The 72089-nt window shown below is 39.1% G+C and overlaps 2 protein-coding genes across 2 annotated transcripts; one reads left to right on the forward strand and one right to left on the reverse strand.

Moving 5' to 3' along the window:
* The first annotated feature begins 34081 nt into the window (after positions 1-34081).
* LOC111876872 (uncharacterized) lies at positions 34082-35541 on the forward strand. The gene is made up of 5 exons (XM_023873437.3): positions 34082-34240; positions 34515-34665; positions 34843-34950; positions 35030-35104; positions 35193-35541. Exons 2-5 carry the CDS (start codon positions 34532-34534, stop codon positions 35422-35424), a joined length of 549 nt encoding a protein of 182 aa, XP_023729205.1. The 5' UTR covers positions 34082-34240; positions 34515-34531; the 3' UTR covers positions 35425-35541.
* Positions 35542-36241: 700 nt separating this feature from the next.
* Positions 36242-40078, reverse strand: LOC111876871 (AUGMIN subunit 5). Its single transcript, XM_023873436.3, has 8 exons — positions 39273-40078; positions 38506-39190; positions 38246-38422; positions 37960-38169; positions 37546-37885; positions 37267-37462; positions 36634-36766; positions 36242-36560 (listed from the first exon to the last, which is right to left on the reverse strand). The coding sequence occupies exons 1-8, from the start codon at positions 39815-39817 to the stop codon at positions 36432-36434; spliced, it is 2415 nt and encodes an 804-aa protein (XP_023729204.1). The 5' UTR covers positions 39818-40078; the 3' UTR covers positions 36242-36431.
* Between the last annotated feature and the right edge of the window lie 32011 nt (positions 40079-72089).

The raw sequence follows: 72089 nt of genomic DNA on the forward strand, positions 1-72089 counted from the left end.
GTTATGAGATATTTTATTACAACTGCATGCTAGAAAGTAGGCTAGGTATTTCATATTCTAGGGCTACAGTTGCCCGATTTGTGATGCCTTAGCCTAGGAGATGCTTTTGATCAGTGTTATCTGTTATTTGCTTGAGTATGTGCTGAGTTCTGAGTTGGGATATAATCTAGGAAGAGATACTTAGATAAGCTTGAGAGGGGTCTACTGAGAGAGTAATTTGTGATTCATGAGATATAGAGTATTTGTGAATTAGAATCCTAGGAGGAGGGCTTGGGGAGACTACAGGTGGGGTGTAGAAGGTAGTATTGGGCCCGTACTACTGAAAGCACCCGATCTGTATGCAATCTAAGTAAGAATCCTTAGGATGCTAAGGAGAAAGAAGGGATGAGTAGTCGAGTGTGAGTAAGCTCAAGCGAGTTTTTCATGATTTTGTGTTGTCTTTCAGAGACATCATGGTAGGTACACGCCACACCCCAGAGAGCAGTGGAGTTAGCGATGATGAGATTCGTAGGATGATTCACGACGAGGTGGCCGCAGCCATATGAAAGGCTATTCCAAAGATGTTTGGGTCTATTAAGACCACTTTGATCGAGATGTTTGACAACCGATATGCTGTACGGTTCGCACTGAACCAGCTTCGCTTGATGGCCAGTTTTACTCCTGCAGAGCACGCTACAGTGTCTTGGGAGAGGTTTACCGTGATGTTCCGAGATGAGTATGTTCCCTCGGTGGAGAGGGAACAGTTGGCCCAGGAGTTTCTATCTCTCAAGCAGAAGACAGAGTCTGTGACTAAGATTACACGGATGTTTCACGAGAGGGCACTGTTCTGCCCTGAGCATGTGTTAACTGAGCAGGCGCGCATGAATTGGTATTTGAGCATTATGAGGAGAGATATTCGAGACTTTGTAGAGAACTCATCTTATCGGACATTTTCTGAGCTTCAGGCAAATGCCACGAGGAGGGAGATCGAGCTGGAGACTCGGGCCAGGGAGGATGCGGAGTCTCAGGGGAGAGAGTGGAGGTTGGTGCAGTCGCAACCAGCAGCGAAGCGGGCTAAGCCCGCTGATTCGAGGACTGGGGGGCCAGAAGGGCCGCACTTGTGGAAAGTGCGGCAAGAGTCACGAGGGGTCATGCCGAGTGGGGATTTGATACAAATGTGGCAAGGAGGGGCATATGGTGAAGGATTGCCCCACAAGGTTTGCAGTTTTCTTCCACTACAACCAGACCGTCCACCGGAAGGCAGTGTGCCCCCAGCTTCGTCAGGGATCAGCACAGGGATTTGCACATGCTGCTTTTGCTTATTTATTTAATTATTTTGAGATTTATTGTGCTTATTTTGTGCTATTTTTAGGTACATTTCTTGTGAGTTATGTACCTGCTTTAGTGTTATTTGACTCGGGTGCGAGTCGATCCTTCATGTCCTTAGCTTTTAGTCATCACATCAGTATCCGTCGTGAGGAATTGAGTCGGACTTTAAGGGTTTCTATAGCTAACAAGCATGCAATTTTCGCTACTGATGTGTTCCGAGGATGTGTGCTGGAGATTTTTGGTGCAGAGTTTCTGATTGATCTGGTACCGAATGCAATGGGGGATGTTTGTGTCATCGTGGGCATGGATTGGTTGAGCCGTTTTGGAGCCGTAATCGACTTCCGAGGATCGACGATTTGTTCGATCAGTTGCAGGGGGCGTCTTGGTCATTTTCAACTCGACGAGTCCATGGCTTGACTTCCATTTTCTGTTGTGGTTCAAAGGAACCCAGTGAGTGTTAGAGTGGTCTTAGAGGGGTTCAGGGGAGTGACCCAACGCATTAGACTTAACCATAGACTTGGAAATCATAGAACTCGACATGTTCTTCATACAACTCCGCAAGTCAAGGGCATACTTGTACATATGATGGGGATGAACTTGACGAATTGTTCATATAACTCGGCGAGTCGGATGAAGGTTCATTCGAGGATGTTTTAGAAGGAGAACTCGTCGAGTCGTTGCTAAAATCGACGAGTAGGGGCGTGAAGAAGGACAAATGAAAGGATAGGGACTCGATGAGTTGGCGGCCCAACTCAACGAGTCAGGTCAACTGGAAGTTGACTTTGACTTTGACTTGGTCAGGGGTAAAATAGTCATTTTACCCTAAGAGTAGTCATCAGTGTCTGATTAAGTATTTTATAGATTTATAGCCAGAGGATCACCGGAGCAGCAGTCAGACATTTGCCTATCAGCTTTTCAGCAGTCAGCCTTACAAGGTGATTTACCTTCCAGTAGCAGTGGGTCTAAGGCACAAATGTCAGCCCACCAGTAGGAGTCGTATGTTAGATGATTGTATTTGTGATATTCATCTAGGTTTGCTACTACCTGATATGTTATGTGCTAGTATGATATGATGTTATATGCTAGTAGCAGTAGGGGAGATAGTCCCCAAGATTTCAAGTCGATAGGGCCGAAGGGGGTAGTTATACCCAGTCATGCTAGATAGAATATGATTATGTGTTACATGTTATGTGGTAGTAGTAGAGGGGTGAAATAGTCCCCTGTATCCGGTCAAGAGGACCGAAGGGGAGGCCAGCACCTAGGTATGCTAGGTAGTATCCGGTCTAGAGGACCGAAGGAGAGGCCAGCACCCATATATTCTAGGCAGTATCCGGTCAAGAGGACCGAAGGGGTAGGTCAGACACCCAGATATGCCTGGCAGTATATGTATGTTATGTGATTGTATGGTATGCGGTATGATGGGGGAACTCACTAAGCTTTGTGCTTACAGTTTTCAGTTTTGTTTCAGGTACCTCTTCAGTGAAGGGGAAGAAGCTGGAGCGGTAGCTGCACATTATACACACACACGTTGGATTTCCGCATTATGAGATTCTTGGGATTATACTCTGACATTGTTATATTTATGGTTTGGTTTTCATACATGAGATATTAGTTTTATGAAATGATATGTCTTCACTATGTTTTCTTATGGAAGTTTTATAAATCAGTCAATTAAAAATCAAATTTTTGGACTCGAAATTTGGGATGTTACAACAACCACCTTGACCAAATCGGAACCGATGATTTTTTTAATCATTATATATAGAACTTAACTAATCTAGAAATTAAGCCAAAATAGATAAGGTAACACCTGTTTGATTATGAACATGATCAAACTTTAGAAGCTCCTACATATGAAGTTACATAAAGAAATTACAGATGTGAGACATAATTGAATTTCAATTAATAAATTGTCACCATGGAATTGCAGGTATCCATTCTAATGTCCTTTATTTCTGGCCAAACACCACCCTCATTATTCCCCATTTCTGTTTTTCGAAGAGACCAAAAGTGATTGTCTTAAATGAATTTTAAAGTTATCTTCTAGACACCCCTTAATGTACTATCAATGTTGGTTATCAACCAAAATTAACAAAATCCCTAAAGCGTCAAATTACAACAAATCAACATAAGAAAAATTTAACAAAATGATATGATTTAAGAAAAAACAAATAAAGAAAATGAAATGCAGAGTAAACTCCTCAACGAATTCGTTCATCTCTTAAACCCTAACCACTGAAATTAAGCAAATGACAAACAAAATTAACAAAATAATGTCTAAATATTAGAAGAAACTTACATGAAGGGGTGCAGGTAAGAGCCATATCGTGGTAGAGATTTTAGAGATGGAGATAAGGTGAGGAGAAAACTATATTAAAGCCTTTAATTGTGGGTGTTCATCCTCTAAAAATCTAACGAAGTTGATGACATTTACTCTTTGGTGCTAGGGCTTAGAAACAGAAAAAAGAAACCACAAATTAATGATTGACTAAATGAACACATCTAGAAAATTTACCAGGGTTGGTATCGGTGGTCCATGTTTTTCTGACATAGAAATTTTTTCTAGGATGTGGCCGGTTGGAGGTTAATGACGAAGGAGAATCGGTGGATGACTAGAGAAGTGTAGAGCGGAAGAACGTGTCAATCCGGAGTATCTCAATCGGATACGATACATGGAAAGACGAGGCGGTCTGAATCGATGTTTCTATGCACGACGTCGTTCAAGAAGTAGGTTACGTGGCACGCATTAGACCGCCTAAAATTAGTGTAGACGGTATGACAATAAAAAGGTTTATATATATATTGTTGGATTATGTGCTTAAGCCCATAACTATTTTTGATATGTACTTGATTTGATTATGAGCATGGTCCTTTTTGGTTGCCTTCACTCATGCAACTTGATAGGATGACATAAGGAGAGAGAGTAGGATTTATTATATGAATTATAAATTGGTACTCAAAATGGTTTTATTAATATATTATAAGTTTAATATATTATTTGGAAATCATATTATTTAATTAGTATTGATCAGAAATTAATTTGGTGATTAAAAGAGATTGATTACATTAAGGGGACTGATATTGCAAATCACTGATAGTTGCAATTGGGCTGATGGATCACCTTGGATTAAGGTTGGATGAATTTTATGGGAAGCCCATAAAGAATTCGTCCAAGGGCTATTCTAGAAGGTGTCCATGGACTACTTAAGGCCAGCAGTCATATTAGGGTTTCCACCTAAAACCCTAGCAGCCACAAGTATAAATAGACCCCTTGCCTTGTGAAAATCGAATTTGTGCTTCAAGAAATCCTAGAGGGCCGATTTCATCCTCTCTCATAAGTCTTCCTTTGCAAGAGTGTTTGTGACTCCATTAGAGGTGCAACTTTTGGGGCACTAAGCTTTCAAGAGTTAAGGACTTTTTGGATTGTTCTTGTTATTGCTACATAACAAGTAAGGTAAGGTTTCTAACCCTAAGCATATGTGATTTTCGAAATTGTATATTAGACATTAGGGTTTATGCTTTGGATGATTATTTTCATGATAACTTGAGAAAAACCTAAATCCAAAGTATTAGGGTTGCATGTAAACCATAGGATTGATGTAATGCTCAAAACCCATCATATATATATATATATATATATATATATATATATATATATATATATATATATATATATATATATATATGGGAAAAGTGAATATATCCTTAAAGGTATCTAAGTTTAGTTACCCAAACACACCATAATATGTCATTTTGTTTGATATATTCAGTATAATGTTCTTAAACTTCAACCTCTAACTCGGTTTAATTTCATGATTTTCGAAATTTCATTATTATATTTCTCTTACATCACATCTTTTTGCCGAAAACCTAATAGGCTATATATATTGTAATTGAAAACGAAAAATATGTAAGAGGAAAATAAATGTGTAACCTATAAAAATCATGGAAGTAAATCAAGTTATAAGTTAAATTATAATAACATTGGACAATTAGAATGTATTATATGATACAAAACGACGTAATATGGTGAGTTTGGGTACCTAAACTTATATACCCTTAAGGGTATATTCATTTTTCCATATATATATATATATATATATATATATATATATATATATATATATATATATATATATATATATATATATATATATATATATGGGAAAAGTGAATATACCCTTAAGGATATATAAGCTTAGGTACCCAAACTCACCATAGTACATCGTTTTGTATCATATATAGACATTGTAATTGTCCAATGTTCTTATAATTCAACTTCTAACTTGAATTACGTCAAAGATTTTAATAAATTTCATATTTATCTTCCTCTTACATAATTGTCATTTTCAACAATAATATATATAGCCTAGTAAGTGTTCGACAAAAAGACGTGATGTAAGAGGAAGATAATAGTGAAAATTTAAAAATATTGAATATAAATCAATTTAAGAATTGAAGTTTAACAGTATTATAATGAATATATCAAACAAAACAACGTATTATTATGAGTTTGGGTACCTAAGCTTATATACCGTTAAGGGTATATTCACTTTTCCATATATATATATATATATATATATATATATATATATATATATATATATATATATATATATATATATATATATATATATATATATATATATATATATATATATATATATATAGGGTTAGGATCAAATATGAATCACAATTATTGTATTAATGTGTGACTAAATTCTGACCATTAGATGAATAGAATGAAATGATGTGATCTTATGGTACATGCTACTAACATGGACTAACATTTACTATATATATATATATATATATATATATATATATATATATATATATATATATATATATATATATATATATATATCACTCGAATTCCCTATTTCTCTAGAACTTCAAACATTCTCTTCGATTCCTTTAAATCACTCTTCAATTTTGCTCTTTCAAAAAAAACATTTACTATATAATTACACTTAATTAATTATAAAGGAAAGTATGATATTTTATTAAGCGAGACAAATGAAAAGCACCTATATTTTAGGCAACTAAATCAAAATTAATTAATAAATGTTAAATCAAATTTTATATTTTATTCAAGACATTCAAATAAAATCATTTTTTTTAATACGACGTCATGCAAACATATATGAACACATAATTTCATTCTTTCATTCTTACATAATACTATTTCATTTCAAGATTCTTTTTAGAATTTAAATTCTTTAAGAAAAATGTATTGCAATATTATCAATAATATATTATAAAAAAGAACCATTCTTATAACATAAAAGAAGAATACTTACAACATTTACAAGTCTATACACCACATTCTACATTATATTCTTTAAGAATAGGTCAACATTCTTAAACAATATGCACAAAGTTTATAATATATATTATATTCTTTAAGAATCTATCATCATTCTTAAAGAATTTGCATGTGCTTTTTGATGGTTTTTCCATACATATATCTTTACATCTTCACGTTTGAATATTAACCAATAAATCATTCAATTAAGACTTTTGTTTTTCCTCCTATATACAAAAAGGAGAAAAGTTAGAATATTTGGTATGAATATTATATATTTGTAATTAGAATGAGCATATATAATAAAAAAACAACTTTTCCCATGATACAATTCACAAATTCAGAATGATCATTTAAAAGAATGATAATTCTAAAAGAATGAGCATACTTGATCTCAACCCCTCCCCCATTATTTTGCAGGTATGAAAAAGGAATGTGCATTCTAAAAGAATTGTTCTCTCATTTTTTTTTTCATTTGTCCTTGTTCGTAAATAGAAGTACTATTAGAAATTGCAGTATCAACTTCATATAAATTAGAAAGGTACATAGTAAACAACCAAAGCCAAAACAAGTCAACACTTTGATGCAAAAACATTGCAAAAAAGTCAAGGATTAAGGAATAAACAACTAACGAATTAAACAAATTAAACAACTATTCAACATAACCATTAAGCCAAAGAATTCAAGAATCGAACAAATTAAGCAACTAAGCAACAAATCCATTAAGCCAAACAATTAAAGTATACAAGAAACTAAGTAAGCAAGAAACAAAGCCATTAATCCAATATATAAGTCAACAACTATGAAGTGTGATCAGAGCAAAATGAAATTAAATAATTAAATTATCGATATATTAACAACTATTAGTTACGTTGTAATCAACAATTATGAGTAACAATAATGAATAAACAACCAATTGGCCAACAAATCAACAATTGTGGACTGATTATTGAATATTTAGTATGTTAAAGAAAAAAAGATAAAAAAAACTAAGCAACAATGGTAAACTCCCTTAGAATGAGGCCTCACGCTTGGCAGTACGACCCAAAGGAAAATACCGAACATACTACCCAAAAATTATAAAAAATTGAAAAAAAAAAACACTTTAACTGATTCAGATAGTAGAGCGATGAGATTTGAGGTTTAACTCCATTGAAACAAATGATAACCTATTTGTATCTGTTAGCGGCTTGAATAGTTTGAGTTGAATTCATTTTAACAAAGGAATCGCTCCCACCTTCATATGAAATTTGGTTTTTGAAAGGGAGAAAATGCAAATTAGCCACCCCTGCCATCAGTTACCTCAAATCTAGGGATTTTATATTAGATAATAAGCAATTTAATTAACAAGTTTCCAAAATAGGGATTTTATATTAGATAATAAGTAATTTAATTAACAAGTTTCCAAAATTACTATTACCAAACGATTGGTCCAGAATCGGCCATACATTCACACAATAATTAGAAGTTATATATATATATATATATATATATATATATATATATATATATATATATATATATATATATATATAGGGAAATCTGCGAAAAAGTCCCAAAGTTTTGCCCTAGTTTATGATTTAGTTCTAAATTAAATTTCACTTATGAAAAAGGCCAGATTACCGGCTATTACACTCAGTTTAGCCCTAGGAACCGGTAATCCTTGTAATAGCCGGTTACCCCAGCTGGCTCATCCTTATCACCCTCCACTAACCTCCCTGTCACCCACTCCTCTGTAAAAAAAACCCTTTCTGTCCCTCCATGGAAGCAAAACTCTACCAAAATGGCATCTTCAAGCTCAATGGGAAGCAAGATCAATATCCGATCACGAAGGCAAGCATTAAGGGAAACATGCTTTTGTGAAGACCCCGTCGGTAAGTGGACATCATGGAGGCCAACAAACCCTGGTAGGAGGTTCATCGGCTGCCATAATTTTCGGGTAAGTATCCCTTAATCCTTTTTAATTACATCTAAAATCTCTTCCAATTAGGTTTTATTTCCTATATAACAGGATGAGGAAAAAGATTGCAAGTATTTTGCTTGGGTCGATCCCCCATTACCAAACAACTGGTACAGAAACATGTTGATGGATTTTCACAATAATGGCATTCAAGTAGACAATAAGTTCGTGGAAGAATTTGTGGAAGAAGCTGTGGATTTTCACAACAATGGCATTCAAGAGGTTCCTGTACAAGGTGAAGGTGAAAAATGGAAGATTGGGTTTTTTTGTGTTTGTTGGTGATTGTGTGGATTATGTTGAAGTAGTTTTAAGTTGTTGTAAAACTTTTAAATGACAGTTGGATGTAAGTTGTATGTTGTTGAATGAAAATTGGTTTATGGATACCTATTGTTTGAGCAATGTACAATTGTAAGTATATGATATGAGCAAATGAAGGATGTTTTTCAATATAACATAATGACCAAAATGGATGTAACTTATACATCAACAAAACATACCAAAATCAGCCATAGTGTTAACAATGCAGCCGTATTGTATATTTTTTACAAAAGAAAGGGCATATTAACAAATTTACCAAAAAGGGCTTCCTAACATATTTGCCCAAATAGCTCTATAACTGCTTAAATACTAACCAATCTAATCCAAAGTAAGAGGTTTTTCTGGAGGCATTCCTATTCCTTTCTTGTCAACCACAATTTTCTTCAACATGTTTTCAGTGATCCTTTCATAAGGTTTTCTTGTTCTAACCCTGACTTGAGTTCTAACCCTAACTTGAGTATCATCAACTCCCTCTTCATCATCCTCAACTCCATCTTCATCATTGTCCACCTGTGATTCTTCAACTCTATCTTCTTAGTCACTCTCCTCCTTGTTTTCATCATTGTCCTCCTGTGGTTCTGGTACATGTTCACTCACAAAAGGCACATCCTTGCATGGAAAAAAATACAAGTTAGTTATGTTATTGAAAAATAAAATTCACTCTCAATGTTATAAACTATACCTTTGCAGCTTGTTTGGATTGATGAAGCAAAGCATCAAATCCTTTAAGTTGTGATTGGGTGATATTAAGACACAAAAGGATCTCTGCTTCACTATATTTTGACTCTGTAAGGTAACTCAAATCATGCAGTATTTGATCCAGATCAGCCATATGAAGACCATTCCTGTAACGCCCCGTTCTTTAAATATCTATTTATGGGTTCTCGAGATCAAGAGTAAGGGCGTTTCGGTCTTTCATGAGCAATGGGTTATTATTCGGGAAGGTTTCGGATCGGAGTGTGTTTCTAGAAGTGTAGATCTTCTCGCCACTTTTCCGTGCATATAAAGTTCGTCGGAAACGGATCTAGAATGAAGGAGTTATGATACTTTAAAGATATTGACATTTATGGCCCATAATGGAAAAAGTGATGAAAAAGACCATGCATGCGTTTGGGGTCACGCGTGGGTACGCCCAACGTAAGTTGGGTTACGCCCAGTGTAGTAGGGTGAGTGATCGCGGGTACCAGGACGCGTACGCCCAACGTACTAGAGTTACCCCCAGCGTACGCCCAGAGTCATTAAACCCTAATTTTTGGGACATCCGCTATAAAAGGAACATTATGGTTCCAACCCTAGCCTCCGTAAACACTCTCTTACCCTCAGAAAACCCTAAAAAGCCGTCCCGCCTCCATTGTTGGGTGTGTTTGACCTTGGAAAGCTTGTTTTGGCAAAGGAGAGCCAAGAAGAAGAAAGAAAAAGTTGTCAAAGAAGGCGTGGCGTGGCTTGAGCTCGTAGATCTGGAAAGGTATCATCTTCTAGAGCCCTTTTGAGGTATAAAGTTCTGATCTTGATGTCTAATCTCTTAGATCTCCTCTAGTATAAGTTTATGGACCTTTTGGTCCCAAGAGTGGGTCTTGGTGAGTTAAGCTCGTTTCTAAGACCGGGGTTGCTTCCCTTAGGGTTATATGAGTCCCATAAGCAGTAAAGTTCCAACCTTTGGGGTTCTATTAAACCCATGCATGAGATCTAGTTCTCTTATTGGATGTAGAAGATCATTTTGGAAGTTTGAGTTGGTTTTAGCCATATTAAGTCACCAAGTCAGTGACTTTATGGTTTAAGTCGTGAAATAAGACCTGGATCTGAGTTTGTAGCCCTTGGAATGGAGTAGTAAGCACTTAATGAGGAAATGAATAAATAGAGCACTACGATGAGCGTACGTGCAGGTACGCCCAACGTACTCGTCATGGAGCTGGTACGCTAAGCGTACGTTGAGTTACGCCCCGCGTAACGTTGCCAGTTGGGCCTTGAGTATTTGGGCCTCGGTGTGGGCTGCGCTTTGGACTTTGGGTCTTTGGGCCTTAGTGGGCCATCAGGAGTCAGGGAAAATGGTCCAAGTATGGGTGTTGGGCCTAGGGTAAGGCCCAATAAGGAGAATGGGCCCAATGTAGCAAATTGGGCCATTAGTGGGCTCGAGAGCTTACCTAGTGTTGGTCCTTTCACATTTTGATTGTGGGCCTTAGTCATGGACCAGTTTGGGTTAAGGGTAAAATGGTCAATTTACCCTTGGAAGTATATTGTGCTTAGGCTAATGGTTATTTTGCTACTTTGGATAGTTCGGGATTGTTGGTGAGACGGTGGTTCGGGCATCTGCTTCTTCAGTTCAGAGTTTCGGCAGTTGTGAGGTGAGTTATCCTCACTATATTGACAGGGTCTACGACACCAAGGTCGGCCCTTTATCGGATGGAAATTCGGGTAGTTGTTTATTATGTTATTGCTGATGGGTTTTAGCCATAAGAACTTTCCTATGTGCGCATGCAAAACCCTAATCCTTGGATCTAGGCTTTCTAATTAAACATGCTTTGAATCCAAGACTTCAAATAACTAATTAGGAATAAGAACAACACTAAATCAGATCTAGAATCATACCTTTGAATCTCTTGTTTGATCTTGTTGTCTTGGAGCTCTAGAGTCACAATTGTCACTCCTCTAATGGCTTACAAACACCAAATAGCAAGGAGGATGATTTGGGAGAGAGGAGAGGGGAGGAAATCGGCCAGGGTTTTCTTACTTTAGATCAAGTGCCGATTTCCCTTTGCCATAGGGTCTATTTATACTTGTAGACTCCTTAAGGGTTACAGCTTAAACCCTAATTGGATAATCTTCTCTTAAAGCAATCCAAATCCATTCCTTAGATAGCCTTGGACGATTTTAAGCTATCCTTTAGCTTCTAGAATCTATCCACCCCTATCCAATATGGATTTACAGTCTAAAGTTTAACTATCAAACAATTGACAGTTTATACCCTCTTATTTAATTAATCTCTTTAAGTCACCAAATTAATTCTAATTAATTCTATGACTTATATTAATCAAATAACAATATTATTATTCTTTATATTATTCTCATAATATATTAATAATATTTATTCTCTCTCTTAATAAATCATCCTCTCAAGTTGCTATGGTGAAGGCAACCCAAAAGGACTATGCACAACCGGGTCAAATACTTGCCTAATATAGTTGCAGCCTTAGACACTATTCCAACAGTCTCCCACTTGGATAAGTCTAGTAACTATATGCACAAGTACAATTCGATTTGCAATCGTAGCTCTCAAAGACGCTGTCAAACTCTGATCTAATCAATCTTGTCCTTTAGATAAGGGATCGTACAGTCCTCTGTTAGATATCATGCTGACAATTCTATGGAATGATTAGTCAAGCATTTAGGTTTCTCGATCTCTGATTTATTTGACATAGAACTTAATCGAACACATCAATTCAGTTCTGACCGGGCCCGGCACATAAGTCAAATCAAATCATCGAGCGGCCGAGATATCGCTTTTACCTTCTTAGATAAAAGTTACAGATAAACTTCGACTTATATGCATTTACTTATTCATTAACCAATTATACACAACAATGCGTTTTATAACACCGAGTTACTGATGCATTTTTGCATTATCAATGTACAATCAATTAACAAATAACAAACCATATATCTAGGTTTTAAGACTATATGATATTATCGTCTTGCGATCACCCTTTTATATCATATTCCATAAGGTGATTCCAGCAAGCACGGGTTTGTTCCAATGCTCAAAACCAGTTCATAAGCACTCATGAACGTTGCAGCAACCCTTTGCTATGTCTAACACCATTTAGACAATCTACACACCAATTCACGACAATCTTCATTCATATCTACTTCCAACATATGAACGATTGTGGACAATTTGAACAATTCAATTATTCCTAATAAACTCAATTATTCTGGAAGTCAAAACATGCAAAGTGAAACAATAGCTAAACAATTAACATAAGATAGTAACATTACTCATAAATAAAACTCATTTATTTAATCATCAAATGTTAATTACATATATCTATTACACGTTTCTAATACTATCTAATCTATGCTAATATCAACCTTCAGCCCAATACTCCTAGCATGTTGCAAGTGTTTAACCATACTCAGTCCCTTCGTAAGCGGATCTGCTGGGTTATCTTCTGATGATATCCTCTTCACTACGAGTTGTTCTTCTTCTACACGATGTCTAATAAAGTGATATTTCTGTTGATATGTCGTGATCTACCATGATCCCTCGGTTCCTTGGTCAAGGCAACCGCTCCTTCGTTATCACAGAAAATCTCCATGGGCTCCTTTATGGCAGGTACAACTCCAAGATCACCGATGAAGTTCTTTAGCCATATTGCCTCTTTTGACGCTTCGCTCGCTGCAATGTACTCTGATTCGCACGTTGAATCAGCTACGGTTTCTTGCTTGGAACTCTTCCATGTCACTGCTCCTCCATTCAAGGTAAAGACCCAACCCGATTGCGAACGGTAGTTGTCCCTGTCGGTCTGAAAGCTGGCGTCACTATACCCCCGCACCTTCAAGTCATCACTCCCTCCGAGGACTAAGAACCATTCCTTCGTCCTCCGAAGGTACTTAAGGATATTCTTCACCGCAATCCAATGGGCTCTGCCAGGATTCCCTTGATATCTGCTAACCATGCTCAAAGCGAAGGCTACATCAGGGCGAGTACAAGTCATAGCGTACATGATTGAGCCAACTGCGGAAGCGTATGGTACTCGGCTCATTTCTGCTATTTCAGATTCGGTACTCGGACTTTGAGTCTTACTCAACTTGGCATTACTTTGTATCGGTAATTCTCCCTTCTTCGAGTTTTCCATACTAAAACGTTTTAGTACCTTCTCTAAGTAAGTGTTCTGACTAAGTCCAATTAGTCTCTTACTTCTTTCTCTTACTATCCTTATTCCCAAAATGTAAGAAGCCTCTCCGAGGTCCTTCATAGCGAAGCACTTCCCGAGCTAGGACTTAACCTCCTGCAGAGTCGGGATGTCGTTTCCTATGAGTAATATGTCATCGACATATAGAACGAGGAAGCTAACTATACTCCCACTGGCTTTGACATATACACATGATTCATCTTCGCTTCGTACAAATCCAAACTCTTTGACTTTCTCATCGAAGCAAAGATTCCATCTGCGAGACGCTTACTTAAGTCCATAAATTGACTTCTCAAGATTACACACTCTATTTGGATGCTTCGGATCCACAAACCCTTCTGGCTGAGTCATGTAAACATCCTCAGCCAATTTTCCGTTAAGGAAGGCGGTCTTGACATCCATTTGCCAAATCTCATAATCATGAAATGCGGCAATCGCTAGCATCACTCTAATAGATTTTATCTTCGCAACTGGTGAGAAGGTCTCATCATAGTCAACTCCAGGAGTTTGAGTAAAGCCCTACGCGACCAATCGCGCTTTATATGTGTGTACGTTCCCATCCATGTCGGTCTTCTTCTTGAAGATCCATTTGCACCCAACGGTCTTACGTCCGGGCACATTATCAACCAAATTCCAAACTTGGTTATCATACATGGATTGGATCTCACTATCCATTGCCTCTTTCCATTTTGCAGACTCCGGGCCTGCCATGGCTTCCTTATAGCTATTAGGTTCATCAAGGTTTATTAGTGTACCATCACTAATATACGTGTCCCCTTCGGTAGTAATATGAAAACCATAAAACTGGGGTAGAACTCTAACTCTATCGGAACGTCTAAGAGGTAAGGACTCGTCAATCGGTTCAACCGGAGTTTCCTCCTCGGGTTGAGTGCCAGCGGTAGAGGTTCCTTCATCTATCGACTCTTGAATTTCTTCAAGCTCGATTTGCCTCCCACTGTCTCCTTGGCCTATGAGTTCTCGTTCTCGGAAAACTCCTCTCCTCGCAACAAAGACAACATTGTCCTTCGGTCTATAGAAGAGATATCCAAAGGATTTCTGCGGGTAGCCGATGAAAATACATCGCTCACTTCGAGGTTCGAGCTTTTCGTGAGTATCTCGTCTTACGAAAGCCCGCAACCCCAAACCTTGATATGTGCTAACGAGGGAGCTTTCCCTGTCCACATCTCGTGAGGTGTTTTGGCAACCTTCTTAGTAGGGACTCGGTTAAGGATATGGGCGACAGTCTCTAAGGCATACCCCCAAAAAGAGATTGATAGTGAAGCACGACTCATCATAGAGCGAACCATATCCAATAAGGTTCGATTACGCCTTTCTGCCACACCATTCAATTGTGGTGTCCTAGGTGGCGTCAATTGTGAAACTATTCCACACTCCTTGAGATAATCGTGGAATTCAAGACTTAGGTACTCTCCTCCTCGATCGGATCGAAGCATCTTGATTTTCCTGCCCAATTGATTCTCCACTTCATTCTTGAACTCTTTAAACTTTTCAAAGGTTTCTGACTTTTGCTTGATTAAATAGATATAACCATATCTACTATAGTCATCGGTAAAGTCACGTAGAAGTGGTTCCCATCCTTCGTGGTTGATCTAAACGGTCCACATACATCGGTATGTATTAGGTCCAATAGACCCTCACCCCTTTCACACGTACTTGTGAAGGGTGACTTAGTCATCTTTCCAAGTAAACAAGACTCGCAGGTGTCATCTTCCCTAAGGTCGAATGACTCCAACACTCCATCCTTTTGGAGTTGGGCTATGCGTTTCTTGTTGACATGTCCAAGACGACAATGCCACAAGGATGCTTTATCCATACTAGTGGAAGAATCTATATTCAAAACATCATTTCCTAAGTTATCAACAATCATAACAGTTTCATAAATTCCATTACATGGTATAGCTTCAAAGTAAAAGGCACCATTTAGATAAGCCAAAATAGAACCATTCTCATTATTAAAAGAAAATCTAAAACCTTGTCTAAACAAACCATGAAATGAAATGATGTTTCTAGCCATTTTTGGCGAATAGCAACAATTGTTCAAATCTAAACACAAATTATTTCTAAGCACTAAAGAATACACTCCAATCTTGGTCACAGGCGACGATCTTCTGTTCCCCATGATTAGATTGATCCTTCCTTGCTCGACATCCCTACTTCTTCTTAGTCCCTGCACATTAGAACAAATGTGATAACCACAACCGGTATCAAGAACCCAAGAAATAGCATGATTAGAATCGTTAGATTTAATTGTATATATACCTGCGAAAGATGGCTTGATCTTTCCTTCCTTGATGGCTTGCAGGTACTCTGGGCAGCTTCTCTTCCAATGTCCTATCTTGTGGCAGTGGTGACACTCTGCCTCCTTAGGGTTAGGGCAAGGCTTAGCGGGATCAACTTTGGTCCCACTAGAAGAGGCACCATCTTGGGCTTTAACCTTGCGATAGTTCTTAGACGAAGCCTTCCTCTTCTTTCCCTTTCCTTGACCAATAGCCAATACAGGAGCAGCGGGTGGATTGGGAGTTGGTGCAACAGACTTGTCTTTGAAGTTGCTCTCAGCGTGTAACATCCCAAAATTCAAGACCAAAAATTTCTTTTTAATAAAACATTACTTTAAACAAAACATCATTCCAAAACATAGTCTGAGTATAAGTTTTCAAAACACATGTTTATTATCAGAGTAAACACTCCCAGGCTGACTACTCTATGGTGTGTGCCATGCGATCACCCCGAGCTCCTCCCTCCGCTACCGGAAGTACCTGAAAGCAAAACTGAAAACCGTAAGCACAAAGCTTAGTGAGTTCCCCACCCTACCACATACCACGCAAAATCACATACTGCACATACTGGGCCACGCCCGCTATCCTGGGCCTCGCCCTTCTACTTCGGGCCTCGCCCGCTATAACGGCCCCGCCGCTCCAGGCCCCGCCTGGCTTCGAGCCCCGCTCGGATACAGATCTGTTTCACTTAGGCCTCGCCTGTCACAGGGCCTCGCCCACTAACATATAATAGCACATAAACATATCACATAACATTACATAAGCTAAACATATACTAACAACTCTTGCTCTAAGGCCTCGCCTATCTCTGGGCCCCGCCCGAGTCCTGCTACTGATGAGTCATGGAACCTCGTCCATACTCCTGCTGATAGTGAGGTTCGGGCCCAGCCCACCCTCACTCCTTTCCTAAGTTGGGCCTCACCCCTGCTCTGCTGCTACTGAGATGTGGAACACCATCCACACTCTGCTATTGGTGAGATACGGGACCTCGCCCTCACCCACCTCCCTACCAGGCACATACAAGTATCACACAGACAACAAGTATAAACTATCACATAAACTGCTCCTTGGGCACCCGCCCTCTGTCATTGGACCTCGTCCAAATATCATACTAGCATACTGTGCCTAGGGCTAACCCCCGGGTCTTCTACTCATAACTGCATGGGCCGACATTGTGGCCGTAGACCCATTCATACAAATGGAAACTCACCTGATACTGTTGAACTGCTGCTGCTAACCCCTTTGACCGCTACCTGACCGCTAACTCCGATCTGCGGCTCCGCTAGCTCCCCGAGCTACCAATAACAACCCATCACTTAGTCTAACTGACCTCCAAAGGTCAACCAAGTCAACTCTGGTCAAAGTCAATGTCCTGGTCAAAGTCAACCTTCCAGGTCAACCCTACTCGCCGAGTCACCCTACTGACTCGCCGAGTTCATAAATCCAGAGTCCTTCCACTCGCGACTCTACTCGCCGAGTCAGCCCCTGACTCGCCGAGTTTACTGATTCCCGATTCCTGTCCTGTCCAACTCACTGAGTCCTGGCTCGACTCGTTGACTCGAGTCTTAACTCGAAGGGTTTGGGACCACTCGACCTGACTCGCCGAGTCTAAGAACAGACTCGCCGAGCACACGACAATCTTCATCCAACTCGCCGAGTTCATGCCTAACTTCATCCGACTCGACGAGCTGTTCATCCCACTCGTCGAGTTCCTCCTCATCTTCAAGCTACTCGCCGAGTCCACTCGAAGGACTCGTCGAGTCCACTAAGATCCACTTACATGCAGAGGACTTCCGAGTCATGCATGAGCTCCAAACTATAGATCTACCCTCCCCAAGCCTATTTCCCACGTAAAGTTGCAAACTTTACGTGTAGAGAGTGAGATCTAGGCAAAATACACCCAAAGCTAGGGTTTAGGACCAAGAGACTCCAATTTCCACCCAATGGATGATACTTTATGGGATTCCATACCAAAACAAGCATGGATCTGAGGTAGCAACCTCAGATCTGGACCTCAAGCTCAAGATTGGTCTTAAACATGGCTTAAAAGCCCCAAAACTCATAACCAAGGAAAATCTGGAGGAGAGAAACGACTAATACCTTCCAATGCTCTGAAATGCTCCCCAAACTTCGGATCCAAGACCACTCCTTGATGCTTCAAAGATTCCCACTCCTTGTTCTTCCTTAAAACCACTCAAAAATGGCTAAAAGCTTGAAAGAACACAATGGGGGCTTAAGGTGCGGCGTTCTGGGTGTGAGAGGCTGTAAAGGAGCCCTAGGAAGAAGATTGAGATGCTTAAATAGGCTCCAAGCCCCGGATTTAGGGTTTTCCTCGCACAGACCAGACTCGCCGAGTCCACTTGGCCGACTCGTCGAGTTGGTCACTTTCTTATCGACCCGGATCCCGCCCCGACTCGCCGAGTCCTTCCTTGGACTCGCCGAGTCCCTCTTAAATTTAGGGTTTCCTTCACTTTCTTGGCTTTCAAAATCCTGGGTGTTACACAGCGACCCTCAAGAGACCTTGGAGTTTGCTTAGGGTGACCTCCTCTTTGTTCATGTGGTAGGTCATCCTAAATTGATTGTACATCGGAGGCAAAGAGTGAAGCACCATGTCGATCGCCAAGTCTTCCCCAAAGTCAACATTTAACTTGCGAAGGCGGTCGACATACATTTGCATCTTTTGCAGGTGCACGGTAAGAGACTCTCCATGACCCATCTTAGCAGAAATCATGTTAGTGAAAATCTCATAACGCTCTTGTCTCGCGTTTTGGTGGTATCTCTCCAATAAGTCTTGATGCATCTCGTACGGGTACATGTCCTCGTAGGACTTTTGGGATTCGGAGTTCATGGTGGCTATCATGATGCAATGTACCTTCGTTGCATCTTGCTCATGAGTTTCAAAAGCGGTAATTTCGGCCGGAGTAGCGATTTCAGGGTTGATCTTCTCGAGCTTCTCATCGAGGACATACTCCTTATCCTCATAGCGAGCAATGGTGCGAATGTATCTTATCCATTCGCTAAAGTTCATTCCATCGAAGGTGACCTTTTGGCAAAGGCTCATCAACTTGAAAGAACTAGCAGCAGCGTTGTTAGCGTTCGACATCTACAAATAGAAAGGACAAAGATAGATTAGAATATGAATCCCTAATTATCACCCAATAAGAAAAATTAGGGCTAGGATCCAACAACAACATTTACATATTAGAAAAGGGATGCCGTAATCTAATATGCAAATAAATTGAAGGTAAGTGAATGACGATTCACTAATTCTCCACCATAAAAACATAACTTTAAGTACTAAATGTATTGAGAATTCCTAGGTTCAGATGAGATTCATTGAAACTATTCAATGGCATGTTTAAATCTCGATATGCCCCTCTTGTTTGTGACTGAGATACCGAGGATCACAAAGCGGGTGTGAATTACCATGCAAATTCACATGGTGTTCATTGTAATGATCACCTATTCGATGTGCCGGTAAACCACACACGCTTCATCGAACTATGATAAACAATGAATCACCCTTTGCCACCTTTTCTTAGAACCAATTAGTGTGCCGGTAAACCACACACGCTCCACTAACTTCTTAGCAAGGGTGCAAAGTGTAATTTCATGGGATTGCATCAATTCACTTTTCCTAAAGTAACTAAGATTGGGAAATTTTAAAATGTGTGTAGTTACTTTGTATTACTTATTATACTTTTAATGAGAGGATGAGGTTGCCCTATCCTACCTGTTCGGCTAACGACCCTCCACCGATCAAGAAAGCGGTGAGTGTGAGTGTACACCCATTAAGCGCCATTTTATAGGCCGCAACCTTATACCCACCTTATAGATCGGCTTCGTGAATGAGGCCTACTAACGGTAAGACTAGCATTTAGTTATACATATATATATATATATATATATATATATATATATATATATATATATATATATATATATATATATATATTAATCTTGTAATATTATATTAGTATAGGGTTGTATTTTAAACCTTTTAAAATCTAGGGTTTGAAATTTAAATTGTCTAAATTAAAACTTTTAATCACAAAATATAAATTTCAAAACTTGAGGACAAGTTTTAAACATTTAAAACATGGAGGATCAAATAACAAATAATATCAATTAACAATTAATTCCATAATTATCCATATTTGATTTATTTAATTATTTCTTGCAAGATAATTACCAATTTAATAAAAATAATTAATTAATTATCATATAAGGAAATTAAATATTTTATTAGTTGATAAATATCTTTAATTAGATCAAGATTATAGTCATATATATCAAAAAATCGGATTAAGATTGATCTAATATGATAAAGGTAAGTTTCCATAAGATAAGTATGGAAAAATCCCGAATCTGGCCTTTCCTGACGCTTGAACTCGTCGAGTTAGGCCAACTCGTCGAGTCCACCATGGGACTCGTCGAGTTTACGACTCAGAAACACAAAATTCGAATTTTGCACACAAGTTTCAAACAAACAAGCAACAATTTAATAGAAACGAAGCCAAGCTCTGATACCACTGATGGGTTTTAGCCATAAGAATTTTCCTATGTGCGCATGCAAAACCCTAATGCTTGGATCTAGGCTTTCTAATTAAGCATGCTTTGAATCCAAGACTTCAAATAACTAATTAGGAATAAGAACAATACTAAATCAGATCTAGAATCATACCTTTGAATCTCTTGTTTGATCTAGTTGTCTTGGAGCTCTAGAGTCACAATTGTCACTCCTCTAATGGCTTACAAACACCAAATAGCAAGGAGGATGATTTGGGAGAGAGGAGAGGGAGGGAAATCGGCCAGGGTTTTCTTACTTTAGATCAAGTGTCGATTTCCCTTTGCCATAGGGTCTATTTATACTTGTAGACTCCTTAAGGGTTACAGCTTAAACCCTAATTGGATAATCTTCTCTTAAAGCAATCCAAATCCATTCCTTAGATAGCCTTGGACGATATTAAGCTATCCTTTAGCTTCTAGAATCCGTCCACCCCTATCCAATATGGATTTACAGTCTAAAGTTTAACTATCAAACAATTGACAGTTTATACCCTCTTATTTAATTAATCTCTTTAAGTCACCAAATTAATTCTAATTAATTCTATGACTTATATTAATCAAATAACAATATTATTATTCTTTATATTATTCTCATAATATATTAATAATATTTATTCTCTCTCTTAATAAATCATCCTATCAAGTTGCTATGGTGAAGGCAACCCAAAAGGACTATGCACAACCGGGTCAAATACTTGCCTAATATAGTTGCAGCCTTAGACACTATTCCAACAATTGCTTTGTTATGCTTGCATCCTGGTAGTTAGGATAGTATGTGTTAGATACCTGGTTAGGGTCGGTATCCTGATTTATAGGATGATGTTATGCTAGTGACCGGTTAGGTCGGAATCCTAGTAAGGATGTGCTATGTATGTGATCTGCTAGATTGGTTGGTTTGTTGTGAATTGTTATATGATTATATGCTTATGTGCACATGGTTGTTTGACTGGGGTTGGGTTGAGGCGGGTCCTGCTTTATGCTGTAGGCCAACATACCCAGGGCGGACCGGTTATCCCGAAGGCCTAACGAGCGGTCCGGATAGGCTGTAGACCCCAAGAGGGAGGACCAGACGTGCCGAGGCTCGGAGAGTGGACCAGGCCGACTGAAGGCCCAGTGCGGGCGGACCAGTCATACTGTAGACTCAGAGAGTGGACCAGGTGGATTGAAGGCCCGGTGCGGGCAGACCAATCACACTGTAGACTCGAGGTATATGGTTAAACTCAGAGGATGGACCAAGTGGACTGTAGGCCCGGTGCGGCGGACCAGTCACACAGTAGACCCAAAGTGCATGGTTGTTCTGCGTTCTGTTGCGATATGGCATGTTATGTGTATGGTATATGTGGTTGGTATTTTGGGGGTATCTCACTAAGCTTTCGGGCTTACAGTTGTGGTTTAAATGTTTCAGGTACTTCAGGAGACCGTGGCAAGGCAAAGGCATGATCATAACGCTCCTCATGTTTTATGTGTTTATGATTTGGTTCTGAGGAAATACTCTGATAATAAATGTATTGAAAACCTTTTTGTAATAACTTTATGAAATTGGGTTGTTTTTGAAAAGTTTAAATTGGTTGGAATTTTTAGAGTGTTACAAGTTGGTATCAGAGCCTTGGTTTGAGTGAATTGGAGGAACATTCGTGTGAATCCAATCTCAAATCAAGGAGAGTTTTCAAAAGAGAATTTAAAAAGGGTTTTCAAAAATGAGTAAAGGAGGACGCGGAGGTACGATCAGCCGGAGCCAGTAAGTAACCCCAAAATACCATACAAGTTATTTGTTTATGAGATATGATAGAACAGCATGCTAGTACTAGGCTAGGGATCTTTAGGAATTGCATGATAGAGTTTCCTTATTTATGATGCCTGCTAGCCTAGGGTTTCTTTCTGTATGAGATTCCTAGTGTTCCTCTAGGAGTGAGGGTTAAGTGCTTGTTATGCCTGTTCTTCACTAGGGTGTTGTGGTGATACTTGATATAAATATGGGTAGGTGTGGAAGGTAGTATGGGCCCGTACTCCTGAAAGCACAGGACCCATACGCGTATCAAGGAAGTCACAATCCCTAGGGTTGGGTTGAGAGTCGGTTCTCGGTTTAATGAGAAGCGTCTGATGTTTTGCGGTAATTGCAGTATGGTGGTTACGAGGCATGCTGGGAGCAGATCCGGGTCAGGATCGAAAGCAGGATGAGGCGGTCAGGGTGGGTCAGCACCACCTGAGGTTATCGGTCAGATGAGCACAGACGAGTTGGATGCTAGGATTCGTGAGATCCTGCATGATGAGGTTGCTGCTATGTTCCGGGCCGAGTTGCCGGAACTGTTTGGGTCGATCAAGACCGCCATGGTCGAGTATTTTGATGAGCGCTATGCAGCTCTTACATAGACAGCTACCGCGGTGGCTACAGCGGTAGGGGAGGATCCGATAGAGGTTTTCAGTATCGGGACTTCGATAATACGAAGCCCCTACCTTCGATGGGGTTTAGGATCCGTTGTTGCTATGCGATGGTTGTCAGATGTGGAGGGATGTTTCTTCATATGTGCATGCCATGCTGATCAGATGGTGAGGTGTGCTCTGAACCTGTTGAGGCTCGGGGCGAAGGATTGGTGGAGGTTGACTACGGGGTCATATTCGGATGCACAGAGGGCTGCGGTTTCATGGGATCAGTTCCGGGAGATGTTCAGTACCCGTTATGTTCCACTGGTTGAGAGGGAGAGGTTGGCTCAGGAGTTCTTGGAACTGAAGCAGGATTCAGAGTCGGTGACGGAGATCACCAGGATGTTCACTGAGAGGGCGATGTTTTGCCTGGAGTTTGCTTTGGAGCAGGCTCAGATGTCCCGATATCTGAGTATGCTCAAAAGGGATATCAGGTAGTTTGTGTCTACGCAGAGGTGCGAGACCTTGCTGGAGTTGCAGGATGCCGCTCGGCGGCGTGAGTTGGAGATTGAGTTACAGTTGAGAGAGGAGAGGCAGGCCCCGACACAGTCGCAGCCGGCACCGAAACGGTCTAAGACCGTTGATGCTAGGTTGGGAGATCAGGGCAGCCGCACTTGTGGGAAGTGTGGGAAGGGTCACACTGGAGTTTGTAGGTCCGGTGGTGTGTGCCGCAAGTACGGAAGAGAGGGGAATTATGCGAGGGATTGCCGTCAGTCAGCCTTAGTTCAGTATATGAGGATTTGTTATCAGTGTCATCAAGTTGGTCACATGAGGGCCAGCTGTCCGCAACTTGCTGCAGGACCGGTGTAGGCTCCAGCACCGGCCACTTTGAGGATTACTGGTGGAGGTCAGGGTGGAGCAGAGCCCCCGAGGGCTCAGGGGCGTGTTTTTTAGCTTATAGCAGAGGAGGTCAGGGCAGAGCCGGATACAACTGCGGGTACGTTTCCTTCTTGATATCTTGTTATCTTATGGTTGTTAAGGAGTATTTTATATCTGCTAGTCTCGTTCGCATGATTTATGGTATTGTATTCGTATAATCGAGGGTTTTGGTATTGGGAGTGCTAGTAGCTAGGAGTTGTTGGCGGTTAGCACCCAAGGGATTGATAGTCAGAATTTGGTTGTATGGTCTTGTTGTCGAGTATAGCAATTGTGTTGTAAGAAGTGTTCAGCGAGGAGTCGAACTCCCTTAGAGTTCAAGATGCACGATGCCGGAACGTGGTTTGTGGAGGTTGCTCGTTTAGAATTAGTTCAAGTATAAGAGAATTTGTTGAGTAAGAATGTTTAAGTGATGTCGGTTGGGTCACCGGTGGCTGGAAGTCAGTGTTCTAAGTGGAGAGAATTGGAAAATTCTCAGGAGGTTCGACAAGCATTAGAGGTTGATTAGCCGTTGAGATTTGACAGTGTTTCAGTCAGTCAAGAGTGTGGGCTGGTATGAGTAAGTGACAGTCAAGTGGGGGCAGGGAGCAGACCATGGTTACAGGAAAGGTAGTGGTTGATGTGAGGCCTAGGTTTAGGCCATGGAAAGGATTATGGGATCGGAACAGGAGTTCGGAACCCCTAGAGGGCTAGAACAGTATGTGCAAGAGAAAGTCCCGGGAAGGATGGTTTAGGGTGACGGACGATAGTTTTTGGAGCGGTCCGGATAAACTAAAGGCCGGAAGGCGTACCAATCAGGCCGAAGGCTCAGGGAACGGTCCAGACAGGCTGAAGGCCGGGAGGGCGGTCCAGACATGCTGAAGGTTCCGAGAGTGGTCTAGATAGACTGAAGGTCGGGTAAGGCGGTCCAGTCATGCTGAAGACTATGTATGTGTTAGTGGATCGGTACGAGGAGAATGAGGAAAGAGCGTCACCAGGGGATGATAATTGATATGGTCTGGCCCCAAGTATTGAACATGTTAGTGGAAAGCAGTGCATGGACCTGAGAGTCCTTGCGAGCAGATTCAGGGTATATGGGAATTCGAGAATAGCAGTTGCTCTACAGGGATGATGTAGAGTGAAGTGTAGCTCTGTGGAACGTGCAGGTGCAGTAAGGGTTATTGGGTGGACTTCCTGGAAAGGAAGGGTATGTAGCTCCGGAAGGAGTGTGGGTCCTCTGAGAGGAAGGAAGCAGAGCAAAAGTATGATCGAAGATGCTTCGGTAGTAAGCTCTGGGATTGTACAAAATATATGGAGGCACATACGGGTTGAATGCCCGTTGAGGTTGTGGCAATCTTGGATGATGCGCATGCATGTTTTCAGTCTCCTTGGAAAAGGAGGAGGTCAGTGGCTCCGGTGCTGAGGATGGTATAGAAGATTTCGGTCGAAGGTCAAGGACCTAGAGACCGTGATAGAGAAGATGCAGTAGTAGGGTTGTAAGAACCTGAGTTGATTGAGAAATCGGAGTTTGCAGTGCAGGGGTTGTTCTGAAATGTATACTGCAGTAGGCTTCGAGGCCGAAGCCTAATTTAAGTGGGGGAGAATTGTAACGCCCCGTTCTTAAAATATCTATTTATGGGTTCCTGAGATCAAGAGTAAGGACGTTTCGGTCTTTCATGAGCAATGGGTTATTATTCGGGAAGGTTTTGGATTGAAGTGTGTTGCGCTAAGCGTACGTTGAGTTACGCCCAATGTACTCGTCATGGAGCTGGTACGCTAAGCGTACGTTGAGTTACGCCCCGCGTAACACTGCCAGTTGGGCCTTGAGTATTTGGGCCTCGGTGTGGGATGCACTTTGGACTTTGGGTCTTTGGGCCTTAGTGGGCCATCAGGAGTCAGGGAAGATGGTCCAAGTATGGGTGTTGGGCTTAGGGTAAGGCCCAATAAGGAGAATGGGCCCAATGTAGCAAATTGGGCCATTAGTGGGCTCGAGAGCTTACCTAGTGTTGGGCCTTTCATATTTTGATTATGGGCCTTAGTCTTGGACCATTTTGGGTTAAGGGTAAAATGGTCAATTTACCCTTGGAAGGATATTGTGTTTGGGCTAATGGTTATTTTGCTACTTTGGATAGTTCGGGATTCTTGGTGAGACGGTGGTTCGGGTATCTGCTTCTTCAGTTCAGAGTTTCGGCAGTTGCGAGGTGAGTTATCCTCACTATATCGACAGGGTCTACGACACCAAGGTCGGCCCTTTATCGGATGGAAATCCGGGTAGTTGTTTGTTATGTTATTGCTTTGTTATGTTTGCATCCTGGTAGTTAGGATAGTATGTGTTAGAGACCTAGTTAGGGTCAGTATCCTGATTTATAGGATGATGCTATGCTAGTGACCGGTTAGGTCGGAATCCTGGTAGGGATGTGCTACGTATGTGATCTGCTAGATTGGTTGATTTGTTGTGAATTGTTATATGATTATATGTTTATTTGAACATGGTTGTTTGACTAGGTTTGGGTTGAGGCCGGTCCTGCTTTGTGTTGTAGGCCAGCATACCCAGGGCGGACCGGTTATCCCGAAGGCCCAGCTAGCGGTCCGGATAGGCTGTAGGCACCAAGAGGGCGGACCAGACGTGCTGAGGCTCGGAGAGTGGACCAGGCCGACTGAAGGCCCGTTGCGGGCGGACCAGTCATACTATAGACTTAGAAAGTAGACCAGGTGGATTGAAGGCCCGGTGCAGGCAGACCAATCACACTGTAGACTCGAGGTATATGGTTAGACTCGGAGGGTGGACCAGGTGGATTGTAGGCCCAGTGCGGCGGACCAGTCACACAGTAGACCCAAAGTGCATGGTTGTTCTGTGTTCTGTTGCGATATGGCATGTTATGTGTATGGTATATGTGGTTGGTATTTTGGGGGTATCTCACTAAGCTTTCGGGCTTACAGTTGTGGTTTAAATGTTTCAGGTACTTCAGGAGACCGTGGCAAGGCAAAGGCATGATCGTACCGCTCCTCATGTTTTATGTGTTTATGATGTGCTTCTGGGGAAATACTCTGATAATAAATGTATTGAAAACATTTTTGTAACAACTTTATGAAATTGGGTTGTTTTTGAAAAGTTTAAATTGGTTGGAATTTTTAGAGCGTTACAATTACCTTCATCATCAATCTTAACATCTGCTTCCTGTGTTTCTGGTACATGTTCACTGTCAAACAGTAGGTGTTGTTGTTGGATTATTGTCTAAGCCTGTAACTATATTTGGTATGTATTTGACTCGATTGTGCATGGTCCTTTTAGGTTGCCTTCACTAAAACAACTTGATAGGATGATTTATGGAGAAAAAGGAATAATTATGATTTATTAATATATTATATGAATAATATATTAAAGGAGAAATCATATTGTTTAATTAATATTAGTCAATAATTAATTAAAAATTAATTTTGTGACTAAAAGAGATTAATTAAACTTAAGGGGACTGGAATTGTAATTATAAGATAATTGCAATTGGGCTATGGATTACCTTGGAATATAGGTTGGACGAAATCTATGGGAAGCCCATATGATTTTCGTCCAAGGCATGTTCTAGAAGGGGTCCATGGGCTGCTTAGGCTTAAGCAGTCAAATTAGGGTTTCCTTGTTAGATAACCTTAATTGTCTGCCTATTTAAAGGACCCTTGAGACCCAAAAACGTGGCTTATCTTTTCAAGAGGGTTTTTGGACATTTTTGGAGTTCTCATTCTCTTTCTTCTTCATCCTTATTGCTTATGGTGTTTGTGACTCCATTAGAGGTGCAACACTTGAGGTACTAAGCTTTCAGAAGCCAAGGAATAGATTGTTATTGCTACATAACAATCAAAGGTAATTTCTAAACCCTTAATTCAGTTCATATTATGATAGATCTAGGGTTATGGCTTTGGATGATTCAATTTCATATTCATTAGACAAACTAGATCCCAAGCTTTTAGGATTTGCATGTACACCATATGAATGATGTATTGCTCTAAACCCATCAGTTGTTTGGGTGACAAATTGACTCTCAACATTAGGTGTTGTTTGGGTGACAAATTGAGTCTCAATCCCAGTTTCTTTTTTCCCAAAACTTTCACCTTCTTCATAAACAATCGTAGACCCTCTTCCACCACTTCTACCCCCTCTTCTACCACCTCTTCCACCTCTTCTACCACTTCTTCCACCACCTCTCCCAAGTCTTGTGCAATTGGTTAATTATGGATTCAACCTTGGCCTTCCTATTTTCTTCTTAGGCTTTGGTGTTGGTTTGACTGAGGGATTCTTGCAAGACAATTTATTGTGCCCCATTTGCATACAATTATGACATTGGACAGTTCTACCCTTAGAGGAGACTTGGGAGAAACTGTCTTGATGCTCAGAGACATGCTTTTTCCTTTTTATACAAGGCCTTCCGGGCATCCTTCTTTTAACAGGTGGTAGTGGTTTGGTGTAAGGTTTGGTTCCCACATATTACTGCCATTAATAGGAAGGATGTTAGACTCATAAGTAGCTAAGAACTTGTCCTTACCAAACCATGTGCTGATGAATCTAGCTAGATCCTGTTGTGTGTAAATTATGGTTGCTTGGGCATAGACACATGGGATCCTAGACAACTCCCAAAGTCTGCATGTACAGTATTTCCCCTTTAAGTTCACTCCATATGAGTGGAAGCCATTTCTCACTTCAAAAGCATTCAAACCATTAGGATGAACATACCAACTCCTGCAAATACATTAACAATTTTAATTAGTATACATATTGAGTCTCAATACTAAACTCATACATTGTCTTAATTTTATAATACTTACTTAATATCAAAAGCAAACTCATCCATTTTTTTAATAGGTCCTGGACACACATTATTCACCCATTTACGTGCTTCTTGCTTCAAGTTAAATAACCTTTCCATCATATATAGTCTAATCTCCTCAAGCATGGCCAACAAAGGCTTCTTTCTGGCATCAAGTATGATGGCATTAAAACACTCTGTCGTTCCATTTCAACAGCCTCACATGCCATTCCACCTTTAAAAAATGCCCTGCACCAAGATTTAGGCTCCCATGCCATCAAATGATCATAAGCAGCAAGATTGACTTCTCTGATCTTCTCCATATTTAATTTGAAGTCTCCTTCAACAGTTGACTTGACAATTGTCCAAAACATATTCTTGAACTCTATACCACTAAAGACCTTTCTGAAATTTGCATACACATGTCTTGCACATTGTCTATGCTCCACATGTAGCAATACAACCTTTACAACTTCCAAAAGACCCTATCAATTACATTAAAAATTTTCATTAGTAACAGCTTGATACATGTATAAATGAAATAAAAAAAAGAGATAATTGAAAACATTACCTTGTGTTGATCATAAATAACACACAAATCCAAGCCTCCTTGTAATTCCAGGTCATCATGTAATAGTTCCAAGAACAACTGCCAGTTAGGCTTGTTCTTAATTTCAACTACTGCCCAAGCAATGGGATACACATGGTTATTTGCATCCCTCCCTATGGCAGTTAGCACCTCAGCTTTACATTGTCCCTTCAAAAAACTCCCATCAAGCCCTATAACTCTTTGACAACCAACTTTCCATCCTTCTTTGATAGCCTTAAAACATGTATACATTCTATGGAAAGTAGTAGTGTTATCAGGGTTTACAGTGACAAATATTTGAATTGTACTCCCTGGATTGGACCTCATCAACTAATGTCCAAAATCCTAAACTTTTGTATCGTGATCACTCAACTTTCCATCTATTAAAGATGTAGGGTTTCAAAGCACTCCATGGATGATGGCAATGGGCCCCTTGATGAAATGTAGGTTAAAAGCCCAAGACTTGTCTTTTCCCTATAAATAGTCATGTCTTATTCATTATTAGGGTTAAGAGTGAGGCAAAATGTAGCCGCCACGTGAGGTTTCTTATGTAGTGTTAGATTCTTTAGTCTATGCTGAAAGTGTAATTTATTCCTCCTGTTTTCAATAAATCGAGTGATCATTCGACCTAATCTTCATATTTGTGTTTGTTCTTATTTTCCGCATCTTGTTCATCAAATCTCAATTAGGGTTTTATTCCTAACAAGTGGTATCAGAGCGGGTCTTTGAAGATCTATTGATTTTTGAAGTATCGGTTCTTGATTTGATGATTTTCTGAACAAGTTATTGAAGATTATTAGTGTTTTGGCGCATTGGAATCAAAATTCTGTTCAAGCAACTTTTCATGGAGACTTATATATTTTGTTACTGTTCATCATGGTGATTTCGATCCTATTCTCTTTTTATTTATTATTTGTTTTTAGATGTGATTTGTTTTCGAACTCTAAGCCAAATCATCGTGTCTTATTTTTTTTATCACTATTGATTTTGCCGATGACATACTGTTCTTGAGCCCATCTTTTATTGATTACTGTTCATTCGCTCCATTCATTGAGCCCATTGTGTTCGTTTCCTGTTCATCGTAAGTCAAAGTCTTTCATTCAAATTAAGCGTTCAATTTCATGTCGATTATGCGTTCTTAAGTGCTGTTGGATTTCATTATTCTCGATTTCTGTTTGATTCTCTTTTTGTTCTTGTTCTCGAGTTTTGTTCTTAACATCGTTTTTGATTGAAGATTGATAATGATTTTTTTGAAAGTGAATCATCTCTTGTTATCATTATGTTCAATTGTGATTTTGGGTCCAGAATTGTTATTCGATGTTAATTGGGGATTCTCATTGATAAATTGATTGTTTGAGTTTAAAGAACCGATGATGAACAGATGAATAGAGTTGAATTTCAATTTGGATGGTCAAACCAGAAAAGTCAAATTCAATATTCTTTGGTTTTTGGTTTCCGATGAAGGTTTTATGCTGAATCGGTGAAGTTTTAATCCACGAAATCGATGATTTAGGGTTTTTGTATGTACCAGCATATGTTAGAAGTCAAGAACAGATGAAGATAGTGATGAATTTAATTGAAAGAGGCCTTTGATCTGAAATCGATTTAAAAATAAGGATTTTGATGTTTGTCGAGTATTGTGTTCAGATGGTCACGCAATCCGATTGCTTCCAAATCTGAAAATTAAAAGAGATTTCGGAAGTAAATGCAATGGGAGAGTGATTTCGGAATTGAGATTAGAGAACTACAATGAACCTGATATCGGAATGCAGGCTAATGTATTTGCAGATTGTGTTTCGCATTTTGTCTTTGACTCGCAATCGCTACACTGCGTTCGTAGTTGATGTTGACTCACATGTTGATTGCAATGGTCTCGCAAGTGTTATATTGATCTCGCATTTGTCTTGTGGTCAAAATTAGATTTTGGAATTGTGATGTTGGCCGGAATATTTCGGAACAAGCACCATTTTCAGAATTGCTATGTAGACTGCTCGGAATCGGAATTAAACATGTTGCTCATAACCGAAAGGTTGATCGGAACCAATTTGTATTCGGAATTTGTTTAATTTCGTAATCAGAATTCATGTTTCACGTTGTTGTCGGTGTTGTTCATTTAATCATATCAATTGGGGAAGAAGACTACAAAGTTTCATTTTTGACCCCTGCCACTTCAGCAGTTTGACACTTTTGGTCCCTGTTGTTATCACAGTTTGGCATTTTTGGACCATTTCCAGATTTTATTACAAATAAAGGGGAATATGGCACAGAATTATTAATTTTGTCCCCTGAATTTCTGAAAAGTGACAATTTCAACCTATTTTTCGAGAAGTTTAGAAATTTGAGGGTTGGTGAACAGTTTTGAATTCTTTAATGCACATATTTTTTTCGTGAACAGAAAAATAAAGATTTCATCAAGTCTTGGCGGTTGGGGAAGTCGTTTTTCGTGATAACGACAACTTTTCACTACTTTTTCGGATTTTATACTTCATTGTATATATCATTTTGTCGCGGGGGAGCACAGTAATTTTTATCCATTCAAGATCATTCTCATGACCATAAGAAGGCTTTCTAATCACGTTTTCGATTATAAATCGGGGGAGAATTTGGTATGGTTATTCGAAATTGAATTAGTGACTTTTCAAAGTTGAAGATTTTTTATAAAGCTTGTGGTAAAATTATGAAGGTAGCTTTTACAGTGGAAGTTCTTCATCGAGCTCTGCTAAAGCTTTTACAGAGAAGTATCATTTACAGCGGAAGTTCTTTATCGAGCTTTGTTAAGGACTTGTTATATCTCCGACTTCTAGTATTTTCTCGATCAAGTGGCATTACGAATATTAAAGTTTGGGTTGTTACATGATATTTTTTGATGGATTATATCATTAGCGTATTTGAAGATCATTGTGACTTGGAGGGGGAGCTCTTCAAAGACAAGAAGTGATTCGGTTTCTTTGTTCTGAAACGGGTTTTTATGGCAGGCTTGGTTTTCATGAAGATTTTTTTTGGGATTACATTCGAAAATGAAGTTTAAAGAGATTAATTCAGTGCTTGATTTATATATCCTAGAGCCCGTGTTTGAAGACTATTGAAGAATCAAGATTCGTGGATTGCTTCATCTATTCCTCGTTGCAAGATTTTTTTATTCGCTACATGCTTGTTTTGGAAGTTAAAGCATTGTCATCCATTCCATACTTTGAGGGGGAGATTGTAGGGTTTTAAAGCACTCCATGGATGATGGCAATGGGCCCCTTGATGAAATGTAGGTTAAAAGCCCAAGACTTGTCTTTTCCCTATAAATAGTCATGTACTATTCATTATTAGGGTTAAGAGTGAGGCAAAATGTAGCCGCCACGTGAGGTTTCTTATGTAGTGTTAGATTCTTTAGTCTATGCTGAAAGTGTAATTTATTCCTCCTGTTTTCAATAAATCGAGTGATCATTCGACCTAATCTTCATATTTGTGTTTGTTCTTATTTTCCGCATCTTGTTCATCAAATCTCAATTAGGGTTTTATTCCTAACAAAAGAAATTGCCCTACACTTTTCTCTATAACATTTTGACCATGAAACCTTGCAATGGAACTTGCTTTGAATAATAGCTTGCATTTCCTTACATTTCATATTTGGTTTCCTAATCATCTCCTTCAGAAACTGCCTAGCTATCCATGTGGGATCCATAAGATCAACACTACGGAAATTCCTAACACAGGTATGTTGCTCAACCAATTTTTTGATTTGGGATGATCTTTCAGTGCTCATCTATGAGGCCCTTACAACAAAGGGACATTGAAATTTCTAAGGGTCACTTGCACATACAGCCACGAGCCTTACACTATCACATTTCTTGAACCTAATTGTGTAACCCCTACTTATAGAGTAACTTGTCAAACAAAGCTTTAGTTGGTGTAGTGATTCATACCTCTCTCCAAGAACTGGCTTCATATTGTTCCATTTCACCTTCGGATCATGGGTTGAGTATTAAAACTGCAATTTGTCTTCATCGTCACCCTCACTATCACTCTGTTTCTCCTGCGCTGCTTCATCTTCCGATAGTCCTTCAAAATCATTTAGGTTTATCTCATGTATGGTGCATTCGTCAAGCGCTTCGTCTGTGAGAGTATTTAGGAACTCATCTTTGCATCGACTTCTTTGTTTGTATTTGAAAAACTCATCCAATTTCACGTCAATGGTATCGAAGTCATCTACTGTCTCCATTATCACTACAAAACAAAAATTAATCAGATATTATAAGGGAAACAAGATATTGGAGGACCACGTGGATTTTCTTACCTTTGATTCTTCTCGGGTAACGTTTTGCTTCGATGGAGGGTAAAAAAGGGTTTTTACAGAGCAAGAGTGGATGACGGGGAGGTTAGTGGAGGGTGATAAGGACAAGCCAGCTGGGGTAACCGGCTATTATAAGGATTATTGGTTCCTATGGCTAAACTGAGTGTAATACCCAGTAATCTGGCCTTTTTCATAAGTGAAATTTAATTTAAGACTAAATCATAAATTGAAGTAAAATTTTAGGACTTTTTCACAGGTTTCCTATATAGGGAAATCTACGAAAAAGTCTCATATATATATATATATATATATATATATATATATATATATATATATATATATATATATATATATATATATTTGAAATTTTATAAAAAAAATAGACATAATTAAAAATTACAAAGATATATTCTGCTAATTAAAAAAAAAAAATTGAATGTAGTAAAACTGGTAAGTTTATATTAAACTGAATAATTCTTTTTACATCGTTGCCCTTTGTGCCCTAATACCCTTTTGACACACACACACATCGCATACGATTTTTTTCAGGTTATCACCTCCGGCCACTCCATCACTTTCATCCCCAGCGCGCCACTCCATCACCTTCCTCCGCTAGCGCCGCCAACTGTAAGTTCTCTTATCCATCTATGAATTCGATTTCTATCATCCGAAATCAATTTTCTTCTCCACCTCCGGCAATAAATAAACATGAATGGTGATTTCGAATACGATTTTCAACACATTCACAGATTTGGCCCCAATTCGGGGCCTTGTCTGCATATTTACAGATTCGGTCTAGGTTTTAAATTTAATCGTGTTCTTATTCAACTTTCAACCCACCTTTTCTTCGCTTTGATTCGCTCTTCTATTCCTTTCTTAATTTCACCCCCCGATTGTTCAGTGTAAGTCGATAACAAGATGAGGAAGCTCAAGTTTCACGAGAAGAAGCTACTGAAGAAAGTTAATTTCTTGGAATGGAAGAGAGAAGGTGGACACAGAGAAGCTCATGTCATGCATCGCTACCATGTTACCGGTCGTGACGACTACAAGAAGTAAGAACCCTAATCCTAACCCTAACCCTAACCCTAACCATCTCGTTTCAATTTCCATGTTTTCAATTCCTGCGCTTCAATTACGTCAATCAATTAGCAAATTCATTTGAATTTCTGAAGTCAATTTCAACCAATTCATACTAAAATTAACATCTTCGTTCTTCTGGGTAAAACCAGGTACTCGAGTCTGTGTAGAATGGCGCAAAAACTCGTAAACATTTTGAAGCAGATGGATCCTAGAGATCCTTACAGAATCGAAATGACAGATGCCCTTCTTGAAAAACTGTGAGTTTATTATTCATATTCTTTGATTCTTTCTATTAAAATATATTTATTGAAATATATTTATATGATTGAAATGTAGATACAACATGGGTGTGATTCCATCTCAAAAAAGCTTAGCATTATGTGACAAATTATCCGTTTCATCGTTTTGTAGGTAAATATATAATTTCAAAATATATATTTTCCATTTTCATATTATTTTATAAAAAAAATTATAATATTGGTTGATTGTGTTATTAAAGACGTAGGCTTGCGACTGTTTTGGTGAGATTGAAATTTGCTGAACATTTGAAGGAGGCTGTGACTTATATAGAACAGGGACATGTGAGAGTGGGCCCGGATACAGTTACAGATCCTGCTTTTTTGGTAACAAGAAATATGGAAGATTTTATAACGTGGGTTGATACATCCAAAATTAAAAGAAAGGTTATGGTGTATAATGATAAGCTTGATGATTATGATGCAATGGTTTGAATTTGATTTGATTCGAATCTTAATGGTTTATGGGTTTGTGACATTTTTGTTTTGGGCTATATGAAAGAATAGCAATGTACTTTCTTTTTAATTATTATAACGTCGTGTTTTATTTTATTATTATTATTTTTTTAAGTTGATAGTAATGTGTGACATGTTTATTTGAATGATGATAAAATGAGGCAAATTAATTGGTCATTTATACAATGTTATTGTCCATAGGATGCCTTTAGGTAATATATTTGTTTTGTTAGAGTAAATTACATTTTTGGTAACTAAATATAACATTTTTTTTTCAATTTTGGTCCTAAAAGATTTCTAGTTTTGGTATTTATTTGATGTGCTTGTAATTTTTCTCTTTGTTTGAAGTAAAATGACTATATTTATTTGTACACAAATGATTTTTTCAACTTTGGGCTAGAAAAAGTTTTCTTGCAATTTTGGTTTTCATTTGAGGCTTTAGTTACAAGCTTTAGTCAATGTTCTTAGTTGAAATGAATATTTTTGGTCCTTTAATATAATTTATTATTGCAAATTTCATTTAATATGTAGTCATTTTGGTTAAAAAACTTGTTTTTGCAACTTTGGTCTACAATGTAGTTGTTTTCTTGCAACAAGGACCAAAAACATTACAAATAAGGACCAAAATTATAACAAAAAAACATTTTAGTATCCACACAAGTTAGACATGTAATCATAAAATCCTTAATGTAATGAATTTTTTGAGTTGGAAGGATGTATAAAATCCTCAAAACAAATAACACTCTTAAAATGAAACATTTTTCTTTCACCAAAACATAGCCTAACAAATAAAGGATTAAAGAAAAACAATACAAGATTTTCTATTTTCCTTCTTAATAAAACACAAATCACACATTACAAGTAAAATACAACCCACACATCTAAACCTAACATTCAAATCCCTTCCTAAAACATTAAAATAATAAAAAACATACACAATCTATAATATAATATATATACACAACTAAATAAAAATAAACAAACACTCACAAAAGTTCCTTGTCATAAAAAGCAAGAAGTTGTTTCACATGATTATTCCAAGCCGCCACATTTTGCCCATCAACCGTCACCCAATCAACAACCGTTGATCCCGGTTGTTCCCACCACTCTTCCAACTACATCACATTTTCATATTTAAATACAATATTTCATTTATTAATTAAAAATTCAATTTTCTTTTTTACTTACCAATCCAGACACGTATTTACAATCTTCAAGACTCTTCTGAGCATTCACAACTCCATTCCTTAACTCGGGCAACCACTTTTCCATAATCGTCTTCTCTTGTTCAGAAGCCAAATCTAGACAATAGCTTGTTGTCCTGCAAAGGAATGGAATCAGAAATCGGAATCGGAAGAATGGAGTATAATTCATCAAACATAGAATTCCGAGGATTCTGATGAAATTAAATTCTTTTTATTTTGCAGCGGAATCGAATCACGGATTCCGATTCTGTCAGAGACACTGATTCCGATGTTGTTGGAATCACTGATTCCAGTTCCACCTTCCGATATAATTAAATTCCATTTATTTGGAAGTGGAATGGAATCATGGATTCTGATTCTGTCGGAACCATTGATTCCGATTCTATAGGAATCACTGCTTCCGGTTCCACCTTCCCATAGAATTAAATTCCATTTTTTTTGCATTGGAAAGGAATCACGGATTCTGATTCCATCGGAACCACTGATTACGATTCCATCTGGATCAATGATTCCGACATGACCTTCATATAGAATTAAATTCCATTTATCTGGAAGCGGAAAGTAATCACAGATTCCGATTCCATCGGAATCACGGATTCCGGTTCCACCCTCATACCTTTCATATTCTTGTTGATTGTGATAAGCATGGTTTAGTAATGCATGACCACTTTCCACAAGATCCCTCCTGATATGCACCAGATTGATAGCTTTTGCTAAGTCCTCCAAAACACAAGCTTCCGAACCCCGCAATTTCAAACAGAATTCCATTGATTCCAACACCGATGCTAAGCCGGCATCCGAACCTTCCAACCCTACAATCAACCAAGGGCATTTTAGTAATTTCACATCACTCTAACACACACACAAACACAAACACACACACACACACACACACCTGCAGGATATTGAAGGGCGGCAGAAACACGACAAATGGAAGGAATCGCAGAGGGGTCTCGGGCACCTGCCCGGGCAGTCAAAAGGGCAGCATTCTTTTCTGCAGCAATGAGAGCATCAGGTCCAGTAGAGCCACCCATTGACTCCAACAGCGCTTGTGGGGTTGATGGAAGCATGTAAAGGGTATTATCGGGATTTCTATAAAAAGCCGAAACTTCTTGATCAATCAAATCTTTCGCAGCATTTGATATCTCCATCACAACTTTACAAGCTGGAATAATCGTACTCGATGCATAGTCTCTTGCAGCTAACGGCTGTTTACTCCAAAATGCAGCAGCATCCTACAACATTGTCAAAAAGACATAAATACCCTCATCACCCATGGAAAATTAAAAGTTAAAACTTATCTTATTACATTGTTTGCTTTAAGTAGAGCACTGTAGATGGATTTCAGCTCCAATCTTCTAGCATCAAACTCTTCGATTTTCTTCCATTTTTTCTTTAAAGAATCTTCAGCTTCCTTTCTTTCTTCACATAACATGTTTAATCTTTGTACTTCAGACATTAATGTTGTCAAACTTGCTTTCAATCCAGAAGCTTCTCTTTCTTTCTCCCAAACCTCCAGCTGTATAAAAACAAATGGATAAAATAACAAATTAAAATATAAAATAAATAAATATAGCTATTAATATTATTATTACCTCTAATTGTCTGAGACTACTCATGGTTTGAGAGGTTCCTCCAACATTAAGAGAATGTGAAGGGTCAAAGTCAACACTTCCATATAAACGTTTCAAAAGCTTTTGACACATGCTTCTAGCTTCTGCAGCTTTATTGAGTTCATCTTCTGTAGCAACAAATTGTTGAACATGTGCTTTCTGTAAACAAAAAGATAGATTTCATTATAAAGAAGTGAAAAGATGAGAGTAGTTTGAAGAGAGAAAGAAAGAAAGATAAATACCTGTCTTTCAAGAAGTTGATTTTGAGTTCCTTTTGAAGGCATATCAACTCCAAGTTTCCCATTTCCATAAACTTGAAAGGGTAATGGTGAGTTTACATCAGGAGAAGAATCATGCATTACTCTATTGTTTTCATATTTGTATCTTAACATATCTGCATCAGCTCTAATGTCGATTTTCTCTATTTCTTTTGTGATTAATGATTTCAACCTGTGTGTGTAAGTGGTTATGGCAAGAAGTAAGTGCTGAGGGCTTTTCAGACAATTGATAATTACATCTAGCACTTCATTGGGTATATCTCCATCAACATCGACACCTAATTTTGCAGCTTCCATTTGAGGATTTTGATGGATACCATTTCCTTCGTATGCAGGAAAAGATGAGCGAATCTTGTCAATCATTTGTACTGCGAGAGATTCACATGCCTTGCGGATGTTTCTTTCTCTGTTTGTTTCAATTAGAATTACATCGTCTGCAGGTTTTGACCCTTTTACAGTGGAATAAACGTCTTCTTTTTCGTTGTTCATTTGGAAGCTTGTGACAACTTCCATGGAAGAATCTGTGTCTAGTCTCTGAGCATTCTTGACTTGATTAACATAGAGGCGAAGTCGCTTATGGTATTCAGAAAATATCATCGCTGCTTCATCACATTGTTGATCATAAGCATCCAACATCACCTGTTTATGCCTGGAATAAGAATGATAATAAATGTTTTGCTGTTTGCACTATAGAATATTCAAACATAACTCCATGGTTTTGGATCCCAAACCTGTAATTCGATCGTTCATCAAGCATTCGTTTGCGTTCAGCCTCTTCACGAGAAACCTCCAACATTCGAGCTTTCAACTCCTTCCGCTGGCGTCTCACCATATGCCTCAACCTCTCCACCTCCTTCTCCGCCGATTCTCTCTCCTGCAAAGCTGTCTCTCGACTATTACTCTCCCCAACAATGGAACTCCCTGCTACTTTCTCCTTCCTCCTTCCTCCTCTACTCCGTCGTCCAGACTCACCACTTTTCGCCGTCTCTACACCACCATCAGCACCGGAGGCAGCGTTTGCGTTTTCCTTTCCGCCGTGAACAAGTATGTTGCGCCGGATATTATCAACCGTCTTCTCAGATTTAACCCTGTTCAGTAAAAAACTCCAAACAGGAATCATATTCCCACGGCAAACCCTACGAATTGCATCAGATGAAGGCATTGATGCTTTACTTGAAGCAATGTAAGGACCTAGTGGTCTATATCCCATTTCCTTCTGAAGCCAATCTAATATGGCATCTGGTTGCGCTACAGAGCTCGTTGAAGAGCTCTGCATTGTTGCGAGAAACCAAAAAGGGAAACAGAATTAGGGTAGTGAAACACCAAATTGGATAAACAGACACTGATTTTGAACACTTGGTATCTTCAATTTGAATGAATTAGTTTGGTGGTGAAAGTAAAACCCTAGAATTTGGGTTGAAGTGGGGGGAAGTACTGTAGAAAGAAAGAAGTAGATCTGCAGATTTTGGTGGGTTTGGCCGGCAGTCTACCGAACTGAATAAAAAAAAACAGTTCTTTTTTCTTGAATACAAACATGAAGCCGAATGTATGTTTAAAACAGAAGATAATTTATTAATGAGAAATTGAGTAATTTAATCTAATATAAAGGAATAATTTAATAATAATAAGGGAAAAAGTCTGAAAATCCTATATATTATATTTAAAAATAAAAAAACCCTATATAATTTTTGTGTACAAATTAACCACTATTCTTTCTGACGTGGATTGTTTTCATTATTTATGACCCGGTTAGCCTTGATAAACCGGTAAAATGTCTGATGTAGCTTATATAAGATGACATGACGTTAAATAGATGTAGCTTAATAAACCGGTAAAATGTCTGATGTAGCTTATATAAGATGACATGACGTTAAATAGATGATGTGGTATTAATTCCATCCGGGTTAAAATTGGGCGTGTCTCATTCTCCTTTTATAGAAGCTGCAATCTCATTCTTCTACTTCTTCTTTTGAGTTTAGCCTCGTTGACATGTCGTTTACTATCTGATTTTGCGTCATTACACGTTGTTGTTAGACAAATTGTATCTTATTAATTATAAATCATATCATATAATCGTTTGTTTGTTCATCAACAGGGGATTTGAATTTTGATTATTTCAGCTTTCTATTTCTGTTAGGATAGTACATAATCCATTATGTAATTCCTTAACTCCCTTATATCTTTCCATTCACCAACCGGATTCTCTACATATGATTTTTTTTGAATCAGAAGGGTAAGCTAAACACTAATAATGTAGAAGCTTTAATTTTCGGTTGTAATAATGGCAAATTACCTGGTGATGTTTTCCTTTTGCAAAACTTGCTTATCTTTTGAAAGTCGAATTGTAAGAAATTAGGATTTGCTAGTGGAGAGTCTAGATTCGAAATCAATAAAGTAATGCCCCATTTATTTGCAAATAAGCTGAAGGGTGGTATTTAAAATATTCGGAACGGAATACTTAAGTTCTTATTTTCTTAGAGACACAAGAAGTAAGTGATTAACCAACAATCACAACAATCACAGCTTATTAAATGTAATACTTTTACATTTTGTGCAACTAATTTGGAAGATCAATTTCATCTGGCTGATGGCGGGATAACAACTAACGTGCCTATTATTCGTACAAAACTCAAAACAAGAAAACCGTCTGAAAGGATTATTAAGATCAAACTCTGAAACCCAGTTTTTGATAAGGATGGAGGTGGATCTACACATAACAAACCTGTTAATTTAGAACAATATATTTATGAACTGGAATGGGACAAAACTCCAGCCGTTTGTGATGTTTTTTTTTTTTTGATACTTGGAACTTAGTATTCCTAGCCTTTTGTAATGTATGTCTCCTTTTAACATGTTTATATTCGTGATATGTTGTTAATGGAGTGGTATAATTGTTCTATATATTGCATTGTATATTCTTGTCCCATTTTTTGTTTATCACACCAAGGGAAAAATAGTCAAATGCACGTAATCTAGTATTCCTATTTTTTGTTTTGCATTGTATATTCTGTCCTATTTTCTTGTATGCTAAAGACCCAAACCAAGGGTAAAATGGTCATCTTCTTTATGCTTTTTATTTCCTGTGACAATCCGAAAACTTTCCGTCACTGTATGTCACACCCCCAAACCAAGGATGGCGGAAACGTCCGGGGGTGGAGGACTTCATGTGTAGTATCATAACAACAATGGCAATAGTGATGAAAGTAAACACAACCAACATATATATAATTGAAAGAGTTACATCATTGTATGAATTACATGTTTCAAAATCAATTACAATATGTTGACAAAATATGATAAGTTTGACGCCTCAACGTCCCATCCTCAAAAGTACTTTGTTACCTGTTTAGCGATTTCCTGAGAATACAAGTAGTTTGAAAAAGTGTCAACACAATGGTTGGTGAGTTCATAAGTTTTTGTATATAATTATGAAAAGCTTGTCATGTAATTGTATAGTTGTTCCAGAAAAATCCGATATTTTCCTTACAAAAGTTATGTAGTCCTAAATACCAGGACCGAAAATGAACAAATATTTGTCATACTTAAAAAATATAAAGGTGGTTTTAAATTGGCATAAAACCCTTTCTGATGTGAGAAAAATTCCGTAATGAATGTTGTGTAGTCTTAAATACCAAGACCAAAAGTATACAATAAAGTATGTAATTGTTGACGTAAAAAGTGATTTTAAATCGACATAAAACCCTTTTTGATATGAAGGCGTATAAGTATTTTTCCATACTTAAAGTAATTTCAGTGAGCTAAATAGACATAACTCGCTAATTTAAAGTTAGAACCCGTAAATCTTATGATTGTTAATACCACATGTGAGTTATTATAACCATACTAGACATAGACGGCCTCGTAATGCGACGTTCTTCAGGCGTCGCCGTTAAATGACACTTGTCACCACAGACCTGCCGGTCTAGCTGTTGCAAGCAGCTCTGGTGTGGGTTTGTCAAACCCAATATAGATCTATACACAACTATCACGTTCTCCCTACAAGAGACTCTGGTTACAATTTACAGGACTTTTTGACTTTGTTACTTTGGAAGTAACCCGAAGGGAATGACTCACAAATTTATTCATTAACATATTTACGTGAACTAAACGGAAAACCTTTGGTAAATAAGTTTGAGAAGTAAATGATACATAAACTATACCTATTATAGTTTATCCAAAACGTTTGTAATGTATGAGAATTCTTTTATGAATGCTTTAATGCTATGAATCCATAAACTATGCTCATTATAGCTTAATATACGTGTTCTAAATGAATGAATAATCTTATCATGAATGACTATATTTCAGTTTATGATGATAAACTAACATGGAAACACATTCAATATTTGGAACTTATCGTTATACACTTTGCTCAACATAATACAAAGTGTTATGAAAGTTATAAGCTGTTAACAAATTTTCAACCTGTCTACACTGTTTTTGAAAATTCATAGGAAAATCATACGAAGCTAAAAACTAAATCCATAAATTCTGAGAGTTCCCAAAATGTGTCTAGTTTACTCATAATTTTTATCATGATTTTTAATGACCTCCAACTTGGGTGAAAAAGTCCATAATCACAGACTGGTCCGGATTGGTGTTTGAAATGATAGGCAGTTTTGTAAAAATCGCCATAAATTGTAGAAAAATCGTATGGAGATGTGCAAGTAGTCATTTTAAAGCTAAGAACTGGAACTATTTACACCTAAAACAGTTTTGAAAACTAAAATGTTTAAGTGGTCCAAAACAGTCCGTGAATGGGGTTGAACTTTTCTGATGAAGGCTGTTAGAAAAGTGTAGTTATGTTCTTGGTGTTTTAACTTGTATCCCCCCCCCCCCCCCCCCTAAAAACTTGAGAAAACATGAAAATATGGGGGTATGAACTCACCTTAAGTGTTTTCAGTAGATGATTGTTGAAGAATGGAGGTGTTTAACTCAAGAACACTTGGAGATGCCTTGAAGATTTTTGAGAATCTAGCATCATAGTTATGGAGTTTGTATAAGCTATCAATGATTTGAGTAGAATGAAGTGTAAAAATCACAAGGAGGATGGATTACACTTACCAAGAGTGGAAGAACACTTGATGATCAGCCTTGAGATCTTGAATTAGAGAGAAAAGTTGGAGAGAAAAAGTTGGAGTTGATTCTTTGGTGGAATGAGAGTGATTGAAGAAAATGAGGAGAGAGGTTGAATGACCAGCCCTAGAACGTGGGGATGGCTTGTGAGAGGGGTAAAAAGTACAAGGAAGTGACAAGGTATGGTGGGGAGGAGTGTGGGTTAATCATGGAGTGGGTATGGGGTTGCTTGTGTCATAAAATAAGGTAAAGTCAACACTCTACCTTTGTACTTTACCTACTCTCTTTTGGATAAGGTTTTATCCTTAAAATATGATTAAATCATTAATTTAGGGGCCTTATATTTTAAAATAAACTTTTGGGTGAAAATCCTATGTTAAAACAATTAAAAATGGGCTTAAAACGCGAATTTAATTGAAAACCGGGAGAAAAAGGGCTTCCCAACGGGGCCTCTCGGTCCTAGGCCGAGGTTCGGTCCCTAGGCCGAGGTTCGGTTCATGCTGATGCTGAGTCGGAAGCGAGAGGCGCGAGCCAGAAGAAGAAACGAGGGGCGAGGGTCCGTCCGAAGGCTCGGTCCGAAGTCAGAAGCGAAGGTCAGAAGGTTCGGTCCGAAGAGAAGTCAGAAGCGAAGGTCAGAAGGTTCGGTCCGAAGAGAAGTCAGAACCGAAGGAACTGTAGTGAACAGTAGTGAACAGTACCTTCGGGTTCGGTTCTTCCTTTTATGCGAGGTTCGGCTAGGATGAACAGTACCCTCGGTTCGGTTCAGCAGCCTTCCTCATCAGGAGGGTTCGGTTCCTAAGAGGGGTTTCGGTTCCTTAAGTCCGTTTTTCGCGTAGACTTCCGTTTTTGGGCTATTTTCGCCAAATTCGAGGGTCAGGATGCCCCGAGTGATTATAGAAAGTTGGGAGAGATTTCGAGAGAGATTTGAGAGAGATTCCACATACTCAGAGAGATTTGGGAGAGATTTGACATTCTTGGAGAGATTTCACATACAAAGAGATATTTGGGAGAGATTTCATATTCTTAGAGAGATTTGGGAGAGATTTGACATACTTGGAGAGATTTCTCATACAAAGAGATATTTGGGAGAGATTTCACATACTTAGAGAGATTTGGGAGAGATTTGACATACTTGGAGAGATTTCTCATACAAAGAGATATTTGGGAGAGATTTCACATACTTAGAGAGATTTGGGAGAGATTTGACATTCTTGGAGAGATTTCGCATACAAAGAGATATTTGGGAGAGATTTCACATTCTTAGAGAGATTTGGGAGAGATTTGACATTCTTGGAGAGATTTCGCATACAAAGAGATATTTGGGAGAGATTTCACATACTTAGAGAGATTTGGGAGAGATTTGACATTCTTGGAGAGATTTCACATACAAAGAGATATTTGGGAGAGATTTCACATTCTTAGAGAGATTTGGGAGAGATTTGACATTCTTGGAGAGATTTCGCATACAAAGAGATATTTGGGAGAGATTTCACATATTTAGAGAGATTTGGGAGAGATTTGACATTCTTGGAGAGATTTCACATACAAAGAGATGTTTGGGAGAGATTTCACATTCTTAGAGAGATTTGGTAGAGATTTGACATTCTTGGAGAGATTTCACATACAAAGAGATATTTGGGAGAGATTCTCGATAAGAAGAGATAGAGTGAAAACGATTGAGAGCGTTTTCGTGTGTGATGAATGTGAGTGTCCGGCTTCGAAATGCAAGGTCCGTAAACCCCGTTATGCCATGTTTTAGGATCTTACACACTCCCTATGGGTATGCAACATTGTTTTATTGTTCTTGTTCATTGTTTAGCATTAAGGTTAAAGAAATTTAAACACACGAACTTTCCAAGTGATGTTTTCCATTAAGATAGTGAGTTATACAGAAATTACATAATACAAACCCTATTATACAAGGTTTAATTGAGTTGACCGGTTTGACTCGTTGACCTTGTCCGGCTTAGACTTGACCCGAATTTGACTATTGTCACACTGTAACCCGTTTCTGTCAGTAAAACCGTTTGTATTTCCAAAATTTCCCGTTAACTTTTGGGTTAAGTTAATTAAATTGAGACCTTTATTATAATCTCGTGAGTGTCCAAACCTATTAGAAACAAGTTAAAACATCCCAATTTTTTTATTTGAAAAATTTTTAGTTTTGACCACGTCGGGTTACGACAACTAAATCGGGTACGACCAAAAGCCCCGTTTAACGTCGATATCGGGTAGCTTTCCACCGAGCCTCAAACTCAAACCCTATATAAAGTTGAGTGGGCTTCATTTGAAGCTTTTTCACTCTCTCTATCTCTACAAACTCAATCTTTGATCCAAAAATCACCCTTTCAAGCTCCAATTTGGTATGTAATCCATCCTAGCTCATAGTATAACATGTTTAGCTTTCAAATTCGTGTTTAAATCATGAAAAAGGACCAAGAACATGTGTTTACGGCCCAGGAACTATCCCAAACCACAAACACACATAAATGGGGTTTTGGAGCCCCAAAACCCTTCCAAACCACTTCTGGAGCTTATATATGACTTAGGGGCTTACAAGATTGGACTTAGAACACCAAAACCTTAACATTTGAGGGGTAAACATGATTTAATGGCCCAAGAACATGCTTGGACCGTAAACACCCATTCAAGGGCTGCAAACACCTTTTAAAGTGTTAAGATGCCCCTTAAACACCTCCTAAGCCTTGGAATAATGTCTAGAACCATCCACCTTTGTGTTAGGGACCTTAAACATGAAAGAAACCATCCCCTTAGGAGATTACGGCCGTAAACCCCCCAAGAAATGGTTCCTGGGCCGTAAACTCCTATAAAGTGGTCAAATGGTGCCCTAACTTCCTTCCATGGCTTGTACTTTGGACTAGAAACACTTGTGCTTAACCTAGGGACACCAAAACACATAAGGAATAAGTATATGAGAGTTTATGGCCGTAAACTCCTAGTTTACAGCCATAAAATCCTTGCAATGGTCCCTTTGATGGTTTGATTTTCTTCCAATGCCTTAAAACTGAACCTAGCATCATCCCACGAGTGTTGTAAGACCATTTAGCAACCAAGATCCCACCACCCATGAGTTTACGGCTGTAAACTCATAAACTCATGGGGATATGGTCTTAGGGCCGTAATCTCCATTAGGAGTTTGCTCTTGAAGAGCAAACTCCATATTTAGGCCATACACACCCTTAGATGCTACCCGGATCACTCCTAACACTTGAAATGAAGTGTTTTCGTGCCTTGGAGTGTATATTCTTATCTAATTAGTAGTTCAAAGTCTAATTAGATACAATTATGTATCTCTTCATATTACATAGGAACCTCGCGTGTACTCAAGCCCCGAACTAACACTTAGCATCCAACCGACACATTTCTTGTCCGGTGAGTTCATACCCCTACACCTTTTTCCGTGTTTTCAATGTTTTCAGGGGGAATACAAGCAAAAGTACAAGGATATCTTGTACTCAAACTTATTATTTCATTGGAAATGTTTCATATTTCGTATGCTTTTAACACCAGAAACCGTATTAACCAACTGTTTAACTTGCAGAGTTAGTTTTCAAACTGTTTGTGAAACTTGTTATAAAATGTCATATCTTATATTTCACAAATGATTTTTCCATGTAATTTCTGTTAAAAGCATTAACTTAGTACTTTTGATTTCGTCCTCGGTAACACTCCACAGAGATACGCGAGTGGAGGACCACCTTTTGTAATAGGATTTTCGCATTATTACTTGTAAATTTGTTATTCTTAAAAATTGGAGACACGTCCTCTGAAACACTCCACAGAGATACGCGAGTGGAGGACCGCCCCTATAACCAGAATCTCCTGGAGGGAGAACGTGACTTGAGTGTATAGATCTATACGGGGCTGACTACCCCGCACCTGGCTGCTAGCTACAGTCGAACCGAAAGGTTCAAGGGTGACGAAAGTCATAATATGATATTGGACTTCTTATTGCCATATCTAGTCTATCGTATGGTTATGGAACTCGCAATTTGGATAACAGAGATTTACTTGTTAGTAATAATGAACCTAGTAACTAGTTTACTTCCTACTTATTAGTTTTATATACATGTTAAAACTAATGCACTTTATAAGGATAACCAGGTTTTCAGAATACTTCTCTTAACATTGCAAGTATGGTAGATACTTGTACACTTCATTCCTGATCGATAACCAACTACCAACTTTTAGGAAAATAAGGGTTTTTCCTGGGATAACTTAACTGTTCTTAACCAAAATGGGTAACATTGGATAACTAGACTTTTCTTATAAAAAAATATGAGATTTTCTTGGATAACAACTTTTTCAGAAAACCAAAGGAAACTTGTTCATTTTCAGAAAACAAACCACTCATGAACTCACCAGCTTTATGCTGATTTTCAAACTGCTTGTATTCTCAGGTCCACATTAGACAGGTACCTCGCAATCTTTAGAGAAGACGGAGCGTCTAGAAGTCACGTCTTAACTTTTGTTCATTTTGGATGTATAAATCTATAAACATGTATAACTTGGTTTTCAAACAAATGTAAATACTTCTATGTAATGTAATGGTTGTGTTTACTACGCTTACTATGTACATTGGTTGTGATACTTAACATGACGTCACCTCCGCCCCAGAACATTTCCGCCTTCGGTTTCGGGGTGTGACATTTTCCACATCATGAGCAATATGAAATTTTTTCCTGTTTTTATTTTTCTTTTCTGTGAACCGATTTTGTTTGCAGTTGGGCAAAATCCTCAAATTTTACTCAACTTTTTGTTTATGGGTAGCATCATACCATAGCATACATACCAAAAAAGATAAAAACTCCATTCATGTGTTGACAAAAGAAAGTGACAATTACACTTAAAAATCAATTTATTTTGCACCGGACCTTATACCAATTTATTTTAAAATACATGTAGTGTAATTTTCCATCTGTTAAGTTAATTGTTGTTTAATTCATTAATTGAGGCACAGGTTCATCTTTCCAGAACTATAATGACAACAAAGTGACAACTATACCCTTGAAAAATCCATAAATAAGACTTCATGGTCCCGGTCTATGTTTGAAGTATTAACATATATGGGTTCTAGACTTCATGGTTTCTGCTCCTTTGCTTTTGGTAGTTGTTGCTGCTTTGTCTCTTTTCGGTTGATTTTCCATAGTTTGGAGTTGACGATTTTCCATATAGGTAATTGATGGAATTGTAGAATATGAGTTTAGGAATATGTAATATATAATCAATTGAATCTATTGGCAGCATTAATCGAAGCATCAAAACCTAAATCGAAGGGTCTTTTGTGGATCGTCATTTTTTTAGTCGACATTAGTTTTCCCGCCAATCTCCAAGTCAACGATCCAAACTCCACACTGGCAATCCCAAACGCCAAATTGGCAACCCCAATCACGAATTGGACCTAGTCCGATCGGTACAAACACGTTCCAATAATCAATTTTTCCAGGGATCGCAAAGTCAGCGATACTGTAATAAATTGTTGATTGCATGTTCTTGAAGATGGAGAATAGGAAGAGATGTAAGACAATATTGTTAACCGATTAACTATGAAAACCTGATGAAAGAAATAAGTTAGGCGGTCTAAAAAATAAAAGCGGTTTAAATGGACCTAAAAATAGTAAAAGGGTTTTCTTTAAGCATATACCGATAATATATAGGTTTTTTTGTGGTTTTCCCTAATAATAACTAATTTTTATAAAATTTTGAAAAATGACCGGTATTTTCAGAATAGAGCATTCTGAGAAGTAATATGTATTTCGAACTATAGGGTGGTAGATGAATCTTCGATTTTGGAATATGATATCGTACATTTCGGGCTCCCAAAGTCAATTCTGGAGTATGATAGTTAATATTGTACATAGAACTGACATTTCGGATACACGAACACACATTCCGACACCAAAAACAAGATATTTCGTCCCTACATAAAATGGTATTCCATTTAGTTAGTCACTTACTTTGGATCATCCATAATTCTCTATTATAACTGCTAGAAGATGAGTTTCTCAGATAGTGAGCATGAAGAAAACTTTACCAACTTGCATGTTTACTTGCACAACCTTGATCGGACGAACCCTCTTAGTTACATGTTTACTTGCACAACCATGTGGTTCCCTCATTAAAAATTAGGTAGGTCCTTAATTTTTTCAAATACTAAAAGGTAGGTCCTAAAAATTTCTATATAATTTCTAGGAAATACTAAAATTTAGGTAGGCCCTACGACCCACCTTGGGTGTATGTAGCTACGCCCTTGAAGAGGGGACTACCTAAAAATATGTTCATCGGTATGGATTACTTATATAATTTCTGAAACTTGATGAGTTAATTGATTAGATCTTATTTGCCATGTGTATATGTTCATTTTGGTTCCATAAGCTTTGTGTTCATCAATATGGATTACTTATAGCAAAAGAGTTGTCCTTTTAGACGTTTTTAGGTGTTAGGAACCATAAAAATGTGATCTTGTCCCTTGTATTCCCTCCATGTAAGAGTTGTGATGTCTTAATGATCATTGAGTTAAGGTTTTAGCTTTTGGGCTTTGCCTAGGCATGAAAAGTCATAAAGGTGGCAACTTTATGACTTAAGCCGATGTTGTGAGCCTAGATCTGAGTTTGGATGGAAAGGCCTTAAGGAATGAGCTCTTATTATGAAGATTGGATTCAGACAAAGTGCATTGGGTGTACCAATGGGTACGTTGTGCATACTACTTTAGAGGCCCGTTACCCGTAGTTTTGGTTGGTTTGCGTTTACGCCCAGCGTAACAGATGAGTACGCGGGGCGTACTCAACCAGTTGACCTTCCCTTGACTTTTTTTGACTTGTGTACTTTGAATTTGACTTGGGTTTGACCAAGTTTAACTTAGGGGCATTTTGGGTATTTTGAGTTGTAATTTGAGTCTAGGTCACCGTTTGTTGTATAGATGACCTATAGAGTTGACATTTGGAGCAACATTCTTTTCTACTATCTTTTCAGATTGTAAGGTGAGGTTCCTCACCTTACTTACGAGTCGAAAACACCAATTCCGACCCAGTAGATTATTATTCTAGTTATGAATGTTGTTATGTTGTCATGATCTATTACATCTGCATGATTATCTGCTACTATTATACGTTTTATCAGTTGCATATGTCGACATAGTGCGGTTTGGATTGAGGCTTCACTGCTATGTGCGTAAGCCAACAGATCGGGACATTTCAGCCCGATGAATGATTAGGCCGAGGCAATCCAGTCCGATGACTGTGGGCCGGGGGTAATCCAATCCGATGACTGAGGACCCAAGGGTATTTCAGTCTGATGATAATGGACCCAGCATGCATGTTTGTATATGATATGTTACATGGGGTATTTTGGGGAGACTCATTAGGATTTGGCTTACAATTTATGCGTTATGTTTAAGGTACTTTAGATGATCTGGGTAAAGCAAAGACGTGATCGTACACATATTCCAACTTTTATGATAATTGATTTTTGGGATACTCTGATTTGTGGTTTTTTTGACTTTTGGAAACTAAGTTTTGTAAACATTTATGGTTTTTGGGTTGATTATGAAAAATGAATTTTTTACCTTGATTTTTAGGATGTTATAAGTTAGTATCAGAACCCTAGTTTAAGCGAATTGGATAAGCACTCGTGTGGATCCAAAATTAAACTAAGGATTAGTAATGTTTTCAAAAAATTAATTTCCAAATTATTTTCATAGAAAGAATTGTTTTCAAGGATAACCACAGAAGGATGAGATGTGTACGATTAGTCGGAGCAAGAAAGTGTACCCTAAGATACCCACACTGTAATTTCTTTATGATGTTTATGATAGAACTGCATGCTAGTTTAGGGATCTTCGGGAATTGTATAATAGAATTGCTTGAATTATGATGCCTTATTCCTATAGAGTTTGTCTGCTTGAATGTTGCTTGCTTGTTGCTTGGTGGAATCTTTCAGGTGTGAATTAACTACTAATTGAATATGTTAAGTCACATGCTAGATGGGTTAAATAATCTTAGAGTGAAGGATTTGGTCCGATTGCACAACTCTTGTCTGAGTATAACTGTTGTAGGTTTGAATCCTTTAAACTAAGATTATTTAGGTTATGTTTCATGTGATTGTATTCATGAAGTAGTTAATTGGCACCAAACATTTCACTAGTTAACCCATGACGCACGTGAGGTTCTTGCCAACATTAGTCATGAAAAAATAGATAAGACCCTATTTCCCTAACATCCATTGGAATGTACTCAACATTGATATTTAAACATTTCTATCATGGTGTTATCGGTTAAAGAGCACAATTTACCGATAATAAGGCTTATTGAGGTAATTCATGAGTATATTCAGTAGATTTTTATTCAATGCAGTCTTATGGGAAGTAAAATATTATAAAATATTGAATTATTATTTACTTGTAAAATACCATAAATCATAATGTTTATTTTTTAAGGAGGTTAACTGATGTACTCTCCATGTATGCAGAGATGATGCTTCACAGAAGGATGCAAAAGTCTATTCGTTGGCAGGCAACAAAGATGTTGTCCAATACCCCGTCTCTGATCTTATCTAGAATTTTTCAAGTTTTTTATTTTATTTTAAAACAACTTGTTGTTGTAGATCTGAACCGCCACACATGTTCATGTCAGAAATGGCGCAATCCTGGTATAGTGTATGTAAAGATAATAATCGATAGTTAGGTTCAAATATAAGATAAGTATATTTGTATTATCATCTCCATGATATTTGGATCTTCAGTTGTAATTGTTGTATTATATAATGAAAGGAAAACACCTAGGGGTAATTACGCCTAATTCACTTTTCTTTCTTGGTATCAAAGCTAAATCCGTCTGATCTCTCTATGCAAAAAAACCCTACCTTAATCTCTGACTCTTTTTGGTCCCCTTCCAAAAGAGCATCTCTTAAATTTCTCTACCCCCTTCGATCTCTCCAATTCTCATCATGTCTGCTCCCGTGAAGTCATCAACCATCGCTATCGCCATATCCTATAAGTTGACTCGTACCAACTTCTTGCTGTGGAAAGCCCAGGTGACTCCTATCCTGCGAGGAGTGCAATTGTTTGGTCACCTTGATGGCACTACACCAACACCCCCACAAACAGTGGCCATCGGATCCAATAGCGCCAAAAAAGAGGTAGAACCTGCAAAAGAGGCAGAACCCGCAAAGGAATCATCTAACCCTGATTATCAGACATGGGTTATTCAGGACCAGGCTATAATTGGAGGTCTTTTGTCCTCCATGGCTGAGGAAGTTCTCCCTTAGCTTATCAGATGTATTAACACTGCTCAACAATTGTGGACAACACTCCACACTATGTTTTCTGCCCAACATCATGGAAATTCGATTCAGATTCGCATTCAGCTATCAACAACAAAAAAGGGGGATATGACTACTCCTGGACAGCACTCCACACTATGTTTTCTGCCCTACATAATAGCACATGAAGCTCAAGCAGCCACCATAGGAAACACAGTTGAATTCACATCCTCTACAAACACTGTGTCGCGACAAGAGTCAAGCAACAACAACAGTGGACCTCGTCGCAACTACAATAACAACTATAATAATTTCAATAAGAGGGGTAGCTATAGAGGAGGAGGTGGTTGTGGCAGAGGCCATGGGCGTGGTCGAAACAGTGGGGGGCCACGCTATCAGATCTGCTGTAACAACGAAAATTTTCAAAACAAAATTTTCATTTCTTAAAACATGTTTCCATCCAAAATAGGTCATAAAGATCCAATGTATCATATCATAATACAAATCATATAAATCCTAAGATCATAAATCCTCCATCAGTGTGTACAGATCACGCCGGCGCCTTCCCACGGTCCTCGCTAGTACCTGGAACACATAACACAACGACTGTAAGCATAATTGCTTAGTGAGTTCCCCAAAATACAACTTACGCACGTACGCCTTTCTAGGCCCTGACCTTCCGGTCCATGTGTCTCAGGGGACTTCTGTCCCGACTAGGTAAACCTTCCGGTCCTACCTATGTCAACCTTACGGTTCACATCACAATGCCTTCCGGCCCATAACATATACGCCTTCCGGCCCATAACATAAAGCCTTCCGGCCCATATTAAGCATATCATACATGGCACATATAAACGATTAACTTATCACATACAATGCATATAACTCATAACATATCCGACCTTCCGGTCACTCAATAAAACCCTTCTGGGTACAGTATAGTGAGAAAACTCACCTCGTGGAAAGTCTAGAATCTCACGTGCTCGCTATCTCCGAATCCCCAAACGAAGACTCAACCTCGCCTAATCATAACGAATATCATTTTAATTAATATAGACTTCCACCACTAGACTTTACCCCATATTAACATTCCTCAGAGGGGTAAAAGACCATTTTACCCTCTCTTGACTCAAAGTCCACATGTTGACCAAAACCCTAAAAGTCAACAAAAGTCAACATCTCCAGTACGCGAGGCGTACAGACTGATGTATACGGGGCGTACATCGCCAACTCAATAATCGGGGTCTCCACTCAGTACGCTGCGCGTACTGGGAGTTACGCCCAACGTAATAGTCAGATCTAGACACACTTCATTTGTGGTCTTAATCGGTTAAGCCACTACTACAACTTCTAGATCCGGCCTTATTTAAGCATCCTTACTCATAAAGTCGGAACCTTTAAGCCTTGGCATGGTTGTAAAGGTCCTTACACTCCTTAACACCTTTCCATATCAACTCAAGGATCTAGATCTCATGCATGGCTAATCATTCATGTCCAAGATTACATTTTTATGGATCTACAACTCAAAAGGACCAGAAATATGATAGATCTAAGCTAATGGAGACCACTTGCTCATAAAGTCTCCACCTTTGGGACAAAACCCTAGAAAATGGTCCATAAAGCATTCCACAAGATCTACAAGTCAAAATCCGAACTTTTTACCTTAGAAAGAAGCTCCAACCTTTGCTAAGCCCGGATCTACACTTGAACACCAACTTCTAGCCTTCACAATGGACTCTTCTTCTCCTTTGCTACCTTGAAATGGCACCACCAAGCTTAGAATACTCACAAAAGGACTAGGAACGAAGGAACACTCTCTTAGGGTTTCTTTCTGAGGGATGGTGGCTGAGGAGCCAAGCTATCTCGTTCCTTTTATAGCCAACAACACGAATTAGGGTTTTGGGGCTGGACCGATTACGCCATGCGTAACCTTGGGTACACCCAGCGTACCTGAGGGACAACGCGACCAAACGAGGCGCGCGAGTACGCGCGGCGTACTCCTTGTACGCCCAGTGTACTCGCCCAACACAAAGGCCCTAAAATGACAACAATTAAAGATGAAGGGCTAAATAAAAGGGTACCTAGATTTCGGGCTGTTACAATTCTCCCCCACTAGAACCAGACTTCATCCCCGAAGTCTTAAACCGAAAACAAATCCGGATACTGCTCCCGCATCTCAGACTCGGATTCCCATGTCAGCTCGGACCCCTTCCGATGCTGCCACTGCACTTGCACCAAGGGTACTTCCTTGTTCCTCAGAACTTTAACCTCTCGATCCCTAATTGCCACCGGTCTCTCAATATAGTTCAGGCCCGCATCCACCTGGATATCCTCTAATGGAACCACAGTCGACTCGTCGGCAATACACTTTCTCAATCGCGACACATGAAAGGTGTCGTGAATCTGACCCAGCTCCGCCGGTAGATCCAAACGGTAGGCTACCCTGCCTACTCTCGCAATTACCCTAAAAGGTCCAATATATCGAGGTCCCAATTTGCCCCTCTTCCTGAATCGAATCACTCCTTTCCAAGGAGAGACCTTTAAGAGTACAAGGTCACCAACCTGAAACTCGAGCTCGGACCGATGCCTGTTCGCATAACTCTTCTGGTGACTCTGAGCGGTCAACAATCTCTGTTTGACCTGCTGTATCTGCTTTGTCGTCTGAAGCACAATCTCCGTACTACCCATTACCCGATGCCCCACTTCTACCCAGTAGATGGGGGTCCGACACCTCCTCCCATACAACAGCTCAAAAGGTGGCATACCAATGCTCGAATGATGACTGTTGTTGTACGAAAACTCTGCTAAGGGTAAATAGGTGTCCCAACTCCCTCCAAAATCCAAAACGCATGGTCGGAGCATATCCTCGAGCGTCTGAATCGTTCGCTTGCTCTGTCCGTCCGTCTGCGGGTGGTATGCGGTACTGAAATGCAGCCTCGTACCTAAATCCTCATGAAACTTCTTCCAAAACCTGGAAGTAAATCGCACATACCGATCTGAAACGATCGACATCGGAACCCCATGCCGCGATACCACCTCCCTGACATATAATTCTGCCAACTTCTCCGCAGAAGAGCTCTCACTGATGGCCAGAAAATGAGCGCTCTTCGTCAATCTATCCACAATCACCCAAATTGCATCGACTCCCCTCGCAGTCCTTGGCAATTTGGTGAGAAAATCCATGGTAATCTGTTCCCACTTCCATTCGGGAATCTCCAGCGGCTGCAATTTACCGTGCGAACACTAGTGCTCGGCTTTAACCTGACGACAAGTCAGGAACCTCTCGACGAACCATGCAACATCCCTCTTCATACAGGGCCACCAATACTCCTTCTTTAGGTCCAAATACATCTTGGTAGCCCCAGGATGAATCGAGAATTTTGACCGATGCGCTTCCTCCATCAAAATAGTACGCGTACCGCCCACAAACGGTACCCAAATCCGCCTGAAAAGTCATGAGTCCCCGCCCATCCGTAACGAATTCCAATACCTGACCGACAACCCGCTCCCTCTTCTGGTTTTCTGGTCTCGCAGCCTCAGCCTGAGCTCCTCGGATGGTGTCCAAAATCGGAGTCATCATCGTCAACCTCATACAAATGTCTCGAATCGGGGCGCTTTCCACTCTACGGCTCAACGCGTCGGCTACTACATTCGCCTTGCCTGGGTGGTACAGGATCTCACAATCATAATCCTTCACCACATCCAACCATCTCCTCTGTCGCATATTCAAATTTGGATGATCTATCAAGTACTTCAGACTCTTGTGGTCCGTGTATATGGTACACCGAACCCCATAAAGATAGTGCCGCCAGATCTTGAGGGCGACCACCATAGCCCCCAATTCCAGGTCGTGAGTGGGATATCTCGACTCATGAGGCTTCAGCTGCCTCGAAGTATATGCTATAACGTGTCCCCTCTGCATAAGCACCACCCCTAATCCAGATATAGATGCATCACAGAACACCACAAAATCATCCATACCATCCGGGAGTGCTCGCACAATTTCTGACGAAGGGTCTCGAAGGAGGACTGCTGCTCCGGTCCCCATGAAAATGCAACACCCTTCCGGGTCATCCTAGTAAGCGGCATGGCGATCTTGGAAAAATCCTTGATAAACCTTCGATAATAGCCGGCCAAACCCAGAAAGCTCCTGATCTCTGTGGGCGATCTCGGCACTTCCCATCTCATCACCGCCTCGATCTTGGCCGGATCGACCAAAATCCCTTTCTGATTAACAAGGTGCCCTAGGAATTGGACCTCTCGTAACCAAAAATCACACTTGGAGAATTTGGCATACAGCCTCTCCGATCTTAGAACTCCAAGGAACTCCCTCAAATGCTCCTCATGCTGCTCCCTAGACCTCGAATATACCAGAATATCATCAATGAATACGATCACCGACCGATCCAGCATAGGCCTGCACACCCTGTTCATGAGTTCCATGAACGCAACTGGGGCATTGGTGAGCCCAAAAGGCATCACCACAAATTTGTAATGTCCATAACGAGTTCTGAATGCAGTCTTCTGGATATCCTCATCCCGAACCCTCATCTGATGATAACCCGACCTCAAGTCTATCTTGGAGAACCAAGAAGCCCCCTGCAACCGATCGAACAGATCATCTATCCTAGGTAACGGATACCGGTTCTTGACCGTCAACTTGTTCAACTCCCGGTAATCAATACACATCCGGTGTGAACCATCTTTCTTCTTGACAAAAAGGATCGGTGCTCCCCAAGGCGAGCTACTCGGTCGAATAAACCCCTTCCCCAACAGCTCCTGAAGTTGTGAGGATAACTCTTGCATCTCCGGCGGCGCGAGGCGATAAGGTGCCTTGGCGATAGGTGCTGCTCCCGGAATCAAATCGATACGGAACTCCACTTGTCTTTCCGGAGGCACGCCCGACAGTTCCTCGGGAAAAACATCCGGGAATTCGCACACTACCGGAACCTCGCCCACCGAACTTGGCCTCTCAGTGCCCCCCCCCCCCCCCCCCCCCCCCCCGTGCGTCCATCACATAGGCTAAGAATCCACTACAGCCCTGCCGCAAACTCTGCCTCGCCCTGGCAGCCGAACAGAAAGCTGATCCACACCGGGTCCCCTCGCCATACACAGTAAGCACTCCCCCACTAAGGTCTCGCATAGTCACCAGCTGTTTCCCGCAGTCAATGACCGCTCCAAACCTACTCAACCAGTCCATGCCCACGATGACACAGACATCTCCCATAGCGATAGGAACTAGGTCTATAGGGAAATTGACACCAAAAATCTCGAGCACACATCCTCGAATCCCGTCTGTGGCATATATCGCTTTATCATCAGCTATGGAAACCCTCAGAGGTCGACTCATCACTTCTCGATCAATACCGAGGTGCTGACTAAAAGCCAGAGATACGAAAGACCGACTCGCACCCGAGTCAAATAATACCAAGGCAGGTACAAAATTCACAAGAAAAGTACCTACGCATATCATAAATAAGCACAACATCTCAGCATAAAAAGTAAATAAATACACGAAAGAATACATACTAGCCACGACATCAGGCGCCGCATGGACCTCCTCCGCAGTCAACTGAAAAGCTCTCCCACGAGCCCTCGGGGCCTCGGCCTTCACTGGTCGAGTCTCAGTAGCCCTAGCAGCAGGTGCAAATCCCTGGAGGAGCTGAGGACACTCGGTCTTCTGATGGCCGGTCTGGTTGCAATGAAAGCAAACCATAAACCCCTTAGGGAAATCCCTAGCAATATGCCCCTCCTTGCCACACTTGTAGCAAGCACCTGATCGACATGCCCCTTCGTGACCCTTGCCGCACTATCCGCAAGTGCGGCCCTTCTGACCTCCCGTCCTCGAATCGGCGGACTTGGTCTGCTTGGCTGCCGGCTGGGACTGAGCCGGTCGCCGATCCACCCGCTGAGACTCGGCCTCCTCCCTGGCCTGGGTCTCCAACACGATCTCCCTCTTCCGGGCATTTGCATGGAGCTCAGCAAATGTCCGGTATGTCGAGTTCGAAACGAACTCCCGAATGTCCCTCCTCAGTACACCCAAATATCGGCTCATCCGAGCCTGCTCAGTGGACACCTGCTCAGGGCAAAACATCGCCCTCTCATGAAATTTCCGAGTGATCACCGTAACCGAATCATTACCCTGCTTAAGGGTTAAGAACTCCTGAACCAACCGTTCCCTCTCCACCGAGGGAACATACTCGTCTCTGAACATAGAAGTAAATCTCTCCCAAGTCACGGCTGAAATCTCCGCAAGAGTGAAGTTCGCCGTCACGAACTTCCACCAATCCTTTGCTCCCAGGCGGAGCTAGTTCAAAGCGAACCCTACCCTCAGATGCTCCGGACATGAACAAGTGTAGAAGCATCCCTCAATATCAACAATCCATCTCATCGCAGCGATCAGATCCTGCGTCCCGTCAAACTCGGGTGGCTTCGTGTTGCTGAACTCCCGGAATAGCAACGAGTCACCTCCCTGAGGTCTGGCAGCAGCCACAGCTGCTGTAGCTGCAGCGGCCGCAGCCTCGGTCACCGCGGTCCAACAGCGTGGTCTTGATAGACCCAAACATCTCCGGAATCTCGGCCCGGATTGCCGCAGCCACCTCATCGTGGATCATCTGTCGAATCTCCTCGTCACTCACACCGCTCGTCTCGGGTCTGTGGCGTGTCCTAACCATGATGCCTCTGAAATACAGCATAAAAATATCAGAGAACCAATCAAGCATACTCGCACTCGATAATGCAACCCTACTTGACCTCCAATACCCAAAGGATTCTTACTTGGATTGCCCACTGATCCAGTGTTTTTAGTAGTACGGGCCCTATACTACTGACTACACCGCATCAGCGTTCACCCCAAGTCCTCCTCCTTGGTCCCCGGATCACGAGTACTCTATTCTTGCTATGCACTGATTACCTACTCGCTCTCAAAGCATCTCATAGCAGCAGATTTTCCCTTAGACTAAGGCATCACAAATCAGGCCACTCTAGTCCTAATATGCATACCTAGTCTAATCTAGCATGCATAACATATCATAACATATCTCATAGCACATATTGCAAGGGTATTTTAGGGATTTTTACTGTTCGGGGCGCTGGCTGACCGTACGCACTGCTTCATCCTTGGTTATCACAAAATCCTTTATAAAATTTTACGCTTTTATTTTTGAAAAATTTCCTCAAATCCTCAGTTTGAGTTTAGTTACGCCCGAAGGTGCACCCAAATCCCTCAAACCAAGGCTCTGATACCAACTTGTAACAACGAAAATTTTCAAAACAAAATTTTCATTTCTTAAAACATGTTTCCATCCAAAATAGGTCATAAAGATCCAATGTATCATATCATAATACAAATCATATAAATCCTAAGATCATAAATCCTCCATCAGTGTGTACAGATCACGCCGGCGCCTTCCCACGGTCCTCGCTAGTACCTGGAACACATAACACAACGACTGTAAGCATAATTGCTTAATGAGTTCCCCAAAATACAACTTACGCACGCACGCCTTTCTAGGCCCTGACCTTCTGGTCCATGTGTCTCAGGGGACTTCTGTCCCGACTAGGTAAACCTTCCGGTCCTACCTATGTCAACCTTACGGTTCACATCACAATGCCTTCCGGCCCATAACATATACGCCTTCCGGCCCATAACATAAATCCTTCCGGCCCATATTAAGCATATCATACATGGCACATATAAACGATTAACTTATCACATACAATGCATATAACTCATAACATATCCGACCTTCCAGTCACTCAATAAAACCCTTCTGGGTACAGTATAGTGAGAAAACTCACCTCGTGGAAAGTCTAGAATCTCACGTGCTCGCTATCTCCAAATCCCCAAACGAAGACTCAACCTCGCCTAATCATAACGAATATCATTTTAATTAATATAGACTTCCACCACTAGACTTTACCCCATATTAACATTCCTCAGAGGGGTAAAAGACCATTTTACCCTCTCTTGACTCAAAGTCCACATGTTGACCAAAACCCTAAAAGTCAACAAAAGTCAACATCTCCAGTACGCGAGGCGTACAGACTGATGTACGCAGGGCGTACATCGCCAACTCAATAATCGGGGTCTCCACCTAGTACGCTGCGCGTACTGGGAGTTACGCCCAGCGTAATAGTCAGATCTAGACACACTTCATTTGTGGTCTTAATCGGTTAAGCCACTACTACAACTTCTAGATCCGGCCTTATTTAAGCATCCTTACTCATAAAGTCGGAACCTTTAAGCCTTGGCATGGCTGTAAGGGTCCTTACACTCCTTAACACCTTTCCATATCAACTCAAGGATCTAGATCTCATGCATGGCTAATCATTCACGTCCAAGATTACATTTTTATGGATCTACAACTCAAAAGGACCAGGAATATGATGGATCTAAGCTAATGGAGACCACTTGCTCATAAAGTCTCCACCTTTGGGACAAAACCCTCGAAAATGGTCCATAAAGCATTCCACAAGATCTACAAGTCAAGATCCGAACTTTTTACCTTAGAAAGAAGCTCCAACCTTTGCTAAGCCCGGATCTACACTTGAACATCAGCTTCTAGCCTTCACAATGGACTCTTCTTCTCCTTTGCTACCTTGAAATGGCACCACCAAGCTTAGAATACTCACAAAAGGACTAGGAACGAAGGAGCACTCTCTTAGGGTTTCTTTCTGAGGGATGGTGGCTGAGGAGCCAAGCTATCTCATTCCTTTTATAGCCAACAACACGAATTAGGGTTTTGGGTCTGGTCCGATTACGCCCTGCGTAACCTTGGGTACGCCCTGCGTACCTGAGGGACAACGCGTCGAAACGAGGCGCGCGAGTACGTGCGGCGTACTCCTTGTACGCCCAGCGTACTCGCCCAACACAAAGGCCCTAAAATGACAACAATTAAAGATGAAGGGCTAAATAAAAGGGTACCTGGATTTCGGGCTGTTACATCTGCGGTATACCAGGTCACACAACTCTCATTTGTAGAAACTAATTTAATCATGCTTATCAGCCTGAAGACTATCACAATGCGAATGGTGTGACAATAGGAAGACACTATCAGGATCCAAACTGGTTTGTAGATTGTGGAGCTACTGATCATTTAACCAGTGAACTTGATCGCCTCTCCATTCATGAACGTTATCAAGGGAAAGATCAAGTACAAGTGGCAAATGGTGCAAGTTTGTCAATATTTCCCATATTGGTCATTCAATAATTCCCGGTTCAAATAGACCTCTTCACCTTAAAAATATTTTGCATGTCCCTCATATTAAGAAGCATCTCCTGTCTTCTCACAGACTTGCTTCTGATAATCATGTGTTTATTGAGATTTACCCTAATGCTTTCTTTGTTAAGGACATAGCCACGAAGAAAAGTCTTCTACAAGGTAGAAGTAAAGGAGGTCTCTATCCCGTTCCGTTCAGTCTCACAAGAAGTCTTCCACAGTGTCATGGTTTGTCAAGTGTCAAAGTCTTTCCTCCTCAATGGCATCAACGTCTCGGTCACCCCACTTCAACGGTTGCCAAGACATTTTTAAACTCTAATAAATTAGGTCGTTATTTTCATAATGAGTCAGTTGTTTGTGATGCTTGTCAACGTGCTAAGAGTCATCAACTTCTTTATAATAAATCAGCTCGTGTTTCTACTTTTCCTCTTGAACTTGTTCCTACTGATGTTTGGGGACCTGCTCAGGTGTCCAATGGAGGTTTTAAATATTATGTTAATTTTTTGGATGATTATAGTAGATACACTTGGATTTATCTTATCAAACACAAGTCTGATGTTGAGCAAGTATTCTATAATTTCCAAAACCATGTTGAACGTCTCTTGAACACAAAAATTCGCAGTGTTCAATCAGACTGGGGTGGTGAGTATCACAAACTCCACTGCTATTTTCAGAAAGTAGGTATAGCTCATCAGGTCTCGTGTCCTCATACTTCTCCACAAAATGGAGCCGTCGAACGCAAACATCGACATATAGTCGAAACAAGCTTAGCTCTCTTAGCATATTCATCTCTCCCTCTTCGTTTTTGGGATGAATCCTTCTTGACCACATGTTACCTAATAAATAGAATGCCTTGTCAAACCATAAATAATGTCACACCTATTACACGTTTGTTAAACATTAATCCTGATTATTCTTTCTTCTGTGTATTTGGTTATGCGTGTTGGCCAAGTTTAGGAAAGCACAATACCCGTAAACTCAGTTTTCAGTCTACTATGTGTGTTTTCTTAGGATATAACTCTATTCATAAAAGCTATAAGTGTTTGGATAGGACCACCGGTAAAATCTATATATCACGTGATGTGGTTTTTGATGAGCATCATTTTCCTTTTGCAGTCGGTCAAAATTCTAATGTCTCGTCTCAAGAGTCTCATCCTGTTCTCTTTCCTCAAACAGAACTGACCATTATTAATGATCATATGCGGAATTATGACTTATTTCTTTTATTAGCTAATCATTCTAATGCAGTTACAGTGACATCACCTCCAGTTAATGCATCACAGCTCCAGCCAAAGACTTATTGCCAAATGTTCCACCGGAGCAGCCCATACTAACAGACATACCGGTCTCGGCTGCCTCTCCATCCTCTTTTGTTCAGTCATCAGCAGTTCAATCACCAGCAGTGCCATCAACTCCTATTTCTTCTCTTTGAGATCATGCGACATCTCCACTACCAGAAGTTCAGCCACCTGTTGTTGTCATCTCCCTGCTTCCAATGACAGATCTTGATAATTCTCCTGTTGGTGCTCGAACTCGAGGACAAGCTGGTAAGACTTTTCCAAGGAAATTTATCGATGGCATTGTACGATATGATCCTACCAAACGAGCTTTTGCAGTTACTACTCCTACTTCTTTTCGTGTGGCTATGGCAGATCCTACTTGGTTAACAGCCATGCAGTCTGAGTTTGATGCGTTATAGAAAAATCACACATGGTCTCTTGTTCCAAGACCCAATAATGTCAATATTGTTGGGTGCAAATGGGTATTTAAACTAAAACAAAATCCAGATGGTTCTACTTCCAAGTATAAAGCACGTTTGGTTGCGAGAGGTTTCACACAACAATATGGCATCGATTATCAGGACACGTTTAGTCCCTTTGTTAAACCTTCCACGATTCGTCTGGTTCTCTCTTTGGCTGTCTCACATGGTTGGCATTTACGGCAAATAGATGTCAATAATGCCTTTCTTCATGGTTTTCTAGAGGAGGAGGTGTATATGTAGCAACCGCCTAGCTTTGAGGATTCTTCTAATCCTCACTATGTTTGTAAGCTTCATATGGCACTTTATGGGCTTAAACAATCGCCAAGATCTTGGTTCTCTCGACTCCGTGACAAGTTGCTTCACCTTGGTTTTCATTCCTCTAAAGCTGAGATGTCACTTTTTATTTTGGTTAACGATGTTGTTTCTATCTATATGTTGGTATATATTGACGACATTGTCATTGTTGGTTCCTCCCAAATAGCTATTGAACAATTGATTTGTGCCTTGTCTACAACTTTTCCTATCAAAGACCTTGGGCGGTTGAATTATTTCTTAGGAATTGAGGTCCTTCACAATTCAGGGGGAATCACTTTGCTACAACACAAATACGCTTCTAATTTGCTTCTTTGTGTTAATATGGAGAATTTTAAAGGTGTCTCAACTCCAATGTTAGTCTCTGATAAGCTGGCCCTACACTTTGGAAAACTGTTAAATGAGGAAGATACCTTCAAATGTAGAAGTATAGTGGGTGGTTTGTAATATCTCACTCTAACAAGGCCAGATATTTCGTTTCTTGTTAATAAGGTGTGTCAATATCTTTCTAATCCTACATATGTTCACTGGGAAGCTATAAAACAGATATTACGATATGTTAAACACACGGTGTCTACAGGACTTCATATAAGAAGCTTAAGCTCCACATTATTGAGTGTCTTTACTGATGCAGATTGAGCAGGGTGCTTAGACTATAGAAGATCCACTGGAGGTTTTGCAATATTTTTAGGCCCTAATCTGATTTCATGGAGCTCGCAAAAACAACACACTGTGTCACGATCAAGTACAGAGGCAGAATATAAGGCATTGGCAAATGGAACTACTGAAGTGACCTGGTTATAGTATTTGCTTAAAGAACTAGGAGTTTGTCAGACACGTGCACCTGTTCTTTGGTGTGACAACTTGGGAGCTACTTATCTAACAGCCAATCCAATGTTTCATGCTCGAACTAAACATATAGAAGTGGATTTTCACTTTGTTAAAGAGAATGTAGCGATGGGGGCATTAGATGTTAGATTTATATCTTCAAATGATCAAGTTGCGGATGGATTCACAATGCCTACAACACGAAGTATGCTAGAAAAATTGCGTTACAATCTCCACCTAGTAACGGTCAAGATTGAAGGGGAATGTAAAGATAATAAAGGATAGTTAGGTTCAAATATAAGATAAGTATATTTGTATTATCATATCCATGATATTAGGATCTTTAGTTGTAATTGTTGTATTATATAATGAAAGGAAAACACCTAGGGGTAATTACGCCTAATTTAATTTTCTTTCTGTGTACAATCATGCTATTGTGACATGTTATTTAAACTTCACATATTTAGACCATATGGTTCAGATATATTATCGGACTGATGTGTTTAGATGTACATAATAGACGCGAATTGTACATCATGTTTCCCCTTCACCTGAATGGGAAATACCAAACCCATTGATAGTTGTTTTAATCTCTATGTAACCAGATATTTATTTTTATCGCAATTAATTATGTTTGTTATCGATTTAGAGTGATTAATTAAAATTATTATTTCCCTATTATTTTTTACATATTACAATGAAAAAAACATAATTTAGAAGTACCATACAATCATTTAGAAATACCATAAAGTTATTTATCCTACAAATAACAAAATACATAATTTTAAAAATACAAGACATCTTTTAAAAGAATCCAAGCATGTTCGTATGGAAAATCAACCCCGTTATTTATGTTTATGTATTCCACCCTAGCCAACTTGAAAATTACTTCTTCATATTCATACAATAACTCGTTATCGATCCTAAGCTAAATTTTCATAAACATCTTCACCTTTGATCTTATGTCTTTAACCTTAATCTTCACCTTTTCTTTTGTTCGATACTCTCAACAATATAACTTCTAGTGAAACATATTTTTTAAATTGACACAATGTAATCTATACATCAGATGTGGGAAACAGGTGAAAATATATCATCCTCAAAGATTATCTAAGATTGTACAAGTGTGATCTCTTCCTCTGAAGTCCATGGTTGGGGTTGATTTTACTGTCATTCGGGAGTTGTATATGTTCTTCAAATCCAATCTTTTATCTATAGTGAATCATGAACATTGACGATTACACATTCCAATACTGCCAATCTAGGCTCACATTCTGGATGTCAAATCAATCATTCATGTCATAGATTCCTGACATTTCGGACTCACAAACACACATTCCGGACACATGTTCCAGACACACAGTGATGAACATAAATTTCGAACAACTATTCTGGAGACACTCATTGCGGACACACATTCTGAACACACTTTACTTTATTAAAACATCACACTATTAATATGCATCTACCATCCATCGTAAATGAAGTACATTAGCAAAGTAAATACTTGAGAAAGAGTTCATCTAAATTTGGTGTTTGACATTGTGAAAAAGAAGATTGTTATGTTTGTTCGGTTATTAACCGATTTCCTGAAGGCCCATATTTCCCACTCCCAGATAAAATGCTTGATGACATTTCGAAGCTATGATAGCTGTCGAAGAAGCCAACGAAAGGGACTATGAAAAAAGAAAAAAAAGGTTGCTAAAACTATGGAAAAAGTCAAAGAGGATGAGAAGTAGATTCGAGATGCAAATGTGGAGATTGATAAGCTTCGAGGAGAACAGGACCGTCTTACAGATGTTAGAATTTGAGGAGATTTTATTGATAGTGAACAAAATATGTATCCCTAAAAAATTCCTAATTTATGGAAAGCAATATAAGTATGTAGTAACTTTTGTAACGATCATTTGACTAATGCTAATGAAAAGAACTACACTTAAGACAATACCATTTGTTTTTACATATTTTAGTTTAAAATGATGTTACAATATCTAAAATTAGAGCACATTTCCACAATTATCGATAACTTGCATCTGGTGCAAACTAGCAGTGTCTACATGATTTTCAAACAATTCTATGTAGTTCTCAATTAAGCGGAACACATTATTAGTCATTTGCACTCGTTTTCTGTTGTTGCATGAGATATAATATATATATATATATATATATATATATATATATATATATATATATATATATATATATATATATATATATATATATATATATATATATATATATATATATATAGCACAAGGCTACAGTAGTGAGCTCGACCCATTCTGGTTTGCTTCGGAATGCCTATTTTGAAGAGACCTGTTAGTTTTTAAAAGCAAAAAAATTGGTTATTATTTTTAAAAATAAACTAAAATATTGTTAGATTACTTAATTTTCCTTTATAAAAATATTTATAGATAAATAATATGGTTATAATTTATTAAAATATTTATAGATAAATAATATGGTTATTCCAAGAAATGAGTTTAGGCATATTGAAAAAAAACCTTGAAAAACTTATATAAACCCTCTCATCACTTCATTATATATTAAATATAGAATTAAAGCACATTATGGCTTATGAATAGTACACGACTGAGCTAGGTACTGTTCATCGGCTCCGGCTAAACGTGTGTGGAGTCATCAGCTTCCTTTGTCTTCAATTACTACGTGTTCTTCTTCTGATCAAACAAAATTCTATTTGCGTCGTCTTCTCTCTCTCTCTCTCTCTCAGCCAATAACATTAATCTGGTATTTAAAATTCATCCATATACATAGATTTATTTTTGTACCAATCGATTCTGGTAATGTTTATCTCCGGTTTCTTTTTCGACCAAATTTCTTTTTGAGGCGGGTAGTAAGTGGAGTGGTGATGATGATTCGACAGGAAATAGGCTTACTCAAATTTCCCTATCTGATTTTCCTTCGTTTCAAGGGACTTTATATTTGTCGATTAGTTAGAGCGTCATGAAAACTTTGGATTTTGGATAGGTTTAGGGTTTTCTGTGACGTTGCCAGTAAATTGATTGATGCCTAACTATCCCTCTTTCACTCGATTTCATTTGTTTCTTTTGTAGAGTTTGAAGAAGTCAGTGGAGCTGCTATAACGCAGTCAACATCCCGGCCTCTATCATCCAATCGTCATCACAACCACCGCCGTCTTCACTCGCATAACTATCAATCGTACAAGAACTTCCTCAACCTTCAAAACCAAAATCCGTTGCATAGGATAGGTATACATTCACTCTGTTGGTTCACTTAAGTTACGACTTCTAATTACCTCTTTTCTTTTACATTTCTTATCTGATTATTTGAAGGAAGGATTCAAAAAGGATATTAGGGCCACTGAGCACATGTCATTTAGCCAAAACCGAAACCCAGGTAATTAATGTCATTCTTTAACTGAAATTATTTGTATAATTTGAGATTTGTATCTGTTATCGAGTAGGATGGGTATACATTCACTTTGTTGGTTCACTTCAGTTATTAGTTCTAGTTACCTATTTTCTCTAACATTTCTTATCTGATTGTTCGAAGGAACGAACCGGAAGGGATATTAGGGCCACCAAGCACATGCCACTTAGCCAGACCCAAAACCCAGGTAATTAATGTCATTCTTTAACTAAAATTTATTTTATTATATGTGATTTGAATTTGCCATCGAGTGTAAAAAATTAATAGTCTGGTGAAAGGTATGTATGCACCGATGCATATCTTGATGGGGTTGAATATGATGTCAGTTAGCATCAGAGTGTTCACTAGCACACATCCACTTAGAAGGGCACCAAATGTTTCTTTGAAGAATTCAAAGCAAAAAGTCAAAATGAGAGACTTTTCCAGAGCTAGTGGAGTCGGAGAAGGTGTTGGAGGAGTTGAATGAGTTCGTCAAGAAGTCATTATTTAGGAAGAAACAAGTTATGCATGATTCTATCACCATCCAACGCCACCACCATACCATTAAACTAGCACCACTAGTCACTTTCTCCATCTCTCTATTGAATTCAGACCAATGTTTGGATAGGACCACCGGTAAAATCTATATATCACGTGATGTGGTTTTTGATGAGCATCATTTTCCTTTTGCAGTCGGTCAAAATTCTAATGTCTCGTCTCAAGAGTCTCATCCTGTTCTCTTTCCTCAAACAGAACTGACCATTATTAATGATCATATGCGGAATTATGACTTATTTCTTTTATTAGCTAATGATTCTAATGCAGTTACAGTGACATCACCTCCAGTTAATGCATCACAGCTCCAGCCAAAGACTTATTGCCAAATGTTCCACCGGAGTAGCGCATACTAACAGACATACCGGTCTCGGCTGCCTCTCAATCCTCTTTTGTTCAGTCATCAGCAGTTCAATCACCAGCAGTGCCATCAACTCCTATTTCTTCTCTTTGAGATCATGCGACATCTCCACTACCAGAAGTTCAGCCACCTGTTGTTGTCATCTCCCTGCTTCCAATGACAGATCTTGATAATTCTCCTGTTGGTGCTCGAACTCGAGGACAAGCTGGTAAGACTTTTCCAAGGAAATTTATCGATGGCATTGTACGATATGATCCTACCAAACGAGCTTTTGCAGTTACTACTCCTACTTCTTTTCGTGTGGCTATGGCAGATCCTACTTGGTTAACAGCCATGCAGTCTGAGTTTGATGCGTTATAGAAAAATCACACATGGTCTCTTGTTCCAAGACCCAATAATGTCAATATTGTTGGGTGCAAATGGGTATTTAAACTAAAACAAAATCCAGATGGTTCTACTTCCAAGTATAAAGCACGTTTGGTTGCGAGAGGTTTCACACAACAATATGGCATCGATTATCAGGACACGTTTAGTCCCTTTGTTAAACCTTCCACGATTCGTCTGGTTCTCTCTTTGGCTGTCTCACATGGTTGGCATTTACGGCAAATAGATGTCAATAATGCCTTTCTTCATGGTTTTCTAGAGGAGGAGGTGTATATGTAGCAACCGCCTAGCTTTGAGGATTCTTCTAATCCTCACTATGTTTGTAAGCTTCATATGGTACTTTATGGGCTTAAACAATCGCCAAGATCTTGGTTCTCTCGACTCCGTGACAAGTTGCTTCACCTTGGTTTTCATTCCTCTAAAGTTGACATGTCACTTTTTATTTTGGTTAACGATGTTGTTTCTATCTATATGTTGGTATATATTGACGACATTGTCATTGTTGGTTCCTCCCAAATAGCTATTGAACAATTGATTTGTGCCTTGTCTACAACTTTTCCTATCAAAGACCTTGGGCGGTTGAATTATTTCTTAGGAATTGAGGTCCTTCACAATTCAGGGGGAATCACTTTGCTACAACACAAATACGCTTCTAATTTGCTTCTTTGTGTTAATATGGAGAATTTTAAAGGTGTCTCAACTCCAATGTTAGTCTCTGATAAGCTGGCCCTACACTTTGGAAAACTGTTAAATGAGGAAGATACCTTCAAATGTAGAAGTATAGTGGGTGGTTTGTAATATCTCACTCTAACAAGGCCAGATATTTCGTTTCTTGTTAATAAGGTGTGTCAATATCTTTCTAATCCTACATATGTTCACTGGGAAGCTATAAAACAGATATTACGATATGTTAAACACACGGTGTCTACAGGACTTCATATAAGAAGCTTAAGCTCCACATTATTGAGTGTCTTTACTGATGCAGATTGAGCAGGGTGCTTAGACTATAGAAGATCCACTGGAGGTTTTGCAATATTTTTAGGCCCTAATCTGATTTCATGGAGCTCGCAAAAACAACACACTGTGTCACGATCAAGTACAGAGGCAGAATATAAGGCATTGGCAAATGGAACTACTGAAGTGACCTGGTTATAGTATTTGCTTAAAGAACTAGGAGTTTGTCAGACACGTGCACCTGTTCTTTGGTGTGACAACTTGGGAGCTACTTATCTAACAGCCAATCCAATGTTTCATGCTCGAACTAAACATATAGAAGTGGATTTTCACTTTGTTAAAGAGAATGTAGCGATGGGGGCATTAGATGTTAGATTTATATTTTCAAATGATCAAGTTGCGGATGGATTCACAATGCCTACAACACGAAGTATGCTAGAAAAATTGCGTTACAATCTCCACCTAGTAACGGTCAAGATTGAAGGGGAATGTAAAGATAATAAAGGATAGTTAGGTTCAAATATAAGATAAGTATATTTGTATTATCATATCCATGATATTAGGATCTTTAGTTGTAATTGTTGTATTATATAATGAAAGGAAAACACCTAGGGGTAATTACGCCTAATTTAATTTTCTTTCTGTGTACAATCATGCTATTGTGACATGTTATTTAAACTTCACATATTTAGACCATATGGTTCAGATATATTATCGGACTGATGTGTTTAGATGTACATAATAGACGCGATTTGTACATCATGTTTCCCCTTCACCTGAATGGGAAATACCAAACCCATTGATAGTTGTTTTAATCTCTATGTAACCAGATATTTATTTTTATCGCAATTAATTATGTTTGTTATCGATTTAGAGTGATTAATTAAAATTATTATTTCCCTATTATTTTTTACATATTACAATGAAAAAAACATAACTTAGAAGTACCATACAATCATTTAGAAATACCATAAAGTTATTTATCCTACAAATAACAAAATACATAATTTTAAAAATACAAGACATCTTTTAAAAGAATCCAAGCATGTTCGTATGGAAAATCAACCCCGTTATTTATGTTTATGTATTCCACCCTAGCCAACTTGAAAATTACTTCTTCATATTCATACAATAACTCGTTATCGATCCTAAGCTAAATTTTCATAAACATCTTCACCTTTGATCTTATGTCTTTAACCTTAATCTTCACCTTTTCTTTTGTTCGATACTCTCAACAATATAACTTCTAGTGAAACATATTTTTTAAATTGACACAATGTAATCTATACATCAGATGTGGGAAACAGGTGAAAATATATCATCCTCAAAGATTATCTAAGATTGTACAAGTGTGATCTCTTCCTCTGAAGTCCATGGTTGGGGTTGATTTTACTGTCATTCGGGAGTTGTATATGTTCTTCAAATC

The sequence above is a fragment of the Lactuca sativa genome, chromosome 3 (genome assembly GCF_002870075.4).
Source record: "Lactuca sativa cultivar Salinas chromosome 3, Lsat_Salinas_v11, whole genome shotgun sequence".
Lineage (NCBI taxonomy): Eukaryota > Viridiplantae > Streptophyta > Magnoliopsida > Asterales > Asteraceae > Lactuca > Lactuca sativa.

What these genes read in the sequence shown, in the direction of transcription:
- LOC111876871 (XM_023873436.3), bottom strand. Translation starts at nt 39,817, where the DNA reads ATGCAGAGCTCTTCAACGAGCTCTGTAGCGCAACCAGATGCCATATTA. An exon ending in CTCTACTTAAAGCAAACAAT is followed by an intron (nt 37,886 to 37,959) that starts GTAATAAGATAA and finishes ACAATGTTGTAG; the next exon opens with GATGCTGCTGCATTTTGGAG. An exon ending in CGCCCTTCAATATCCTGCAG is followed by an intron (nt 37,463 to 37,545) that starts GTGTGTGTGTGT and finishes GGTTGATTGTAG; the next exon opens with GGTTGGAAGGTTCGGATGCC.
- LOC111876872 (XM_023873437.3), top strand. Translation starts at nt 34,532, where the DNA reads ATGAGGAAGCTCAAGTTTCACGAGAAGAAGCTACTGAAGAAAGTTAAT. An exon ending in GGTCGTGACGACTACAAGAA is followed by an intron (nt 34,666 to 34,842) that starts GTAAGAACCCTA and finishes GGGTAAAACCAG; the next exon opens with GTACTCGAGTCTGTGTAGAA. An exon ending in TCCGTTTCATCGTTTTGTAG is followed by an intron (nt 35,105 to 35,192) that starts GTAAATATATAA and finishes GTGTTATTAAAG; the next exon opens with ACGTAGGCTTGCGACTGTTT.